The sequence below is a fragment of a genome, unplaced genomic scaffold (genome assembly GCF_019419815.1).
Source record: "Pyrus x bretschneideri cultivar Hongxiangsu unplaced genomic scaffold, Pyrus_bretschneideri_v1 Contig20, whole genome shotgun sequence".
In the NCBI taxonomy this organism is placed as follows: domain Eukaryota; kingdom Viridiplantae; phylum Streptophyta; class Magnoliopsida; order Rosales; family Rosaceae; genus Pyrus; species Pyrus x bretschneideri.
Window position 1 is genome coordinate 6,848,240 of NW_025999502.1, and position 71,563 is coordinate 6,919,802.

The 71,563-nt window shown below is 35.7% G+C and overlaps 7 protein-coding genes across 7 annotated transcripts; 3 read left to right on the forward strand and 4 right to left on the reverse strand.

Moving 5' to 3' along the window:
• The first annotated feature begins 1,956 nt into the window (after nt 1-1,956).
• Nucleotides 1,957-3,622, forward strand: LOC103937463 (putative protein TPRXL). The gene has a single exon (XM_009347408.3). It carries the CDS (start codon nt 2,340-2,342, stop codon nt 3,138-3,140), a length of 801 nt encoding a protein of 266 aa, XP_009345683.2. The 5' UTR covers nt 1,957-2,339; the 3' UTR covers nt 3,141-3,622.
• Nucleotides 3,623-7,043: 3,421 nt separating this feature from the next.
• LOC103937461 lies at nt 7,044-12,899 on the forward strand. Its single transcript, XM_009347406.3, has 5 exons — nt 7,044-7,874; nt 7,984-8,048; nt 8,161-9,942; nt 11,742-11,853; nt 12,032-12,899. Exons 1-5 carry the CDS (start codon nt 7,718-7,720, stop codon nt 12,754-12,756), a joined length of 2,841 nt encoding a protein of 946 aa, XP_009345681.2. The 5' UTR covers nt 7,044-7,717; the 3' UTR covers nt 12,757-12,899.
• Nucleotides 12,900-13,217: 318 nt separating this feature from the next.
• On the reverse strand, nt 13,218-14,289 carry LOC103937465. Its single transcript, XM_048583999.1, has one exon. It carries the CDS (start codon nt 14,080-14,082, stop codon nt 13,402-13,404), a length of 681 nt encoding a protein of 226 aa, XP_048439956.1. The 5' UTR covers nt 14,083-14,289; the 3' UTR covers nt 13,218-13,401.
• A 1,177-nt stretch (nt 14,290-15,466) lies between these two features.
• On the reverse strand, nt 15,467-19,796 carry LOC103937466 (chloroplastic group IIB intron splicing facilitator CRS2-B, chloroplastic). Its single transcript, XM_009347411.2, has 9 exons — nt 19,634-19,796; nt 19,119-19,335; nt 18,946-19,030; nt 18,789-18,856; nt 17,961-18,011; nt 17,773-17,846; nt 16,071-16,129; nt 15,886-15,962; nt 15,467-15,673 (listed from the first exon to the last, which is right to left on the reverse strand). Exons 2-9 carry the CDS (start codon nt 19,329-19,331, stop codon nt 15,557-15,559), a joined length of 744 nt encoding a protein of 247 aa, XP_009345686.2. The 5' UTR covers nt 19,332-19,335; nt 19,634-19,796; the 3' UTR covers nt 15,467-15,556.
• Nucleotides 19,797-22,474: 2,678 nt separating this feature from the next.
• LOC103937468 (tryptophan synthase alpha chain) lies at nt 22,475-23,797 on the reverse strand. Its single transcript, XM_009347413.3, has one exon. The coding sequence runs from the start codon at nt 23,537-23,539 to the stop codon at nt 22,586-22,588; it is 954 nt and encodes a 317-aa protein (XP_009345688.2). The 5' UTR covers nt 23,540-23,797; the 3' UTR covers nt 22,475-22,585.
• A 3,307-nt stretch (nt 23,798-27,104) lies between these two features.
• LOC103937467 (tryptophan synthase alpha chain-like) lies at nt 27,105-28,387 on the reverse strand. The gene has a single exon (XM_009347412.3). It carries the CDS (start codon nt 28,180-28,182, stop codon nt 27,226-27,228), a length of 957 nt encoding a protein of 318 aa, XP_009345687.1. The 5' UTR covers nt 28,183-28,387; the 3' UTR covers nt 27,105-27,225.
• A 23,160-nt stretch (nt 28,388-51,547) lies between these two features.
• LOC103937469 (plastidic glucose transporter 4-like) lies at nt 51,548-57,292 on the forward strand. The gene is given in 14 exon segments (XM_048584001.1): nt 51,548-51,574; nt 51,577-51,823; nt 52,522-52,636; nt 52,865-52,932; nt 53,300-53,432; nt 53,517-53,616; nt 53,709-53,821; nt 54,542-54,635; nt 54,776-54,929; nt 55,007-55,153; nt 55,241-55,314; nt 56,000-56,088; nt 56,188-56,302; nt 56,871-57,292. Coding segments are annotated over 14 exon segments (1,653 nt in total). The 5' UTR covers nt 51,548-51,553; the 3' UTR covers nt 57,054-57,292.
• The last annotated feature ends 14,271 nt before the right edge of the window (nt 57,293-71,563 follow it).

Genomic DNA, 71,563 nt, shown 5'->3' on the forward strand with positions numbered 1-71,563 from the left:
AAACTCACTCTAAATTTAAAAACGGCGTGGTTTCTCTTTAAACATATGGACTTGTCTCATGTTTCTTCTTCGTCGCCGTGAGCTACCATAACCAACTATGCAACTAATATTTTTTGTGTTATATCTGCCTACTGATTTTGATGAAAAGCAAGTGATAGAGTTGGTTGTGGTGGTGAGTTGATTATTATTCGTTGTAGTCCGATTCGACGTCATATCAAGCGACATAAATTTACTATTTAAGCAGAGCCTAAATTCTTATCAAGACCCTTTTTTTTTCCCTGCCACAAACTTGAGGGAGGGCACGTGCCCTCTCTCGCCCTTAATAAGATTCGCCCATGTGCATGTGCAACCAATGTTACATCTGTCAAGCGCAAGATCAAGACTATAGTAAACACAATAATTTGGACAAAAACAAGTTGAGACCCAATTCAAACCTTGTCAAACGACCTGCTTTTAGACAATGTACACGAACATAGTTTTAGTTTCTGTACAGCGGATAATGGTTGGTTATGTGTCTTCAGAAGTTGACCGAAAAAAAAAAGCATTATGAAAGAACTTGAAGGCTCAAATATGTTGTAGTGTTAGTTGCTTGCTCAAAATACGTTAAAAGGGAAAGTAATGAAGAATTAAAGTAGGCCGTAAGCCACATGCATGATTGGAATATAATTGCATGTGACAAATCCAATTATTATCTTTTCTGCTTTAGATTAGGTTCACAAGTCGATTTCCTATCGTGATAGCATAAGAGGAAGTAGAGAAGTTAGATGCCCTGCATGCCCATAAAAATTGCTTTTGGTTATACCTGCTCTTGAACTTTACGTGCATGCGTACATAAGCTTAATATCACGGAAAACCTTTACAAATTACAATGCTTTGGAATGTACATACTCATTCTAGACTTCTAGTTAGTGATAGTAAGTTCAAGTATTATACACATATATACATGTTCTTGTGAAGTATTTTTGCCCCTTTGTTTTTCATATATTTTTTAATTATACAGATAAATAAGAACTTTTTCAGCGTATGCATTGTGCACATCTTTGCGTAAACGATGTTTTTTGCGTCTTATATTTTACTAACGTATTTGATGTAGGAGTACTAGAAGTGTAGCTCAGATTGACAAATTCCGGCATAAATAATGTTTTCGGAGTTTTTGCAGTTCACTTTCTGTCGAGGATATCTTTCCGTAAAGAGAATGAAACTCGTTGCTTTACTATGACCAAAGAAGGATTTCAAGTGTTTGAGATCGTTTTTAGGTCAAAAACATATTTTAAATATTTTGTGTATTTTCATACTCTCCTATTTTAATTCTTTTTGTTGTTATAAGGTTGTGTCACTATTTAAACAACTTTTATGGTTATATTTCATTTATCCTTTCGTTCTATTCTTTACTATTCTGTATAACAGTTTAGTAGTATTCCTCTTTACTTGTAAGTGAGAGGTCATAGGTTGATTCTTGCCAAAAATGGATTTGAACCACATTATTATGACTGACTCATTATGAAGCTAAGCCCGCTCTCTCACTCTTCCTTTAGTGTAGAAATATATCGTTTGTCCAAAAAAAAAAAAAAGTAATCATTTCTGATCCCTCAATTTATAACTTACGCTCACTGTCCCCCTACTGAAAGTGGTTTCTTAAACATGATGGTTAAAACATAGACCTTCAAAATTTTGCCCAAATTACTATAAAAAATAGAATGACTAAAATGATTATCTATTAAATTTCAATTATTGAACTAATCAAAATTTAGTTTTGACGACATATCATTCTAATATCAATCTTAAAAATGATTATTTCATCAATTAAGATTTGGAAAAAGAAAAAAAGAAAGACTTTTTTTTTCGTTAAGAAACAATTGAAAATGAAAAAGAGAAAAATTAGGCAAGCATACAATTTGCTAGAACCCCTTTTCCCACGTCGCTAAAAACATGGCCTACCTGTTTGAGGACAGCAGCAGAATAATTTCACTCCCTCAACTACTTCCACCGAGACCTGCCTGCCTGCCTGCCTTGGTTGCTTGCTTTTATCTCCCTCTAAAACTCTCAACACACTGCAAAACTCTCAACGACTTGGTCATTCAGTTCTCTCCACTGTTGTCCAAATCAACTCCATCTTCTTCATTGGTTCCATCAACAACAAAAAACAATCTTAAGTTCACCACTTATCTTTGTGTGTGGATATGAATTCCCTGTTCTATAAAATCTAGACTTGGACTTGTCCATGTTTATGTTTTAACGCGACATGTTTTCTTGGTTTTATCTAATCCCAACTTCTTCAGTAGTCTGAGTATTTTCTGGCTTCGGCTTTTCTTTAAATTCAATTTTAATCTTAAGGGAAAATGGTAGTTGAGCTGTGTTCCGATAACCCTAGCAGCATGGGCGTCATGAGTCCAAGGATTTCATTCTCCTATGATCTCTGCCAATCTGATGTTGCATCTATGGAACAGCAAACCCACCCTCTCAGATCCAATTCTTCATCCTCAAGAATTAGGAACTCGAGCATGGAGTTTGACTTCTGCGTCCGTGAGAGCTTCGAGCAGGAGTCCTCCTCCGCGGATGAACTTTTCTCCGATGGGAAAATGATCCCGACTGAGATCAAGAAAAAGTCTTCCCATCAGCCAAAGCAGTTGGACCAAATCATGCCTCCATTGCCAACAGCGCCGACTACTAACCAACGTGACACAAAAATAACTACGGCGAAAGAGAGCAAGAACACGATGAGTAGTAGTAGTGAAGGTGATGAGAAGCAGAACTCAAAGTCTTTCTGGAGTTTCAAGAGGAGTAGCAGCTGTGGAAGTGGATATGGCAGAACCTTATGTCCTTTGCCGCTTTTGTCAAGAAGCAATTCAACCGGTTCTTCATCATCATCAAGTGCGAAGCGATCGCTGTTTTCAAAAGAGGGTCAGAATCAGAAGCAGAATTCCAATAAATCTGCATCCAAAAAGCCCTCCTCCTCCTCCGCACAATATTCTGCTGCTTCAATGAGCAATTACCAAAAGCCTCCATTGAAAAAGGGTCAATATGGATCATATGGGGGCAATGCTGCTCCAGTTAGTCCTGTCCTAAATGTTCCTGCAGCTAATATGTTGGGTTTTGGATCAATCTTTTCCAATGGCAAGGATAAGACCAAGAAGAAATGATGATATGCTTATGGGATTGAGTGATTGACATTTTTTTTTATTGTCTAATTTAGTTTCTTGGTATTCTTTTTATGTGATTTGTAAATTTGTTTGGACATCATCTGTACGCCGGGGTTTTGAAGGTTGAAGACAAAGAGATAAAGAGGTGCATGAAGAGAGGGGACATACCAAAGGGCATCTGCATAATTCAAGCCACATGCTTGGAGTGCTAAAAGACAAGGTAACCATAGTTTTTCTTGGTTATTCCACATGCTCTTTTCCTTTTTTCTTGCATTATTTGGTCTTCGTTCTCACATATAGATTTATGTGTATGGTTTGTATTTTTAATTTTTCTCTGAACCTGTATTAGTGAAAAGTTAGAATTCAGAGAGGTCTGATCTATGTATTTGAGGAGTCGTTGAAATTTTCTTTGAACTTGAGTTTGGTGTTTCATTATTTTAGCTTGTTCATTTTTATTTTAATGAATTTTACATTTGTGTGTACTATTGAAAGTATCAATTTCACATAAGAGAAAAAATGGATCTAGTATGTACTTATGAGTAATTCGACTACTCTCTATATTGGGAGTTAGTTTTATAGTAGAACTTCAACTTTTTATAGTATCAGAGTAAGTTGTTTCAAGTGTGAAGCACAACAATCCCACGTGCTCCACGTTATCCAATTTGTGTTATTCTCAGTGCAAGGCTTGAAAATTCGCCACATGTGAAGGGGCGTGTTGAGTGTATCAATTTCACATCAGGAAAAGAATGGATCTTGCATATGCCTACAAGTAATTAGACTACTTGCCATATAGTCAGTTGGTTTTATGGAGGAACCTCAACTTTTTTCATGTATGTACAAGATGCATTATATGAATTGGGTTCTCATTATTTTGTGCAATAATTATTCCAAGTGATCGGGAACATAAATCATGATAAGTCTGAGATAATCGGATAACTTTGTTGATCAATTTGTTACAATATACGAAGGAAGATTCGATCACAAAATCAATTGGCAATAGAAGAGTATAACTTTTAATAAACTCATGCAAGGTTTCTTATTGGTTTTTTAGTAAAACACTTACACATGCTATGCATTTGAATAAAGAAAAACTAACGAAAAATAAAAAAAACTTCAGTTTTAATGAAAAATGACAAATAAAGGTGTAGTGAATAGTATCAGAAAAAGGTAAAAATGTAGTTTTTCGTTAAAAATAAACAGTACCTGAGTGTTTCGTTAAAACTTGATTTGAATAAAGCACCTATTGCAGATGAAGAGAGAGTGATGAAAAGATTGCGAAGAGCTTTTTTATTTTCAAACTAAAGCAAATTTTTGTTTGGGGCTTATTTGTGCGAATGCATGACTAAGCTCGTTTATTGTTGGATTGCTGTAAAACGAGGGAATAAAGTCTTCGTATTCTTCGAATATGATGAGTGAGTGAGAAGTAGGCCCAAAATATCTTGAAGGAGAAATGAGCCTTATGAATACACTGTTATTCTTCCAGCTGCTCGTATTTGGCTTCCCGGAGTGCTTTCAATAGCTCTGGAAATGGTTGAAGATGAATGGTGAAAAATTCTTCGCATGAGAGTTTGAGGTGTGGTAGCTAAAGATCCACAAGTTTAGACATGAGATAAATGACGTTCGGTTAGGCTTGATTATGAGATAAGGCTTTGTAAGATATTTTGGTTGCGGTTTAGTTGTTGATCATGGTGATGGAAGGGCTTTAAATGTAGAAGATTTGTGGTGAGCATTATCAACGCAAAAAAATTGGGAGGTCAACAAAAATCAATGTGTTCAATTTTTGGTGGGTTTGAGATGTAAAGCTAGATTATGGACAAAGCAACTTGAGCGGTTCACTCTAAAATTGGGACTACGCAACTGTAGCAATATGCTATACATTTGATGTGGATTACAAGAGCACTTTACAACAACGCTAGTGTAATTTTTTTCTCTTGAATTCAACTACTTATAAGGGGTACTCAACCTTTTATATAGGTCATGAGTGAGTTCCAAAAGTCTTGAACCCTTCATTCTATCATTGCCTTATCGTTTAATGGGCCGAATAAGCAAGCACAATCTATAAGCTACTTCTTCACTGTCCATTTGATAAGAGGAGAGGAAGTTTTCCTAAATCTACACGTACTAAGTGCAATTCTCATCCACGACTGGTTGGATAGCATTTTAGCGAGCGCTAAGTTTGAGAAAAATTTACGTCTCTTCATAGACTTTTTTCCTATCAATAGCCAATGCAGGGCCTAGAGTTGACGTATGGGCATACCTGTCCTTCAAACTCCATGCCAGAAAGTAATCCGGCTCGCCAACTGTCTTGAGTGGTTGGAACATACTTTAGTTTATACTCTCGTCTCTACTTATCAATAGACAATCTAAGGTCAAGAGCTGTCGTTCAATATTAGTAGTCTTCTTCGTTGCTGCAGTAGTGGTCTGTCTATTGAGTTCCTTGGGCTGATTTGTAGGTCTAAACTCTAAAGGTCTTGATCTTCTCATTCTTTAGTGGGCTCACTTCAGGCTCATCTATTGGGTCACACAACATCCATATATTATATTAATGGCATGGGTCTAGAAGGTCATCGCAAAGTCACCCAACTCATTGCTAAAGTATTTCTTCTTAAGCATGAAGTTGTCACGGTCGGTCGGTCCTTAAGAAAATATAGGGTTGGGTTGTTTTTATTGTTGTTTTTTGCAAGTGTACAACGCTCTTTTTTCTTTTCTTTTCTTTGTTGAAGCGCTTGTCCTTTTAGAATGCCAATAGTCCTTCAATAGTTCAATTCCTTGCACAAGAGGGAAGTCTAAGCTAGGGGTGGGTGTGAGCCAATTCCGCCCTCAAACCGGAATTAGAATCGAAAAATATCAATGGTTTTATTTGATTCGATTTTGCTTAAATTTATTATTAAAATTGTACGATTTGATTAATGTTGATTTTGATTTGGTTCATGTTGTTTTATGGTTCTAACAAAAATTAAGAAAATTTGAACCTTCTACTTTCAACACCAAACACATATTTCAACTACATATTCAAGAAAATTTGAGTTCTCACACCTAGAAAGTTTGTGACCGCAAGAAATAAGATTGGGATGTAGAGAGTAAAAATTGAGAACTTAAGAAGGGTTGAGGAGTTTTGACTATTAATCTCTTTCCTGATGATCACGATGATGCTTCTGTTGAATGGTGGGCGAGAGAAAGAGGAATGGGAAGAGATTAGCGGCACGAATAAGAGATAGATAAACACGCAGAGAAGAAGAAAATAAGAGAGAAGAAAGGGCAAAGGGAGGAGGAGAGAACATACACGAGAAATGTGTTAGGTAGGTCTTTAACTTGTTTAACTTGTTTGATACTTAATAAGTTATAGTTTACTCGCAATAAGTCCAATATCAACTACTATGTATTTTGACACGAGAAATAAGTGAAAATTTTCAAAGATTTTCTGTTATCTTATGTTTTTAGTATTGTTAAGAAGACATTTTTAAAAGCGAAATTCTCCATAAATCCTTTGATCCTCATATTTTTGACAGAATTTCAATATCAACGTTATAAAATAATATACCAAAAACATAAAACGGTGAAGGAGGCATGAATAGTTTTATTTTGAAAAAATCTATTTAATATTTCTCATATTTTATAATATTAATACGATAAGATAAAAAGTTGAGCTGCCGGATAATCTAGAGCGGACAGAGTGGGAGAATCTCTCCCGGCAGCGAGTAAACATTTGCAGAGAGTATCGATTTTTTAAAAAGTTGAAAACACGGGTGCAAGATAGCAGACAGATGTAGACCCAACGAAATCTCCAATACTTTATTTCCAATTTTGTCCCTATTCTATTCCACCAAACCCCCAAACAATACCATTATTTTATTACAACCCCAAAAACTTAACAATATTTTACATTTCGCGCTCTCTGTTATGTTGACCACCGCCCCCGGTGCACTCTGCAGTGCGCTTGGGGTGTACACTGTACAGTGTTGTCGTCTTCTCTTCTCTTATCCTACGCACACGCTACTGTACAAAAGCCAAAGCCTCTTTTTGCAGTGACGAGACTGCGAAAATGGCAGAGAGGAGTCTTCTCCATCTTGGTTTCGATCTCTAGGGCTTCGCGACGACATACGACGTGTCGTTTGCGCATTCCCTTTTTTCTCGATCGGCGCTTTTCATGGTCGTTATTCCATCGTCGTCATCCTCACCGTCAGTCTGAATCGCTTCAGACTCTCTCTCAGCTGCTACTTTTCTCGGTCCATTGCATGCGAAAAGGGGACATATTTCATCAGACCTCGTCGTTTTACGGTGATAGGTTGCTTTCGTTGCTCTGCACTTGCAGGACAGTTGTTGCTGTGCGTCTGTTTTGTTCTTTAGTCGCTTGAAGGAGTGTAATTATTGTACGGACGGCGGGTTTTCTTTATTTTTCTTGTATGTTTTTGGGTATTTTCAGAAACAAAAATTGGGTTTGGAGGAAATGTGAGTCCTTTTTGGTGAAATGGGATTTTGGTTTTTGTGTGGTAGATTTATTTGAGAGTGGAAAGTGAGGTTTTTGGGTTTTGAAAGAAAAGAGCTTTGAGGTTTTTCATCGGTGGCGGGGAAGAAAAATGAATGATTCTACAGGGACAACGGCGTCGTCTTTGGCGATAGCAGAGAAGAAGACGCATAGGCCGGGTGGTTGCGTCGGTATTTTCTTCCAGCTCTTCGACTGGAACCGCAGGTTCGCCAAGAAGAAGCTCTTCTCCAAGAAATTGCTTCCTCCATGTTAGTCTTTTCCATCTCGTAAAGCTACATTTCTCCTCTTTATTTCATATTTAATTAAAAAAACGAAATATAAAAAGTTCGACAACATTTTTGTGTGTTAATCTGACAGCTCGAGCAAACAAAGTTTCCAAGAAGTTTAGAGATGAGAAAATGCCGGTTTCGAAGCTTCATTTGGTATGCAGCTTATTGCTTCTAAATTTAGATTATTTCTTTGTTTTGATGGGTTTAGTTGTTTTAATTCTCTTTCTTTTGTTGGGCATGCTGGGTATGTGTGTTTGAATGATAGATTGCTGATGAAAACCGTGGGGGTTTCCCAAATGCGAAGAAAAATGTGAATCGTAGCTTTGATTTTGAGCACAAGCATGAATTGCGAGCTCCAAGTTTGGTTGCTAGGCTTATGGGACTTGAATCCATGCCCGCCACACACGAGAAGCCCAAGAAAGCTTCCTTTGCTAATGGTAGGGGCAGCGGAGAGAAGACATTTGTGAATAACCATAGTGGTAATGATAGAGATGAATTGAATTTGGAGACGGAAAATGCAAAGCCTGAATCGAGGCCTCAGAAGCTTCAGAAAATGGGACCATATGAGAAGAGGGCAGTGACTAGGTTTGGAGCCGAGGCACTTCAAATTAAGAGTGTTTTGTCGCGCTCCAGAAAGCATCACCCAAAGCTTGCTTCTCCATTGAAGAGTTCGAGTATTTCCTCTGGGAAGAATTCTTCGCGAACTTCTCGGTTGATTGATGCTGCTACTAGAATTTTGGAACCTGGACTTCAGTCTACGAATAGAGCAAAAGGTGCTCTCACTTACTCGCGTTCTTTTCATTATCCTTCAGTGGATGAGGTTGTGGAAGATGGAACAGCAGTTCAATCACCGGGGATTTCTAATCAAGCATGTTATAATGGTGGTGCAGTCAACTCTATGATGGGCCAAACTTCTTGCAAAAGTTGTGGTAATATAGTAGATGTGGACGTAACATCAAATGTGGAGGAGCAACAACCTGCGTTCCCATCCTTTGCTTCAAACTTAGTCAATAGCTCTTCGCTAGTAGCAGAACAAAGGCCAAAGTCATCCATATCCTCCTTTGGGCAAGAAAATGATGCAATTTTCCAGGGATCTAGGAACCAACCTGTATCAGTTCATGGTCAAAAGAAAATACTATCCATTGGTGAACCTGTAACAGAAGGGAAGTGTCTGCCACCAGAAGGTCTAGCTTCATGGCGGTTGTCGTCAAGTCAACCATGCAAGCCTCAAAATGGAGAAGCATCTTCTATTACCTCAAAGAATAGGTCTCAGATGCAGCATCGAATGTCACTAGGAAGAGAAAGGATTCCACCCAGATCCAAACTAAATAGTCTTGATGGCAGAAGAGCCTCATCTGCTGCAAATGCTGTTAGAGGGACCAAAGACTTTGTTGCTTTGAACCGGAATCTGAGTGGTCGTGCCCAACCGAGGGTGCCTACCAAAGTGAACGATTCTAAGTTAGACACAGAGAGGAAAACTTTTCCTGGAAAAGATGACTACCCATCACAGCTAAGAACAACAATACGGAAAAGGAGGATGATCAATGATAGTGGCCAAGTTGAAAGTAGTGGTTTTGTTAGTTCAACTTCCACAAGACAGGAGAATTATCAGTTTGATAAGTCAACTGGCAAAGGGTTAGGAAATGGTGCTCATTTGATGGACCACACTTCTGCTAGGAATAAATTAGCCGGTCGGAGAGAAGGTAACAAAGCAAATGGCAATAAGGACACTGATGTTATTTCATTCACATTTAATTCCCCTATCAGGAAGAAGACTGGAAACCCTACAGGAATGCAAGGTACAAGCACAGACAATTGCATAAAATCACCTCCCCAAGAACCATTACCATTGAGTGGAGATGATATTGGTGCCCTTCTGGAACAAAAACTGAGGGAGCTTGCTTGTCAAGAAGATGATGACATGGCAACAGGTGCTTCATCCAAGAGGTCCACTGCTATGATTCTCCAAGAGCTAATATCTGCATTGTCTGCAGATCGTTCTCTTTCTCATGACGGACACATGGCCAATACAGATATAGCATCACCTGTAAGTCTCTTTGTTTATTCAACTGTGTTTATTGACTTGGCATTACCTATACCGTTTAAGAAAAAAAATATGCCGGAAGTGTAACTGTTTGAGTTTGGGAACCAGTTACAATATATTTGACTACTTTGAGAGAACAATGTTTCTAAATTTCAAGGCATTTGTATTTGGTAACTGGTTTGGCGGCTTGTTTATAATGTTACGATTCTAGTAGTTGTCTAATATGATGCATTTTTAGAATTGCGTTTTAGATGTATGATTACAATTCTTAATATTACTGATGTATGACTATTATAACTGTTTATCAGAGTTGGCCATTACATGCAAGATCTCCCATGGATAATAGTTGGGTGCTTTTCATGGTGGAAAGCGTTTGTATATTTTAGTAATCTTAGATTGCAGCACTGTTTAATCCCTTATACATGTCCCATGCATCATGAAATACTTTTGAGTTTGATTTCCTGGATGCTATATTATAGATATGGAAAGTATTGCTTAATAAGTAGTGGTGACCTATATCAGATAAGCTTAGATATTCATATTCTCGTATAAATTGAAGTTTCTACACAGTTATCACACCTGCTATTGAGATTGGATGTTCGTGTAATCATAAATGTATGGTACATGGGTTCCAAAACTAAAGTCCCAATTTTTTTGTTTTTCTTTTAATTTAAGAACTTATTCATGTTTTATATAGTTGGTTGATTTTTTGTATATCTTATGGACACAAACAGAAAAATTCCTGAACTGGGAATACTACAATGGATACATCATTGTTTCCTGATGGATTTCATTAAACTTTCTGGAGCCTTAGTGCTTCCACCAGGCTAGTTTGGGTTATAAGAGTGTGTCAGGAATTTGAAGTAGAATGGCAACTCTTTCGTAGTTATGAGGAGTTTTCCTGTGGATTCTGCTTATCAAATCACAGTCCATTGGGCATGCATACTCTAGTCTGGCAACAGTAGTTACTATGGCATCTACATGGTATGGAGCTTGTCCATGTATTTTACTTGTAATTTAGATGATGAGTGGAATGAAGAAGAATTCAGGTCTTGGGAATATGTGCTATTGCATTGAGATTAGGTCCTAGATTTGGAAAACTATTTTAACGGAGCGTGCTGCTTGAACCATTGATTTACTTTCCTCACCCTTTGCTTGTAAATACTATCCACAAGAATTTCATATTGCATTGATGAACCAGGGGCAACTCCTTGGTTATATTCACAAAAGTTACTCTCTTGGTACCTATAAGTTCTAACCAAGTGAAAAAAGTTATCAACTTCAAAGGAATTGCAGTCATGAGTTGGTTGCTGGTAGGATGTTTGCTGCCATCTCTTGTGTATGTATTAGGGAAAATTATATGAAGGAGATGCCAAACCAATAAGGGAGAAAAAGTGGATAAAAGGAAGAAAGAGAGGTCAGGAAGAAGAAGGGGTTAGCTAGGATTTAATATTAGTATATTAGATGATGCAAATTCTCAGTAGTACTCTAGTTAACATCTCTAATCAATTATTTGCTGTATGCTTCTTAATTTGTTATTTGCTTCTCCTCCAACTTTTACTGCTTAAGTTTCTGTGGAACTATCGTAGTTAACGCTCGATAGCCTTTGTCATGCAAAATTAGTTGTTTGTATTGTCCTTTAATTTAATCCTCACTGTTAACTTCTTGGAAAAGTACGAATTATTGTCAATCTCTGTTAATGTGCCTGCATTGTGCGCAACTTCAGATTTTTCTTCTGCTTGATTGAAAGGTGATTCGGTACACATTTCTTGACTCATTTAGCTTCTATTGGTCCTCCTCAGGTTCGTGGAAAGACAGATAGATCGGTTGGAATCTTTCATGATGGTCATCATTTGAGCCCTGGGTCTGTCCTTGAAGCTTCATTTTCTTCTAGTAGTCTGGATGATAGCTCAGGTAGAGTACTTGAGTAATAGTAGAAACTGCTATGCAAAACAGATACATAATTTCCTTTTCTAAACTGAGGTGGTAGAGTACTCGGCTAACCCCCTAAAGCTAATTGTGATTTTGTTTTCTTTCGTATCAGTAAGATCCTCTGAATGTGATTCTTATCTTTGTATTGCTTCTGATACAGGGAATAGGTCCGTCTACCCTCACTCAACGGATTACTCTGATGATCAGTTGCAAATGGGTCATGATACTGATAGTGTAGACTCTGCCACTTCAGTGGACAAAAATAAGACTGGCGGTGAGATAATTACTGCTCTTTTCAATAATGTATTGAGGATATTGCATAGCATCGATGCTGGTGGGGAAAGATTGAGTGGAGGCAAGCTCACCCATGCAAATGAAGTTATATTGAATGCTGAACTATTGTTTGGAGATGTGACTCTGCACAATAAGGGGAACATAATGGAAGGTCTTTTCATCAGTCCCTTGCTTCTTGATCTGGAAACTATTGCCGACACCATGATGACAAAATTCTGTGTGTTCAGTAGTTTTGGGGACATCAAAGAACTTGGTGAATTCCTTTTTGACTTTGTCATAGAGTACTTAGACTCAAAATATGGCCGGTGCTGCAATTCCGGATTCAGAGTTTGGAAAAAACTCCCCGTAGGCATGAACCAGAAGTTGATGATTCAAGAGGTTCGGGAGGAGATTCAGAAGTGGACGGATTTGGCTGGAATGATTCCTGATGAGTTGATAGAATGGGACATGAGTCATTCCCTGGGTAAGTGGACAGATTTTAATACCGAAGCTTTTGAGATCGGTTCTAAAATTGACGGAGACATTCTTCAAAGTTTGGTTGATGAAGTTGTGATCGACTTCTTTGAGTGCCAGCTGCTGGGTTCCTTTTGAAATTCATGTAAACTCTAGCTACCATTTTTTGAGTTCGTATGGTCTTTGATCAGCCATGTCACATGTTAAATTCTGTCTGTTAAACCAAGCAAATGTATTCTTTTGTACAAATCAATGGAAGGCTTAGTTCAACTTTAAGATCAGTTACGAGGATATGCAAGAAGATTTCACGGTAATTTTATTTTTTTTCCCGTTTGAGAGTGTCAAGTAAAATTGAGTTGTATAAAAGTTAAAGCAACCTTTTGCACTCCAACTGATGATATGCGCAACTGGTGGGTTGTCCCGGAAGTTGCTGCCTCTCTCTTCAACCTATTGCATTTCGGGTTCGAACTCTCTCCCCTCACCTTAGTATAGATTAATGCAATATATCGTTTGTAATTGGCTAAATACGAGTAGAGAAGATGTTTTCACTCTTTTCTTTTGATTTTCTTAACCTTCGGATGATAAATATTGAAAGAGAATTAAGGGAAGAAAAATCCATCAAACTTTATCATTTACTAGTTACATTCCGAAACAAATTAAAAAAAAAAAAAAAAAGAAGAATTTTAAGTGGTAATCAAATTCCCAGGTCATAAAACCTCAAGCAAAATATTCAGCAATGAAAGAATGAATCGAGACAAAAAAAACCCAAAAAGCACCGAACTTTCAGAACTGTCTGTATCCCAAAACAGTCTTTGGCATTGCTCTGCCATTGCCATTGGCCTTCCTTCCGCCCCTGTTTTCGCCGCTAATAGCATTAGCGGCGGCGGTCGACAACCCCTTCAACTCCTCCATACTCGCGTAGCTCTTCCTCGCCATGACCCCTCCGCCATTGTTGTACCTCTTCTCCCCCGCGCTTGCCGACTTGCTCCCTCTCGAATTCGACAAAACCCCGTTCGCCGCTTTGGCCGAACTCTTCGCCGGCGGGGTCATCTCCTGCAACGACGGAAGCCTCGACGGTGGCTTACGGTTCTCCTTTCGCAACACGGCTGAGAAGTCGGGCACCGATTGAGCGAGAACGGAAGACCCTTTTCGCGAATTGGTCAGATGGGTCTGAAACTTGACTTGTTTCTTCGATGGGGTCGATTTCGATTCGGGTTCTTCGAGCTCCTCTGGGCTCATGTACTTCCTCTTTAGCCGCGACTCTCTGAGTTCCGCGTAGGCTGTGTATCTGGGTCCTCTCTCCATGGGGTAGCTCTCGGTGGCGAACCTCAGGGGGACTGGATGTTGATCTAGGGTAGGGTTCTGGGAAAGAATGAGAGAGATGGGGTCGATGGCTTGGAAGAGAGATTGAAAAGCTGGGTTTTGTTGGTTGGTTTGCTGCAGAGAGCCGTTAGTCTCTGCCATTGTTGAAGAATTGGAGGTCCCAGCTAAGTTTTGTTTTCTTCTTTCGTCTTCTTTCCCTCTCTAGAATCTCAATCAGTGTGCGGAGAGAGAGATTTGAGTTTTTGTTGGTGATTCAATAATGGCATTTGTAGTTTGTGATCTGGGTTTTACTTACTTTGCAATTGAAAATTTTGGATTTGCAACGGTCGATAAATGGAAAGACAGAAAAGACGGTGACTGTGTTCCCTTTTGGTTACTCTTTTTCTTGCTTCCCAACGTTCGGATTTTAAAATCGCTTTGGATACCCTATCGACGGTCCGATTTGACTGATTTTCCGTGATGGTTTTTCCAGAGCCGTTGATCTTTTTATTGTTGGTCATAGATTGCCGTAGGATGATATGACTTTCCAAAAAAGTTCTCTCTCTTTCTGTAGTGGGGAAGGACTTTTTAGGATCTTTAGACAAGCCGGAGATTTGTAAGGTTTCCACTTGGAGGCCCGTTATGCCTCCATTGGTCAAATATTGTAAACAATGAGCCGGAGATTTGCTTGGTGCGAATGTGTGATATTCATAGGGCTAATTGTAGCAAATGATCATTTATCATAGTGGTAGAACGAAGTTGAGTCTTTGCATGACGGCGTGAGTTCGAACTCCGTTAGTGATTAATTTAACAAAACCTATCGTTTGAAAAAAAAAGAAAAAAAAGGCTAATTGTATTTTAGTTTATTTGAGGTGATTTGTAAGATGGATTATGAGGTTTTAATTTTTTTTTTATACTGCACCATGATGTTTTAAAATTTTATTAATTTATACTTTTTGTCTCTTTGAACGTTTACTTTCCCATTGAATTGAATTGATGAGTTTCTTTTTTGTTAATGTGTTGCAAATATGACTTACATGTTAAATCAATTTTGAATGTCACGCTTACAATATCATCTATTTAATGAATATTCAAATAATTTATTAGAAAAAAAAATAATTAATACAATTTTAAAACCTATATAAAAAATATAAAACTTTGTGGGCCGCTTTGAAAACCACCATAAACCTAGGGGCTGTCAAATTAACAAAATTGAAACCTTTCGGCTTCAACAGAGGAACTCCTCACTACTGACTGCTAATGCCTGAAATTAACTATATCTCAAGCAACCCATATCTGTGTTGTCTGTGCCGTCGCAAGAACTCCAGTTTTTTACAGTATCCTTCCGAGAACGGCGGCGGGCCGGCGGCAGAGAAACTGGAAATTAATTAACGGAAAGATGCGAATAATTCAAGTGTTGATTCCAATTATACCATGCCAGCGTACTTAACGGAGCTGATGGTAAACTTGACAGAGGGGGCAAAAGGGACTCAAAACATCGGTCAAGAAGGCAAGATGAGTCGCTTTTAACTATCAATACACGACGTGAAAATCTAAGGTGCCATGGCATCAATATTATGCAGATTACAAACCTGTTTCAGAAGAAAAATGTGACACACAAAAGGATTTGTGCAAATTACACTTTGTGATATTTGTATTTCTGCCTCAAATTAAAACTAGTGATGCTCTGGTCAAATCCATTCAGCACCAGGGTCCTTACAGCTTCAACCCCTTGATCCAGTGCTGCATCAATCTGTTCACATATATAGCAGATATCGGTCAAAATTGATATTACAGGTTGAAATTCACACTGATTGAAGTGAACAGACAACGTAAATTGCAGATGCGTGAACATTTGAATGTGCATGGCGAGCGTGCGTGCAAGCAAATATTTTCTGACCATTTAAGTGATCAATGAATTTCCTTAATACCATGAGTAAGAACTATTTAGAAACAACGATATACCTGATGTCTCTCGACTGTACTGAATCTCTGTAGAAGATAGGCTTTCATGTCCATAGTTCCAGGTGGATTTCCAATACCTGAAACATAATTAATACTCCTCTTTTAGTTTCCAATTAAGGCAAGTATAGACCCTTTTGGACTAAGACACCTAACCATCGGTTGAAAATAGTACTGAAGAAACAAACCTACACACAGCCGAGGAAATTCACGGCAACCGTCCAGATGGCCCATTACACTTTTTACACTGCAACAAGGAGAAAGCAGTTATAAAAAAGTTTGGAACATGAGAGGAGCGGGATTCAGCAGACACGTTATTAATCAATTTTGTATTGCCTGATATGGAGTTACGTGGATCAGCATTTCTAAAAGAATGTGTCACAAGACAATTAAGTTCAAGTTGTTCATAATTATATTCTTTCCTTCCTGCCTTCCGTATGCTTTCAACTAGAGAGCAGAGAAAATAAGAGAGAAAAAGAGGAAGAAACAAAAGAAACAGAAGTACTAATATTTTTTGCGTTTGCTTACCAAGAGAAAGCTAATAAGAACAAAATGTAATTTTGGTTAGGGGCAGTACAAGTTGGGTTAAATCTTTTCCTTTCTTCATGGCCAAGCATTGGGTAAACAAGAATCAGGGAACGTAAATGGCAGATAAAAAAGTAGTGGTTTAATAAGGACAGGAAAATATGCAACGCTAACAAGCTAGAGAAGAGTTTGACTTTCAAATGATCCACGCTAAGCACAATTTTTCTGAGACACAGATAAAATGTTACTGTTGTCACTTCCAATGTTATCAAACAACCTCCAGTCTATAACTTCACCTAACCACAAATTCACATAAAACCGAGTAGCACACATATCAACAACTTTGAGTGCGCCCCGACTCTTCCATTTTTCTACAAGATTCTGAGAAGAGCAATTGAAATTCATTTGGACTTTTAAAGCTCTAACTGTATGGAAAAGGGAAAGATTTGTTTTGAGAAGATTTCAAACAAACAACCCCGGAAAGACTATGTATAGTCTTTGCTTCCTTCTATACTAAATCATCCGAGCCAGATTGGCTTTTTCTTTTTTTCTAAGCATATCAAGGAAAAGTGATGCATAGTTGAAACCAAAAAAACCAAAGTGATGCATAGTTACCCCTTGCTTTTGCAAGGAAATAAAGGCTTAAAGGTAAACAACTAAACAATCTACAGGAAAATCTCGGTTTTCTGTAGCCAAACTGTCAAACCCGTCAAATTAAGTATGGGTAGCTAAAATATGAGACTGAAGTATCCCTTTCTAGAATCAGTATAATGTTTATTTAATTTCTAGTTCGGAATCTGGACACGAACAGGGTGTTTCTTCATCCACTTGCTATTCAGCCAACACTAAGAACCTCAAACCCCTTACTTTACTTCTTCTTATGACATCACCACTAATACACCTCTAATTGAATCTAGTAAGATTCCTGCTCCATATCCTTTTTAATAAGCATGGAACTTAATCACAATGGTACATGAAAACTTACTAACAATGGACTATACAGAAAGCATTCGTGCAAACGTACCTTCACAGGATACAGATTGCAAAAATTGAGAAAATGTCTTTAAAACTTGTTCATTAGGAATGTCAACACAGTTAATTTAGCAGCTCTCGTGAAAGACATCAATTAGAACATACCACAGAAGATATAATTTACTATAGAATCCACCTCATTTAGTAGGTCAGTTGTAGAATCTTCAATTCTAAGTCAGAAACTAGTTGGACAAACTAACATTATGCATCGTTAAGAGATAAAAGAATCAAACTACTTTTTCTTGATTTTGAAAACATATTTATTCAAGAACATACGAAAGTGATAGATAAATTTTCATATGAATTCTGTTCAAAATTAATATTCACACATACCCATTGTGATAGCCATGTCCACCTTTTGGCTGAATCCTCAGAACACCATTTGGTAAGCTCATCTCATCATAAACCTACAAGTCCATGGCTCCCATTTATGTAATGCGACATTGAACTTGATGAACTAAATTAAAGAAAGGAATTTATTAATCTTGTAAAGCCGACATTAAGATACAAAAAAGGCATACCAGTAAAATATGGCGTAGGGGTACTTGATAATATGCCGCAAGTGGTCCAACCTTAAGAATAATGAAAGGAGAATAAATGATGGAAAAATGCAATCGTAAGGTAGCTCTAATCACACTGGCATTTACTCATTCAACTAAAGAAAAGGAGATACATACTATGATGCTCATGGATATTTTGGCAAAAGTGCACCCATAAACATGAACATGAAGAAAAATATTAATGAAAATGGCACATTGCTTCATCACGTTATCCCATTTTGCCAACAAAATTGATCACAGTATTATAATCTTTCATGAGCTCAAAAATGTCAATCATCTGATTACACACCACAATGAAAGATATGGTTTGAAATTTTCAAACATGTAATGATATAGAAATCACCATTGCTTAGTTCATAGCCAGGTTAAATTCTACGTGAGTGATTGGTAAATGATTGTAATCAATTGCAGAAAGCACACTCTGGAGCTAATTAATCATTATTACTTTTACATATTCCTGGAAGACAGTATTTCATGAAACACAGCTCTTCTTCCATCAAAAACTGATTGCAGCATTGAGGAAAATAGGAATAATGATACTAAATGAAAGATCCTTTTGAAGTTTACTTGAACCCTTCCATTAGGTGCAACAGAAATTTACATTATGGATTCTCAGTCTAATGGTCTGTCCAGTATAGAGTATCCTGTCACTTTCGTTGGGACGTCACAGAGTTTAGGATATAAGTAATACAAAGTTATCATAGAACACTTATGGGTAGTGGAGTGTATAACAGTTATGTGAGCCAAAATTGACACCAAAAAAAGCAGACAGAAACGATGAGAACACACCGATTCTCCGCTATAATTCATGTAGGCTTGAGGCTTCACCAACAAAATTGGTACTTCTCCAATGGAGCCTGTACTGATCACAGAGAAGAATCTAAATGAACACCAAAACACATGAAAATGTGGAATCGAAACACTTAAAATACCACTGAAGACCCACCTATTCCAATCAAGGCCTTCGACTGTATTGTATTCATCGCAATGCCTTCTGCTTTAGCAATACCATCAATCATCTCGAAACCAATCTGGTGTACAAAACCCACAGGAAAAAAAGGGTAATGAAAAAGAATTCAACCGAAACACTTAAACTAGTTTATAAGGGTGGAATATTACATTGTGCCTAGTCCCATGGTACTTGTTGCCAGGGTTACCCAATCCAACAATCAGCCAAGGAGTGTACTCCACTTTAGCGCCATTGGTATTATCCGGTAAGGAAGCTTTCACGCGAAAACTTGTGGAAACCGAATACTTCCTTAGAGAAGGAGGGCTGCAAGGTCTTCTCGGATACGATATGCAATAGTTTGGGGCAGAGACAGCATACCACATTGACCTAAACATCCAAAACACAAATTAGAAGTATGGTTAGCAATGGGTTTGAATCAAAAACCACTTAGCACTTCATTAACTGGCCAAGTTTCAACATTTTTAATACCCCAGTTGGCTAAATTCTGAGATTATTTGTTCTTGTTTCCTCTAATTAATATATTCTTCACTAACTATAAGCTTAAGCAGAAAAGAAATACACACAAAATAAAAATAAAAATAAAAGACAAGCTTGGTAAGAGCAGAATATGGAGAAAGAAGGAAAAAAATCACGAAATAATTAAAAAACGAAGAGCAAAACGAACCTGGCTGCAAATTTTGGAGCTTGAATTTGAACTGGGGGATATATGAATGTGAGGAAGTTGGAGAGAGAGAGAGGAGGTGCTTCTCGACGAGAGCTTGGAAGTTGTTTATGGTTTGCAGTTGCAGACGGAGGGAGGTGTTTCAGAGGATAGAGTTAATAAGAAAGATCTAAGATTTATCCGATTTAAGGATACCAGCAAAAACCCCAGAATTTCACTTTCAGTTGGCCCAATGCACCTTCTCATTGATGGGTTGGCCCAATTCACTCTGGTAGTTTTGACAGATCTTATACGGTGTAAATACAATAAATTCATCTAAACAAAAGCCGTCATATTCTATTAGATTAAATTATCTACAGACTCTTATTTATATGTGTAACTTAATGTGCACTAGAGAAAGCCTCATAGATACAAATTGAGCAAGTTTTGTACAATGTTTCTATTTTCACATCTAAATATAAACCGTTGGATTGAACTCGACGGACTGGATGCAAATTATAGTTAAGTTACAATTGTGTAAAAAAAAAAAAACCTAATTTCAAACAATTTCAATTTCAATTTTTAGTTTAAAAAATATAATAACCTATACATTATTACATTATTGTCAAGGACTTTGATTAAAAACTGAAAACTAAAAAGGTCAGTCAAAGAACATTGATAGCTAAGGACTGCATCCAAAGTCTTCTAATACTTAGTTGCCAAAATATTACATAAACTCGAAGAAACTAAATCTTGCAAGACTTATTCTAGCCGAGTTACTAACATCTTATAATAAAGAACTAATCCTAACCCTAATAAGCAAGGAATCCAAATCTTTACCCTATGAGAAAACCCTAAGTCAAAAATACCCTAACACAATAATAAACCAAAGTGCTAACGAGTTGATTGTTTCAGCACCCCCTGTTAAACTCATGATTATAAACAACATGAGTTTGCCAAGAAGAAAACTTATGATAACTTTCAATGCTAATACAAAATTCCACTGGTGCCAGTGCAAGATTACAATACCAAGGTGAATACTAGTGCCAATACAAACTTCAAATTCCAGATGAAAATAAATGCATATGTTGATGTTGTGGTCTTTGAAAAGAAACATATGAATCCCCCGCGTCCCTAAATGAACAAGTTTGTCATATTCCAACTACAACACAAACAACTAAAAGTATTACCATATACGCAACGTTAGAAACTTCTTGAGTGGTTTGGCTACCAGTCCAAGTACTCTAGTGACTTTGTGGTGGGCAACAACATGACATACTATATATAGAAAACTAAATTTTAATCCCTAAATAAGATGAAATTTAGAAAAATGTCTAATACAAGATTAAAAATTGATTTTAGTTCCTAAACTTATTTAATGCCAACATATGTATTCAATGTCTCTTTTTATTTATAATTTTATGAAAATATTATAAATTTTAATTCTCATTATGGTAAGCATCTTATATAAGAGAATATTTTCATACAGATTTTTCGGTACACTTATGTTTTTGCATATTTTCTTATCTGCCACTAATTCATTATAATATATTTAGGTACGAACATTTCGGTACATTGGGTTAGTATAATATGTTTAGTTATGGACATATCGGTACACTAGTTTAGTATAATATATTTAGGTACCGACATTTCGGTACACTAGTTTAGTATCATATAGTTAGGTATGAAATTTTTAGTACACTTATGTTTTTACATATTTTCTTATGTATCACTAATTCATTACAATATATTTAGGTAATGACATTTTGATACACTAATTTAGTAAAATATATTATGATACAGACGTTTAGGTACACCAATTAGAAAAAGTTAAATAAAATTAATAATAACATTAAATAAGTTATCTATTAAATAATAAAAAAAATATAATATGAATTTGAATTAAGTACACATTAAGAGACTAAAATCAATATTCAATCTAATACTAATTTTTATTAAATTTTAACCTACTTGAAGGATTAAAGTTCAAAAGCCTCTAACATATATGCCCAAAAGTAGCAATCCTTATCATGTCGCCAATATGAGCCCCAAAACCAACCAGTGCCTCTTCCCCTTGATTTCCGAGTTGCACGTAATCAGCAGCCCATGTCATACCTGGTCTTCAGGTTAAGACTTCACGGGACTGCAGGCTTTAGGACTGCGGACTACGGCTTCAGATTTTCAACGTTTTCTGTAACCTAGTTTTCAACGACAACTAAGGCGTCTCAACCCAAATAACAATTCCCATGGACAAAGAGACGTAGAACCGATGGACAAATTGATACCAAGCAAGAGCAGATTAAATTCGAAGGATTTAATTTGCTCTGGTACCATCTTAAAAATTAAAATACGTAAAACAGATTAATTAATGGATTACAAAATTATAAATAATACGTAATTCGAAAAGATTATACACCTTGCTATAAATTTTTTTTGTTTTTTTCTAAGATAAAAGGACATGCAAATTCATTGTATGAGAAAGACCTAATACCAAAAAAAAAACAAAAAAAAAACAAAAAAAAAAAACTAGCCCAATAAAGTGAAGATAGCCAAAGCCCATTAAGCAAAAAGGCAGACATAAAGGCTGACCGCTGCCAGTGCCATCAGCTCGCTAGCAACCACACAGGTAATCGTCCAAAGAAAATCAACTTTGTGTTGAATTCGACGAAGGGATCGCACCACAAATTAACAAGCAACAAGGAAAAACCCCCAACCAAAAATCACCACCAAAATCGTCATACCAGAGAAGAACCAACAAATCTGAACTGCCAAAACAAACCCCTACATGTAGAACCAAAAACCCAAACAAAAGGGAGAGGGATGAGGCTAAGGGTCGTCTAAAATTGTTAATCCTAAAAAATAACCTAAGACATAAAATACCCCATATATTCCAACACAATAAAATTAATCCCACACGGTACATTACAATAGTACAACAATTAATAAGGTCACTGCCCCCTAGTACTGTTTCTTTCTTTACAATAATGCAGATTTCAAAGATTTGATGAAAGTTTCAAGTTCTCTTAACCCTTCCTTGGGACATTTAGCTTCACCCAACACCTTCACAATGGCACTACCAACAATAACACCATCAGCTCCCCACTCGGCTACTTTCTTCAAGTGTTCAGGCTTTGATAGCCCAAAGCCAACTGCCACAGGCTTGCTTGTCGCCTCTCTAATTTCCCTTAAAAGGGTTGGAACTTGTTCATTCACCGATTCACGTACACCGGTAACTCCCACGGAGCTCACAAGGTATACAAACCCTTCTGAAGCTTCAACAATGTCTTTCATTCGATCCGTTGGAGTAGTTGGTGTAGTTAGTAGAGCCAACTCTATCTTATTTTTCACAGCTTCTTGTCTCAAACTTTCTGTCACTTCAAATGGAGCGTCTGGAACCACAAGCCCATGTACCCCAACGTCCATAATGTTGTGCATGAACTTTTCAACACCATGGTTAAGAATCGGGTTGAGGTACGAAAATAGAACAATTGGACAAGACAATTGTGGCACCACCTCCTTCAACATTGACATAATTGCGTTGAAATTCGTCCCCCTTGCCAAGGAACGTGTGGCTGAAGCCTGAATAACTGGACCGTCTTGTATTGGATCCGAGAATGGTACGCCTAATTCGATCACGTCTGATCCGCAAGAATCGAGCATCTTCAAAGCTTGAGCCGTGGTTGAAAGATCAGGATCGCCGGCGGTGATGTAGGGGATAAATGCCACTTTGCCTTGGTCCTTGAGTTTTCTAAATGTGTGTGAGATGTTGGTGGTAGGGGTAATGCTGAGAGCAGCCATTGGGGTTACAAGTCTTTTTTGGATTGAGAGGGTACGTGTTTGAGAATGAGAATGGAGATAGAATGGGTTTTGAGGATTCTTAAGTTGAAAGCCAGTAACAGAAGTATTAGTATATCTGAGAAAAGTAGCCATTCTTATTAGGGTTCGTTTGAATGTACTTTTTAAAGAGTTGAAAATGCTTTCTTATGAAATAAAAGCACTTCGGTTGTGAAAAATGGTTGTTTGACAAAATTTTCAAAAATGCTTTGAATTGAAAGTAGAAGCACTTGAAGTAGTACGATGATGATTGAGCTGCCTTAAACTGGTGGAATATTTTGGTGGGAGGAACTGTGAGTTGGCAAAATATATATAAGTTCGTTCCACGAACTAGAAGTTGGGAGGAACCTTCACCAAAACACAGAAAACAAGTTGAGAAAGTAGAATAGTCGTCGATATTCAATTAAACGTGGAAAACTGTTTTCTAATAAACATAGCGTGAGAGATGTCTTTTCTTCTAGAAAAGATAGGATGCCACATACACTGCGTGTTTGAGAGTGAGAAGTTAATATATCATGAATAGTATGAACAGTATTAGATAGTATGAATAACGTGGAAAATTTGAAGAGGCCATGATGAGTGTAAGAGCATGAATAGCATGTATAACGTGGAAATAATAAACACGGCATGATGAGTTTGATGGGTGTACGTAAGAGCACTTCCATCCATTGCAATGGCAAGAGGGAAGGGTAGTACTTGGGCCATTACTATTTACTAGTTTTTTGTCACACGCTTACACATATTGCAATCGACTCTTTTCTAATGTTTTACTTTTTTTTTTTAGTTTTACTTATTTTAGATATTATTGTTTTTCATTCAAAATGTTGTTAATTACTATTTTATCTCTAGAAATAAATTGTTTTATTTTGGAAACCCAAAAAAAAGAGGGGCATTTCTTGGGATTTTAAAATGCGTGATCGTGGTTAGTGGTGGCCGCAACAGTGGTGATAATGATGGTGAGTCGTGGTGGTTGGGACTGCGCTACTAGTTTAGACTGTAGCGGGTGGTGGTGGCAACGCCAATGGTAGTGGAAAAGGTAGTGTGGCCACTCATGGTTGAGCTTCTTTTCTTTTATTTTTTATTTTTTTTATTTTTTTAACTCTCACTCATGGAATCCTAGAAGATGAATTTAGACTTGGAAGCTGGAGGTCAAAATTTCCAATTTTTTCACACAAAAGTTCAATATTTCTATGTTTCATGAATTCAAACAAGGCAATTAGATGTTAACTTTTAAATTTTATTTTTGTCCATATTTCAAATTATTTCTTTCATCCAAAGAGAAGGTAAGCAAGTAGAAAAATGATGATATGAGTTTGTAGTTTCTGAGGCAGACACACACCATTTGAAGAGAGAGTAAAAGCACAAGAGAATATTTTTCTTTTTTGATAATGTGATATTTTTTTTATTGATTTTTGTGAATTTCTAGGAGAGATTGATGGTAGGGGTAATGGTATGAGCAGCTATTAGGTTATAAGAGCAACTTCACCCGTGTCAAAATTACTATAGCAAAATTCATGAGCCAAATTCCTTATGGGCCTAAGTTTCGAACGAGCGTTACTTTTAGAGATGACAATTCTAACCGTTAAAATCGATAATCGTGATAACCATCCGATTGTATTGAATTTGGGTATATTTTGGATATGGAGAAAAACCGTTAATAATATTCGGCTAGTCCCCAATCTGTATCCGTCCCGAATCCGAACCAAATTATATATAATATAATAGTATTTATATATATTTATTATTCACCGAATTCATTTCCTTGAGAATACAAAAGTTGCACTGTGTGAGTTGCATTTTGTGGGCAAGTTAAAAAGTTTTGATATGAATCAAAATCTATGAGAATCCAGACCAATCGTACTTGTGGGAGATATTAAAGATTAGCCAATATTATCAATGTTTAGCTTTAAGTTTTATGCTCCATAATATCCATTCATTAAATCATTTTATACATCCAATATTTAATGAAGAAATTAATATTTACTAAATTATCATGCGCCAATTGAACGAATATATTTTTTGTATTAACGAAGATGGGTATAACCGTTAACCGATGGAAAATCCGTTACCCGGTGGGTATAGTTATGGATAATACCTGATGGTTAATTGGCAGTTATGGATATAGTTAATTTTTGTGGTTATGGAGATGAATATAGCATTTCCGTCCCCAAACCGAACCATTGCCATTCCTAGTTACTTCCCTCTTGTACCTTTCCTAGAAGCCAAGAAAGAGGGGATAGCCTCTTGGGTTTGGTCTAGTTTATTGGAGGGAAAAAACCTGATTCTAAAAGGTGCACATTGGCAAATTCTTAGTCGGCATTAGTTAAAAGTATGGAGGGACAAGTGGATCTCGTGCATTACAAATGGACACCCTAACCCTATTATTGATGAGGTAGTAGACAAGGATCATGAGGTGGACTCTATTATCCATACGGAATTCATAGGCTAGCAGCTAGACTTAATCTCCAACTCGATCTCGAAAGAAGAAAGGAAAAGCAATTTCATTGATCCAGATTGGAGATTCCATAAGTCCTGACAGGTTAATTTGGACAACGAATAAAAAAGGCAGATACTTGATCATATTGGGATATGGTTTGTCCCTGGGTTGAGGCGGACCTCTCAATTACAAAATTGACAGAGCTTCGATTTTTACATTTGATGCATGGTAGAGAAGGTTGGATATGGTGAACTTTGGTAACAAATAGGAAATCGAGGATTCTCACGATGGTGGCATTCACTTGTTGGCACATCTAGAAATCCATATGCAAGGCCATCTTCAACCAAAGCCATCCGTCTCCTGCTCATACTATTTAGGCAATCTCATATGCGAGTGAGCTCTTTGTGAAAGCTAAGAGGAGAAATCCCATGGTCCAGGCCACTGGAACAACCTTTTTCCCGTAGGCATCTTCCTTGGTCCCCTCCCCTCCACGAATGGGTCAAGGTGAATGTTGATGCAAACCGGAAAAAAAAAAAAATGAGATTCTAGGGATCAAGTGGGAATTTTTGTTACGGATGCTTGTCATAGGTGCCTAGAAGTGAGAAGAGTGAAGGTCATTGTCTCAAGTGCGATATGGCTGAGGCTCTGGTGATCTGGGAGGGTAGGGTTGTCTCATTGCTCAGCAAAGGAATTTTTTACATATTGTCATTGAATCTAATTCCAAGCAGGTAATTACATATTTGAATGACTGTTTGGAGTGTAGTGATTGAGAGATTTTCCCCGTTTTGAGCCATGTGCCGGGGATAGAGAAGACCTTCCAAGCTTGCACCTAGTATTGAGCTCCAAGATCGGCAAATGCAACGGTAAATTTTGTTGTGTCGCATCACATGTCAAGGATGCGCAATTTAGTATGGGTCGATAGGCTCCCATCTTCATTTGTGAGAATCCTAAACAAGGATGGGCTCCCTTGCCCCTCACAAGTTGTAGGTATTCTGCAAGTGAAGGAATGACGATTAGGCCACTGGTGGCAGCGTTTTGTGTTTTTTCCTTTACCCGCTTGATAATCTATTTGTAAGTTTGATTGTCGTTTCTTGGTTCTCTGTTCGGCTTGTGGCTCTGATAATAAATTTCCAGTTTAACAAAAAAAAAAAAAAAAAAAGTCAAGCGTTGCCTATAAAAATAAAAATAAATAAAAAAAGAAGAGAAGGGGATAAGGCTAAGGGGTCATCTAAAATTCTTATCCTTAAAATACCAAATATATTCCAACACAATAATACTAACCCCACACAGTACACTACAATAGCACAGTTAATAAGATCAATGCACCCTAGTACTGTTTCCTTTTTTACAATAATGCAGATTTAAACGATTTGATGAAAGTTTCAAGTTCTTTCAACCCTTCCTTGGGAGATTTTGCTTCACCCAACACCTTCACAATGGCACTACCAACAATAACACCATCAGCTCCCCACTCGGCTACTTTCTTCAAGTGTTCAGGCTTTGAGAGCCCAAAGCCAACTGCCACAGGCTTGCTTGTCGCCTCTCTAATTTCCCTTAAAAGGGTTGGTACTTGTTCATTCACCGATTCACGTACACCGGTAACTCCCACGGAGCTCACAAGGTATACAAATCCTTCTGAAGCTTCAACAATGTTTTTCATTCGATCTGTTGGAGTAGTTGGTGTAGTTAGTAGAGCCAACTCTATCTTATTTTTCACAGCTTCGATTCTCAAACTTTTTGTCACTTCAAATGGAGCGTCTGGAACCACAAGCCCATGTACCCCAACGTCCATAATGTTGTGCATGAACTTTTCAACACCATGGTTAAGAATCGGGTTGAGGTACGAAAATAGAACAATTGGACAAGACAACTGTGGCACCACCTCCTTCAACATTGACATAATTGCGTTGAAATTCGTCCCCCTTGCCAAGGAACGTGTGGCTGAAGCCTGAATAACTGGACCGTCTAGTATTGGATCCGAGTATGGCATGCCTAATTCGATCAAGTCTGATCCGCAAGAATCGAGCATCTTCAAAGCTTGAGCTGTGGTTGAAAGATCAGGATCGCCGGCGGTGATGTAGGGGATAAATGCCACTTTACCTTGGTCCTTGAGTTTTCTAAATGTGTCTGAGATGTTGGTGGTAGGGGAGGTAATGCTGAGAGCAGCCATTGGGGTTACCAGTCTTTTTTGGGTTGAGAGGGTACGTGTTTGAGAATGAGAATGGAGATGGAATGGGTTTTGAGGATTCTTAAGTTGAAAGCCAGTAACAGTAGTACTAGTATATCTGAGAAAAGTAGTCATTGGCTTTATTAGGGTTCTTGAATGTACTTTTTAAAGAGCTGAAAATGTTTTTTTATGATGTAAAAGCACTTGAGTTGTGAAAAATGGTTGTTTGACAAAATTTTCAAAAATGCTTTGAATTGAAAGTAGAAGCACTTGAAGTAGTACGATGATGATTGAGCTGCCTTAAACTGGTGGAATATTTTGGTGGGAGGAACTGTGAGTTGTGAAAATATATATAAGTTCGTCCCAGGAACTAGAAGTTGGGAGGAGCTTTCACCGAAACAGAGAAAACAAGTTGAGAAAGTAGAATAGTCATCGATATTCAATTAAACGTGGAAAATGTTGTAATATAATATGTGGATGGCCCACTTGAATAGTTTGTTATTATTCATCCAATGATAAAACTGATGAATGCAGAGGAAGGAAGAAGAAGAGAAAAAAGAAAAAAGAGATGAAAGAAAAATATATAGAGAAAAGAAAGAGGAGTTATGGAGGAAGGGAAGAGAAGAGGAAATAAGAGAGATACAGAAGAAATTACCAGTGAGTCAGGCTAGAGAGAAAAGAGAAAATAGTGAGAGTTATTTTGTACTCCTATTATTTCAGATAATTAAATAACGTACTATTGTGCCCCGAGGACGTAGACACATTTGCCGAACCTCGTAAATATTAGGTCTCGTTTACTTTTATGTTTCACTGCACGCATACCATCGACTTTACAACAAGTTATCAGCACCAGAAGTTCTCGTGTTAGTGAAAAGCACACGCCATAAATCTAGTGAAGCACTACCTACCTCTCACATCTGTATGCTGGAATCTCACAGATAAGAAAATCTTTTCATTTCATTTTCATATCTCTGTATGACTAATTTTCTTAAAGTAAATATACATTTGGTTATATAACTATTATCATTATTATTGGCAGGAAATCTCGCAGCCATGTAAACAGCCTCTGAACTCCAACTTTCTGACCTTGGATTGAGATACTTCCTTCTTAAAAGTTGTTCTTCCGTCCAGTACCTATAACATATCAAATTTTCAGAAAATTCCAACGATGCGATTGTCGCAGATGCCTGAAACACCAACTTAATTTCCAATTCCGCATAAAACTGGACAGTCATCTTATGAGTACCGAAACTCCTTTTTCAATAGCTCAGATCGAAATTGTTTCTTCATGAAAGTTGTTTGGTATCCTTCTATCCATATCATACTAAAATTTGAGCCAAATCTAACGGTTTGATCTTCTCATAAGTTGCAGACACTACTCTTGACTCCAAATTTTATGGGAACCATTTCAATTTTTTCAAAACTCACTAGAGGAGAAACACCAATTGGGACTTATTGTTACTATTACTCCTTGGGTAACTAAAAAAAAGACTTAAAACTATGAAATAAAAATAAAATAAAGAGGATGAAACAAAAGAAAGTGGTTGACAAAGAATAAAAATAAATGAAAAATGAAATGGGGCCAAAGGCTTTGGAATGGTGTGTTGGCACCATGTGAGGTATGTTGGCACCATGTGAAAAGGAGAAAAAAAACATGATGATATTCAAAATGGACCTGCCAATGCCCTTCTCTATTAAAAGGGTTTGATATTTTTGTTTTATGAAAGGTGCTAGTTTAAAGCCCTATCACCTGTTCTGTTTATTTACAATGGGTGGAATTATTACCTTTTGTTTTAAAGCTTTGATATTTATGCAAATGGTGCTCAATCAAAGCCCTTGTCATAAACTTTATTTACTTAAAAGCAATTTATTTACCATGGCTGGAATTAACGCCTATTGCTTTCATTTATTTAGTGTACTACATTTTATGATGATTATATAAAAGGACCCGAAGTTCCTTGATTAGATTAGAACCTGAAGTTTCTTGATCCTCATCATATAAAATGATTGGACCTAAAGTTCCACCATTAAAAAAAGATCAGACCTGAAATTCTTTGATCATCATAATATAAAAAGATCGGACCCGAAGTTCCTTAATCAAAATCAAAACCTGAAATTTTGAATCAACTAAGAGAGCAGCAGTTCCTTAACTAAATTAAAATCTTGGCCACAAGTGCCTCAATCCACAAACTATTAAATGAAGGCCAGAAGTTCCTTGATTCGTGTAAATGAAGACCATAAGTTCCTTAGTCCATGTACAGATTAAGTATGGGTATGAATTCCAAAAATATGAACCTAAAGGTTTTAATGATGTCAATTTTAAGAATAAATTTCAAGTATATATGAATAATGTTTTGACCTGAAGTTCAAAATATGAATAATGTTAAGAACTTGAAGTTCTAACATTTTGTGTAAACGTATGTTATATGTGGTATGAATTAATTATCACAATTTCTGTTATACCTGAATTTCTTCCTTTTAGGAATAAGAAAATGATGAACTTCTGATTTTGTGATCATCGACATCTTACACAAGAGATACTTTCATGAATTCATAATGCCCGAGGATTCATGTGGAAGCATATGGTATTAGAAAATATCTATACTTAAAGGCTCATTGAATTATATTCATGGAACTAGGTGTTTCCATCGTTTCCCATTAATTCATTAATTATGAAACCAGAAGTTTCCATGGGTTCCCATATATAACAAGCTAAAGTAGAAGCTTTCACACATGTATAAAATCAAATGGGAGATTTTTTTTTTTTTTTTTGTTACATACACATGAGTTACAACTACAAAAACAAACAAATGGGGGGCTTTCACAAAGGTTGCTCATGTGAAGCCTCACTACTTGACAGTACTCCAGAAAATGGAGGCACTGAAGATTGATTATGTGATGCCCCAGAACTTGGCAAAACACCAGAATGGGAAGGCACTAGTTGCCTTTAGAATCTAGCCACAAATATCTGGTGATCACTTTGGATCCAACTTTCGAATTTCAGTAGCTGGTCGAACTTTCTTTTCATGCTCGTCAAGTAAATATTTGTAAGTTTGTGCAACTCTTTATTCTCGTGCTTGAGCCCTCTATTTTTTTGTGTAAGACTTGCCACGTTAGCCTTTAATGATTCGACTTGGTGAGTTCAAGCAAGTAGACATTTGCTCGTGTTGGATACAGAACCCGCACATTGAACACTGAAAGCCAATGACCCTTGAACAACTGATTCGTCAGACTTCTCTGAAAGTGTTCTTTTATCTCTAGGAGTGAGAAGATTCCTAGCTACCATTGCAGTCGTTATGTCATTCTTCATCATAGAGTCCCCAACCGTAAAAAGACCATTAAAAGATAAGACGGACGAGCGCCGCGTATTATCCTAACGCGGCCCACCTGTATTCGTCCTGAGATTCAATTTTAAACAATGGTTAGATGGGCAAGCCATTCTAGAAATGATCAAAGAAAAAGGTTTGATAAAAGGAAATCTTTGAAATACAACAGAGACAATTTTCATAGGCAGGAACCCTTCAAAGCGTGCATTTTGAATACAATTGATACCTCTATAAAAGGAGAGGCAATACAGCCACCTATTCAAAAATCGAAGAGATACCGCTCTCCGAATTTCAAAAGCTGGATTTTTTTGATAAAGTTTGTCAACATTTCTCAGACGCAATCTCATATTTCTGGATACCAAGGACAACTTTGTCAAAATATCTCTGGCAAAGTTTAAATGCGTCAAGTTCACTATTTCAACTACACCACTGTTGCCGACAAGCGTAGGTGACAATGCCACATCTGCACCACTACCTGCTATTGAAAAATCCCTATATATGTCGACTTTCGTCCTCCGTGGCAAAGCACACCTCCAAAACGCTTAACTCTCCTTCTTTGCCGAGAATGCATTTGCAACCAAACCTCTCAACATATTCAGTATTCCTACTCTTTGAGAATACCTCTTCAAGTCCCTTAAAATGCCAAACTCATTTCCTCAACAAGAAACCCCTTTCGACCGAAAAGGTTTCACCAGCATCAAAATCTTATATTTTTCTTTCAAAAGCAAAAGTATCCCATATCATCAGGGTCGAGAACAAAAGTATCTCATATTATGTTATTTCCCCACCTTTTCCTTTGCTCTTGCTCTTACCTGCAAGACAAGGAGAAAGAAAGCATTCAGTCAGAACCTGAAATCAAACTTCCAATCAGGAACCGACTGCTTGGGAACTTTCCCTAATTGCTTACCTTGCATTGCTCTCAAGTAATCATCTTCAAGTATTGTTGAAGTTGGGTCTTAAGTCACCAACACCGCAAAATAATTGGTACGCTGTTGGCTCTTTACACTGAAGCTACCAAATATGAATGAGTCACCAAGAAGTCATGGACCATCCAAAGGTAAAGGTTGCGCACCACTTATACTGTGCAAAAGACTAAAGCAGAAAAATCAACGATGAGCCCATAGAAGTCCAAAAGGAGAAATTTAGTGGCTGATTGAGTGAATAGAGGATCAAAGTTCAATGACGGGAATTCTACTTATAGCCCCAACAAACTCTACCAGTTTATATCATTCACACGATATACAAAATGGTAATGAAAATTACTAATTGATTACAAGTTACAGAGATGCCGAATGGATTGAAGTCTCAATCAGACTATCCATAGACTTGGCACTACTGAACTATTGCATGCCCGAAGCATGTCAGTCGTCGAATGGATTCAAGTTTCAAAAGGGATAATCTATGGACATGGCAATTCTAATATATCTCATGTCTGAAGCATGATCGATGTGTAGGTTTCAATGACTCAACTCTCCAGAAATGGAGATTAAAAATCCAAGCTCTATAATGCTCTAGAAGAAGTTATGATCTATATTCTCAAACAATTCATCTAATAATAGATGATTGTCCTAAAAGAGACAATGTATAGCTCCTGAAGATGTAAGGATATCCAAAATAATGAAATGATCATAAATATGCTTGTGCATGCACATGAGAATTATGGGATCATGAATTGATGATTACCAATGTTAATTTTGGTTTTCAGTAGCTACTAAATTTATCAATGAGCTGTGTTAATATTGAGCCACATTCTTTTGTTCGTCGACAAAAAGCAAAATTATTGGCCAAAATGGAGAAAGGCAATTCCATTACAATTTATTAAGAACGTGAAAAAATAGACCTATAGTACAAATCGCCAAATAATGTTGAACCCAAAAGGTTACATATGAGCCTTTGTAATACAGTGAACTACACTCAAATGATATGACAAGGTTTCCAATTGAAACATGAAATTGCAATACACTCCTGGAAACATGATTTCTCATTGTGAAGCTTGTTCATTTAAATGGAGAATTATATATTACACGAAACCTTATGAAAGGCCCGAAGCGTATCTCCACAAATAAATTCCTCAAGTATACATGGAAAAAAGTTGTTCTATATAAATTTCAAAGGAAAATGTGTCATGAAGTGTAGAAAATCCATGAAGGATAGTAAAGCATAAATTATGTACTCAATACCAATGAATGGTATAAATTGCCTTAATGAGTACTATCATTATGATGTTGTTGCAACATACTAAATCTCTTGCAAGAGTTAATAATATTAAATTGGAACTCCTGAAGAGTCTAGAAAGATTATAGAGTGTCGAAATAAATGTTGTTTCAAGCTGCAGATCGAACAATATGCCTACACAAGTCATATCCATGATGTTTATGGTATTACAGAACCATATGGATTGAAGATCATGAGTTGAATACTCAAGTGGTCAATTAATAATTAGACACTAAGAAAATCATTCATTCTCATGAGGGAAATGATGAATTGATATTTGGTATAGGAGTACCATATCTTAGTGAAGTATGTGCCTTACTATATTTAGCACAATACATTGAATCAAGTGCTACATTTCTTGTGGAGCATAATACCAACAAATGGGTATTGCAATGAAATAAAGTTTATTTATTGATATCTCCAGGAAATTATAGACATGTGCTTGTTCTATTCCAAAGAACTTACTAATAGACATGGTCTTATTGGGCAAGCAAAAATCTAAATATCTCTTTAGCCTGCATACAAATCGCTCTCAGAAATAATTTGTATTTACATATGGAAATAATTTGATCCTACAACGATCAAGGAAGCAACATTCATTGCCACATCCTCATATCTCTCAAAAGTACAGGAGTTTGGTTAAAACCTATGGCCATCAAAATTTGAAGCGCATGTGAACCACCTTCAAAAGCAAACACCTCAATTATCTTGCATGATATCAAATTACATCAACTTAGTAATCAGTCAGATTGAAGAATTCTAAATTAGGGGGAGCATCCAAAACAGATCAAGGTTTTAACGAGGCAACCGGAATTGACATATGGCTATCCAAGGAGGAATGTTGTAATATAATATGTGGATGGCCCACATGAATAGTTTGTTTCTATTCATCCAAAGAAAAAACGGATGGATTCATATTCATGCACAGTATTTCACTCTTCATTTGAAGAAAATTTGTAAAGTAAATAGTGTTGCTATAGTAACCTTTTGCTTATAAAATGAGAGCATACTTAGGAAGGAAAAATAAGAGAAAAAAAAAGAAAGGGATGAGAGAAAAACATACAGAGGAAAGAAAGAGAAGTTATGGAGGAAAAGACGAGAAAAGGAAAGAAGAGAGAAACGGAAGAAATTACCGGTGAGTCAGGCTAGAAAGAAAAGAGAAAATAGTGAGAGTTATTTTATACTCCTATTATTTTAGATAATGAAATAAAGTACTACTGTTGCCCTGAGGACGGAAGCACATTTGCCGAACCTCGTAAATATTGTGTCTCATTTGCTTTTATGTTCCACTGCATACATATCATCGACTTTACAACAAAAAACTTATTTCTAATAAACATAGCGTGAGAAATATATTTTCTTCTAGGAAATATAGGATGAGGGGCACATTGCCACACACAATATGTGTTTGAGAGTGAGAAGTTAATAGATCATGAATAGTATTAGATAGTATGAATAACGTGGAAAATTTGAAGAGGCCATGATGAGTGTACGAGCGTGAATAGTATGTATAACATGGACATCTTAACAAGGCATGATGAGTGTGATGGGTGTACGTAAGAGCACTTCCATCCATTGCAATGGCAAGAGGGAAGGATGGTACTTGGGTCATTAATGTTCACTAACTTCTTGTCACACGCTTACAAATGTTGTAATTGACTCATTTATATTGTTTTACTTATTTTAGATATTATTGTTTTTTATTAAAATATATTTGAAAAAAATAATGAACGTAACCACATACAACATCATTATGTGGGTTCTTTTTTTGTTAATTTTTTTTTATTTTTGAAATCTTAACGGAACATGAGTAATTTGGGTATACGAAAGCTTCACCATTTTTTATAAAAGACCCACCATATGGCATTTTCATTTAAAAAAAAAATCAAATACTAAGTTCATTCAAAATGTCATGAATTACTATTTTATTTCTAGAAATAAATTATTTTATTTTGGAAACCCTAAAAAAAGAGGGGCATTTCTTGGCATTTTAAAATGGGTGATGGTGGGTGGTGGTGGCCGCAACAGTGGTGATGATGATGGTGAGTCGTGGTGGCTGGGAATGTGCTGTCAGTTTAGACTATGGTGGGTGGTGGTGGTGGTGGTGGTGGTGGCGCCAACGGTAGTGAAAAAGGTAGTTATGGGCGCTCATGGTAGAGTTTTAGTTTTTTTTTTCCTTTAGTTTTTTTTTTTTCTTTGTTTTTTTAAAAAAAACTCTCACTCATAGAATCCTAGAAGATGAATTTAGACTTGGAAATTGGAGGTCCTAAATTCCAATTTTTTCACACAAAAATTCAATATTTCTATGTTTCATGAATTCAAACAAGGCAATCAATGCATGTTAACTTTTAAATTTTGTTTTCGTCCAAATTTCAAGTTATTTCTTTCATCCAAACAGAAGGTAAGTGAGTACGTAGAAAAAGGATGATATGACTTTGTAGTTTCTGAGGCAAACACACACCATTTGAAGAGAGAGTAAAAGCACAAGAGAATATTTTTCTTTTTTGATAATGTGATATTTTTTTATATTGATTTTTGTGAATGTCTAGAAGAGATTGATGGTAGGAGTCATGGTATGAGTAGCTATTAGGTTATAAGAGCAATTTCACCCATGTCAAAATTACTATGGCAAAATTCATGAGCCAAATTCCTTATGGGCCTAATTTTTGAAGAAGCGTTACTTCCCTCATGTACCTTTCCTGGAAGCCGAGAAAGGGGGGATGACCTCTTCGGTTTGGTCTAGTTTATTGGAGGGAAAAACCCTAATTCTAAAAGGTGCACACTTGCAAATTCTTAGCGGGCATCATTTAAAAGTATGAAGGGACAAGTGAATCTCGTGCATTACAAATGGACACTCTAACCCTATTATTGGAGAAATTTTTAGTTGTGACGGGAATATAAATGGTACACCATGTGCTTTAATATGAATGGTAGGAAATTTTATTTTTTAAGTTATTAACTTTTTAGTACACATATCCCACCATTTATTTAGTGACACGTGGTGTATCACCCCGTGTACCGGTCATACTGAAAAATCTCTCATATTATTGATGAGGTAGTGGACAAGGATCAGGTGGTGGACTCTATTGTCCATAAAGAATCCATAGGCTAGCATCTACACTTTATCTCCAACTCGATCTCAAAGGACGAAGGAAAAGCAATTTCATTGATCTAGATTGGAGATTGCAGGAGTCCTGACAAGCTAATTTGGACCATGAATAAAAAAAGGCAGATACTTGATCATATCAGGATATAGATGGTTACATGGTTTGTCCCTAGGTTAAGGAGCTTTGGTTTGGAGGGACCCCTCAATTACAGGATTGACAGAGCTTGGATCTTTACATTTGATGCATGGTTGAGAAGGTTGGATATGGTGATCTTTGGTAACAAGCAGGAAATCGAGGATTCTCACGATAGTGGCTTTCGCTTGTTAGCACATCCGGAAATCCAAATGTAAGGCCATCTTCAACCAAAGCCATCCGTTTCCTGCTCATACCATTTAGGCCATAGCATGTGCAAGTGAGCTCTTTGTGAAAGCTAAGAGCAGAAATCCCATGGTCTAGGCCATTGGTATGACCTTTTTCCCGTAGGCATCTCCCTTGGTCCCCTTCCCTCCACTAATGGGTCAAGGTGAATGTTGATGCAAGCTAGAAACAAAAAATGTGAATCTAGGAACCAAATGGGAATTTTTGTTAAGGATGCTTGTAGGTGCCTAGAAGTGAAAAGAGTAAAGGTCATTGTCTCAAGCTCGACTATGGCTGAGGCTCTGGTGATCTGGAAGGGTTGTCTCATTGCTTAGCAAAGAATTTTTTTTTTTTTTTTTTTTACATATGATCGTTGAATCTGATTCCAAGCAAGTAATTACATATTTGAATGACTATTTGGAGTGCAATGATTGAGGGATTTTCCCTGTTTTGAGCCATGTGCTGGAGATAGAGAAGACCTTCCAAGCTTGCACCTGGTATTGGGCTCTGAGATCGGCCAATGCAACGGCAAATTTTGTTGTGTCGCATCACATGTCAAGGACGCACAATTTAGTATAGACGCTCATATCCTAAATAAGGATGGGCTCCCTTGCGCCCCACAAGTTGTAGGTGTTGTGCAAGTGAAGGAATGACGTTTGCGCCACTGATGGCAGCGTCTTGTGTTTTTTCCTTACCGTTCTTGATTATCTATTTTGTAAGTTTGATTGTCGTTTCTTGATTCTTTTTGTTCTCTATTCAGCTTGTGGCCCTGATAATGAATTTCCAGTTTAGCAAAAAAACAAAAAGGGCAAGCGTTGCCTGTATTAAAAAAAAAATTCTCTAGCAATACCAAATTGCCATGATAGTTAATGGACCCGTTCCCACCTAACTTGGAGTTCTTGTAGTTCTAGCTTGAGATGTTGCATGTTGGAAATGTGAAGCAAGGCTGAAGTAAAGACGACGTCAACCAAATTCCCTCTTTTTTTTTTTTTTTTTGTGGGTAAATTACATTTTATTATCTCAGGTTTATGGTCAATTTCAATTCCTTACAACATCTTTAAAAGATTTCACTTTCATACCTCAAGTACTATTTTATTTCAATATAATACATCTGTTACACACTTCTATTCATTGATCTGTTAAGAGCTGACATGGCTGCCATATTTGTGCCATGTGGTTGCCAAATTTATGCCACTTGGCAATTTTTTTTTTATTACCCTATTGGAAAAAATAAAAAAAATTTGAAAACCCAGAAACCCATAATCTTCATCCCCTGCCTCTGTCCCTCTTCACGCCCCTTCCTCCCTCCCTGCACCTTTCATCCCTTCCTTGCCATGGACCAAACATTGCAAATCCCTACAATTCCATGTGCCATGGCTTGAAACAAAACTCAGAAAATCCAAATCCAAAATCCCATTTAAAAAAAAAAAAAAAAAAAAATTGAAACCCATTCCCCCGACCCTCCTCCACCCTCCTCACTCTCTCTCTCTCGAACCCCAAACCCCCTAAATCCAAAAACCATTTCACCCACCATAGTCTCACAGCTCCCACCACCACCAACAATGGCAGTGACGGACTTCTTCATCGACGAGTTCACGACAGAGCACCTGAAAAGTTTATTTGCCATCTTTCACAAGTCATGCCACATCAGAGGAATCGCCAAGGAACTCAAAACCTCAGTCGAGGAGCTTCTCCCCGTAATCCAAGAAATCAAGTACTATGGCGTCGAGCTACTGGCAGAACAGTAGCTCCAGCTCGATCGCATGTCGGATGTTCTCCAGAACGGCCTCGACCACATGATTTTTGGGAGGGAGGACTTGAGAGTCGGTGGGATTTGTGGGATTGGGGGAGGGGGGGGGGAGGCTTGGGAGGGAGAAGAGGGGTGGGCTTCTGGGTTTTCAAGTGTTTTTTTTTTTTTCCCCTTTTTTCCATTAGGGTAATAAAAAAATTATTTTTTTGCCACATGGCACAAATGTGACAGCCATGTTAGCTTTTAACAGATTAATGCATGGAAAATGTAACAGATGTATTATATTGAATTAAAATAGTACTTGAGGTATGAAAGTGAAATGTTTTAAGTCAATCCTTGTTTTTAAGTCAATCCTCGTACATTTTTCGTTAAAATGTTTTTAACGAAAAATCATATTTTTATATTAAAAAGTCAATCTTAGTACTATTCATTTTACCCTTTATTTTGTTCTTATCGTTGAAACTCAAATTTTTAAGTCTTTTTCGTTAGTTTTCCTTAAAAAAAAAAAAAAAGACTTTGCTAGCTAGCCGATTATGGACGGTTGGATTTTCAATAGTCAAAAAACGTGGACCGTTAGACTTCCAATCATCAAAATTTTCAAATGGTCGTTTACCCATAAACGACTAGTACACAAGGTGTGCGCTGGGACGCTGGATTTCCAATGCTTCTTATATCCAACAACCCTCGTTAATCCTGCTTCATATATCCATCCAACCTCCGCATGTAGATATGGATGACCTTTTAAAAAAAAAAAAAAAAATATGAAAATTGATGAGCAGAGAGGACATAGATGATTGGTATGAGGAGCTGATGTAGTCTGAAGGCTTTCTACAGATAATTTAAAGGAAATTAAAAATCTGATAAGGACATGTGGTGCAGCGTGAGGTTGAAAGTCTTATCAAAAGTATGAGCAATGAAATTTTTTTTTTATAGATATGATAAGTGGCGTCACGAAAGTGGTTGAAATCTTATTGAAAAACTAAGTCGATAGTGAAGTGTGGGGGATCATATTAACGAAGCATGTATATAGGTTGAATTGAAAAATACTTTCACATGAATAATATATTTTGAGTTTTCGGTGTCAAAATTGGGCCAGAAATATCTTTTTAGATAGGAAAGGACAAGAGGATTCTAAAAGTCATTGCCACGATTGAAGATACATTGTTCCATTGTGTTGACGTTTAAGGGTACTTTTGGAATTTTGTAGTCTCACGTTTTATTTGCCATTGGCATGTACAGTGTTTACGAAGAATGTTTAAACAACCTTTAGGGTTGTATTTCATTTAATTATGCATTGGGGCATTTAAATCCGAGTCCAAAAAATTGAGCTACTTTCCAATTGAGTCTAATTCCATGTGCCTTATCAGTTTAGGTTCAACTGATCTTTTTTATGTCTATTTTGCCCTTTTATAATCTAAATGAAAATATATTTAAATTTCTTCATTTATCCAAATTTTGAATCATTAAAGCCTTTAATCTATTCAATATCCAAGGAAAAAAATTAAAATTAAAATTCATGGCATGTTTATCAACAACAAAATCTATTGTGATATACATTCTTGATAAAAGTAGATTACAAAAAGAAAAAACCTATGATATAGGTACATAAATACAAAATATGTCATGAAGATATATTTAAATAATATCTAATTAAACTATGGTGTAGGTAGATAATGCAACTAATTTGTGATGCAGGTAGGCAATGCAATCAATTTGCGATGCAGGTAGTTAATTTACAAACAAAAAAACATATGATACATATGCAATTAATCTCTAATATGGGTAGAGTATTATAAAAAAATCCTATCGTATAGGTAGATAAACACAATTAATCTTAAATTATCAACAAAATATATAATATATATAGGTAGATAAATACAATTATTCATGATACATGTACATTATAATATAAAAAAATAAAAAAAAGGACAAGTGATATAGGTAGATAAAACTAAAAAAAAATGGGGAAGAAAAATGATATTGAGGGAGGAAACACTAAAGAAACTGCTAATTCAATAGAACTTCAAAATTAAAAAATATATATATATATATATATATATATATATAAAGGAAAGAGAAGCAAGAAAAAAAAAGACGAAGAATCCAAAACACTAATGCAATTTTTTTTTTTAACCAATCAAATGTATATTGATCATTCTTATGGAAGGGGAGGAGAAGAGGAATATTATGGAAGAAGATTACTCGGCAAAATAACATAGGAAGAGAAAGATATTGTGAGGGAGAAACAAGAAAAGAGAATTAAAACAAGAAAAGAGAAATTAATGGTTGGGGAAATGAGAAGAAAAAAAGGAGATTTCAATCCCTAATCCTATAATTAAGGATAAGATTAACATTAATCACAAATTAAAAAAAACAGTAATTACTTAATAAGTCAATTTGAGAGTAAATTTGGCAAGAAAATACAAATAAGCTTAAGTGGATAATAAATCACTGGACCTAACCCAAAATAAAATTGGACTCATATTAAGACGAAATGAGTTATCTGAGATAGAGGATGAAGACGAAATGAGTTTTGAGGATTAAGTTGAAAACAACAGTTGTGGTATATGATTTCTGAAACATATCCATCGGTTCGAGTATATTAATGTATGATGAAGACTTGGGCCTTAATTTGGTGGGATACATTGTATTGCCTCTACAAGTCGTATTCGATGTGAGCCGCATACATATGTGAATCAAAAGTTGGGTAGAAAAGTCGGTGACTAAACATCGAAATCATCTCTGTATTAATAAAAACGTGAAACAGTTGGACATGGAAGGACATGAGAGTTCTGAGACGACTCGCACCGCGTGAGAAGACAAGGGATACGCGTTTGTGGTTTCAGTCTTTCTCCTAATGCCATTGCTTTCACTGCTTTCCAGCTGTTACGTGATGTCTAGACAATTCAAGTACTAAGGACCCCAGTCCTCTAAAGCCGACCATGGTCCGGGGTCTGTCCCTTTTGAAGGCTCTAAAGCCACCATGATATTCTGTTCATTGATTTTGAAGGCTCTAAAGTTACCATAGTCGACGGTCTGTCCATTGATTTTGAAGGTTCTTTTATTTTATTAAATAAAAATTATCCCTTTTTTATTTTATATATGATACATATTTACATTAAGGGGTGGAGAATAAAATGGTTATGAACTTTGTCATTTTGAAAATTTGAACTTAAAATCTCTCACTTACAGGTGAAATTTTATTATTTCAATGCCTTAGAAAAAAAAAAAAATTAAGGATAGTACATGCCGTAAAAATTAGTACTGAGAGGGAATAGTTACCAACCTCCACCTTCCCATGCTACTCGACATAGTAGAACGGGTGGAGTTGCTTGTAAGTCCATCTCGAAAGGGTGGAGTTGCTTTTAAATTTTTTTCGTTTGAGAGGGCACATATCTGAATAGAGGATGAAAACGAAATGAGTTTTGAGGAATTAAGTTGAAGACGTCAGTAGTGGTATAAGATTTCTGAAAAATAGCCATCTATTCGAGGATGTTGATGTATGAAGAAAACTTAGGCTTTAATTTGGTGTGATTCGTCAAACGTCTGTATTGCTTTCTACAACAACTATGCGATGCGAGCCACATACATATATGAACCAGAAGTTGTGCAGAAGAGTAGTGGGACTAAACATGGAAAGCTTGTTTTTATTTAATAAAAACGTGAAACACTTGGACATGCAAACTTGAATTGGTTTGTGGTCTCTGAGGACCGGCAAAAAAATACGATACGACAGAGGGACCACTTCTCTCCTTCCGTGAGAGACCTTCTCTCTTTCTGTGAGAGTTTCTTTCCCCCTTTTGGTGAGGGTCTTCATCTTGTCCAACTTCTCAGGCGCTGACTCTGGCTTTGGCTAGAGTCGGTTGCCACTTTTTTCTTTCTTCTTTTGTTTTCTTCTCTTCCTCTTCTCTGCCGTATCCTCTTTCTTCTGTTCTTCTTCTTCTTGTTCTTCTTCTTTTCGCTTATCCAAATGCTTCTCCCTTTTTTTCTTCCCGGTCTGTCATGTTCTTCATCTCTCGTCGGTATACCTCTGCTCATCTCTTCCTCAGTCCAATCTTCAGCCACAGTTCCTTTCGAGTTCGTGTGTAGAGCTGGGGTGTTTTTCCTAGCTCGGGTGTTTCCCACACCACCATGTTCTCCTTGTTGCCTGTCGTTTTTGGCAGTGTTGCTTATGGGTTTCCATGAGCTTGTTACTGGTGGTTGGCTAATCCCTCTTTGGTGCCGTGGCAATACTCGATGGGGCTGACATTTCCAAAGGCTAGCTTGGATCTTTGTTGGTGGAGGAGGTTTATGTAAAAGCTTCTCGGTTGGCTGATGTGTGTTTTTTTAGGCTTCACTGTTGTGAGGCCTCTTTTGTTTTTCTGTTGGTTTCAACCCTTTTTTTGTTGTGTATATTTGTAAGTTGGGCCTTTGGTTTGCTTGTAATTTTGGGCTTGTTGTTTAATAAAAGTTGAGGGAGTTTTGGCTGTAGTTTTGCTACAGGTAAACTTTTTCCAAAAAAGACGATATGACAGAGATTTTTGTGTCTAAAATACAGTTCAGTACATTAAGTGTAATAATATAATGGGTATATGTTTTAAAAAATATTTTCAACTACTTGTATTGTTACACTTGATGTACCGAGCTGTGTTCCTGGCACATTAACAAGTTATCTCCAATACGAGTTTGTGGTTTCAATCTTCCCCCGTAATGTTATTGTTAGGATTCTCTCATCTCCTAATCTTATCCCCTTCCCTCTCTATATGGAAGTCAACGTAAAATGTTAACTTGACTTAATCGTAATTGTTCAAAGAGGAGGGGGAGGAAAATGAGAGAAATTAAGAGGGAAGTGAATTATAAAACATCTCACTTATAAGTGAAAAAAATATCATTACACTGTAATACTAATAGGCAAATATCACGATGTTCATATATATATATATATATATTTTTTGATTAAACACGCCCTTCATATTTTTGAACACACCCCACGTTACCTTTTCTATTAAAATTATCCTAATAGACAAATTTGGATAATGCCTAACCAGAAATCCTCATTTTTTCAATTAAAATTATCCTAATAGGCAAATCTGGATAATGCCTAACTAGGAATCCTCATTAGTATGGTTTGGAACCAACTTAAATGATGTAGTCAAGACGAAGCATAGGTATCACTTAGTAGTTAGTGCTACAATCTAATAGTATTCTTCTTCACTTGTAAGTGAGAGGTCTTAGGTTCGATTTTTGCCAAAAGCGAATTTGAACTTCATTATTGCTAGCTCATTGTAAGGTTTAGTTTACCCCCCCCCCCTCCTCCTCTTTCCCATAATATAAATACTATCATTTGTTCAAAAAAAAAAAAAAAAGACGAAGCATGGGTAATAAAAAAGAATGAAAAACATTCAAGTCTTAAGCCTCTCTAAATTGTTGATTTCATGTTCTATTTGTTAAAAATAACTTTTATTGGTTAGGATTTTGCTCTACAATAAAAGTGAGTGGCTTTGAGAGCTTGAAGAAAAATAATTCTTAGAATGCACATTGAAAGTGGTTTGGAGTGTATTTACAATTTTTATTTGTTTTCTTGAAAACCTAATGAGGCCTAATATTCATTTCATATTAGAATATATAAGTTATTTAATATTAATTTTTAGCGTGAGGTGTTTCCAACAATACCTGGTCTGCAAACAAAACAACTATAAGTAAAAACTATTTGCAGATCAAGTAGCCACCCATTGAAGTTATTTTGTAGTAAAAATTTCCACGTTCCCCTTAAAGTTAGGATATTTAATAAAATAGAAAAAAGAAACTTCTAGACCGGGTTAATACATGAGAAAACTACGGAGTTAATTTCACAAACACCGCTTGAAATTTATCGCATTTTTACAAAACTTTTTTACATTTGAGAAAAGACACCAATACTCTCTGAAATTTTACTTCACTTTCACATCAAGCCTTAAAAAAAGAATTTACACTCGTATTTAATTACTTAAAATATAAAAATCATTACAAATAAATAAAGCACAAAAGAAACCCTTTTCATCATCTTATCCTTGTTCTCTTCCAATTTTTTCTCTTCTTCTCATTGTCGTCAACATAACCACAAGCTAATCTCCCCACCCATCTGCGTTAACTCTTGCATAACGGTGTAGGTTCAAACTCTATTGGTGGCTAATCTAACATTTAATTTAACAAAATCTATCGTTTGATTAAAAAAATTAGACTCCACTAACGCTTCCACAAACTATCATCCCTTATTTACAGAAAAAATAAATAAAAACATGGTGATAAGAATGGCAATATAGCATCTTCAAGTTATCATGCATTCATGCTTGGACAATTGAAACAAAAAAAAGCCCAGCTTTTTCAAAAGATACAAGTAAAACAGAAACACGGAGTCTTTAGACATTGGGCCTCTTCGCACAGCCCATGGGCGTATTGCGCGCGACGTAGATAACACACAGAGAGAGAGAGAGAGAGAGAGAGCGCAATTGAACTATGACAACTAAAAGCATCTCCAAATGAAATGTTAAAATTGTCATGTAGGCATACAACAGTAAAAAATGGTAGCAAACTCTTTCCAACCGAGTCTTCGATTTCTTATGTGGCATTGAGTCATTTGAAAGCAAAGCGTTTTGCTGTCAAATTTGACAGCAGATGTCAAATTTATTAAATCATTTTTTAATAGATTAATACAATATATAACTAGCATAGCACACACTTTGTGTGTGTGAACAATTTCTCTTAATAAGTGCATTTTTTTTAATATTACATAATTACTATTTTGTCCTCCTTATGTAAATATTGTGTATCAAAAGTGAGGGTAAAATAGGAAAAATAGGGATATGATTGTTATTTTGTCGAAAGGTACAAAATTACTATTTTGCCCTCCTTTTGTTAATAGTGTGTATCAAAAGTGAGGGCAAAATAGGAAAAAAGGGGAAAAAGTTGACAATGAGTGTTTTCTTAATAATAGTACTAGCATATGGGCACACACAAAGTATATGAGAAATTTTTTTATTTTTGTTTTTGAAATAGAAGGAGAGAGGAAGAGAGTGATTGAGAATGTGGGAGTGGGAAGTTTTTTAATTTTTTATTTTTTTTTTTTTTAAATTAGAGATATGTTATGATTACATGTAGTGCTTTGAAAAAAAAAAAGCAAAATTTGGTTGTGTGAAATTACATTTCTACCCCATATTTCTTATTCATGTTCTGTTTTAATTAGAGGGTTAAACTGGTAATTTCATAGGGTTTTGGTTGACAATGAGTGTTTTATTAATTAGTAGAGATATATAGATAAATGTTGTTATGTTTTTGAAATATTTGATTAGTTGCCTTAATTATTGGACTCCACAAAAAGATAAAAAATTTAGAGTGCTGATATTACCATCCTAGTGTCTTATTTCCCCACCCACCATTTAATAAAAATGATAGTAACATATTTATCCTTTAGAAGAAGACTTTTAAACCCCTATTTATTAATTACTAAAATTTTGAAAAACAAAAAATAATTTAAAATAATAACAATAATGGTGCGTGGGGTGTGATATCTGTGTCAGAAAGAGGATGGGAAAGATTTGGGCTATAATCGATAGAAAGATTGGAGGAAGGAATGGGTGTGTGCTAGATGGAGGCAAGAAACTTCAACATAGGAGAAGGAGACTTGGTGGTGAGATCTGCAACTTTGACAAAAAAGAAGGAAGCAGAGTGATTTGCGATTCGGAGTTTCTGCGGGGCTATAATTGGTGTGAGTACTGGGGTTTCCGGCGTGAAGCGGGCTTGGGTGGGTAGGGAATATTGGGCCATAGAATATGGAATTCAATGAAAATGGAGGGTGGGGATCTGGAAAAATCAGGGTGGCAAATTTGGGGTTAGTGGGAAGAGATGCTATGAAAGGGATGCCATGTTTTAATGACATGCGTGGTTTGAAGGAGATGGTGAATGTCCAAATCTTGTATTTTCTTTCATTTTTATGTTTTAAATTATTTAAAGATATATTAGAGTTATTTAAAACAAATATATTAGAGGTAATTTGGGAATAATGGTGGGTGGAGAAATAACATTTTACTATTTTAACTTTTTATCTTGGGTGTATTATCATGTGAGTGTGAAAATAAGACACTGGGGTGGGTCTAGTAGCACTCAAAATTTATTAAATGACATTATTATTTAACATATCGGGTAGAGCAAAATATTGTATAAAATTTCAAATTGCCACATAAGCTATCAACTATCATTTTGATGTTTAAAATTTGGCATCTCTTTTGGAGATGCTCTAAGGGTGGACATAAATTCTTGAGGAACAAAACCAAACCCGAACCAGATCGAAAAAAAACTTGGCTGGTTCGGTTTTGTTTTACTCATTTTGGTACAAGAAAAATAAAGTGAACCAATTTTTTAATAACAAGGTCGTTATTGGTTACAAATTTGGTACCAAATCGAACTGGTAATTTTTTTTATATAAATAATTTGCCACATGGCGGGTTTGGGGCTTATTCGAGCGCACTCTCAGACTCCACCTCACCTTGACCTCATGACTGACGACTCTCACTCTAGAACCCTCTCTTCCAAACTCAAGTCTCAACCACCTGCCGATGCCGTTCCAATCTCTCTCACTAGTAGTCACCACCTGTCACCATCCCTTGGAGATGATTGGATTGATTTTGTGGAAGAGAATGATGAGCAAGTGGTGAAGATGACGTGGATTTATATTTGTCGAATCCTTTGGAGAAGGTCGACAAGGTGCTTTTAAAAGTCTCTTGTGATGGAAGGCTAATGGTAGCAAGTATCTTATATTGGTGGCCAATGCAAAACATATACTTGGTATTCAAGCCTCTACCGTGGCATCGGAAAGTGCTTTTTGTCACCTTTAACTCCTAAATCGGTGGATGCATTAATTTGCATACAAAATTGGTTAAGGGGTGTTGATGTAATCACCTTAGAAAATGATGCACCTTCGTTTGAGCACCTAGGGTTCCATGAATGTATTGAAGTGGGTAAGTTTCTTATTCGTTATAATTTTTTAAAGGGTTTTATCACAATGGTCCCTAAAATTGACTCATCCCATCAAGATGATCCCTGAAATTGAAAATCAATCAATGGAGTCCTTGAAAATGGGTGTCCCAAATCAATGTGGTCATTCCGTCAAAAATTATGTTATGTGCTGATTTGGCACATAACTGGGTCCCACAAATCTAATTAAATATTATTATGTGAATTAAAAATATTTAAATAATGTTTATTATTATTATTATTATTATTATTTTATATAAATCAAAACTAATAATAAATAAAAAAAATAAAAACAAAGAAGCTTCATTTTTCTTCTAATCCCCATCCCACCTCGTTTTATCAAGCCTGCACCACCATACCCGCTTCCAAAGCAAGCAACAATAGAGAAAAATGATCAATGTCAGAGATCTGAACCCAGCACCTCAGCCCACCTCGCCTTTCATGTGACTCATTTCTCTCTCTCATCTATTCTCGGGTAGAATCGAAACCCAAATATCACTACCGTCGGACAAAATTAACAAGTAATCAAAGTTGGTGTATGGGGCTTGCATCAAAAGGGAAAAGCATGAGATCCATGAGAGTGGGTTTGGAGCGACGAGTTGGGGAAGGACCCATTAAGGAGGGGTGGCCATCTGATTAGGGTTTCACAAAAAAAAAAACTAGAGCTTTGCTCTTCCTTCTTAGTAATTTCACAATAAATAAAAAATAGAGCTATATTCTTCCTTTGAAATTAAAAAAAAATTTCATCAAAGATTGTGTTAGGATTTTAAAAATGATGTCCCTAACTGGTTCGTTGTGACTTGTGAAAATTGGAAATAGGTGACGAGTTGTATAGAAAAAAAATCCCTTAACTCAATTTGGTGGGTTCTGGGCAGCGCAGATGCTTCTTGCTTTGTTCTTCACAACAACCAACTTTTGGCTTTTTTCCTTTTCCACATTATAATATTTAATTAGACTTGCGCGACTCACTTATGTGTTATATCAGCACATAACATAATTTTTGACAAAATTGTGACGGAATGACCACATTGATTTGCAACGTCCATTTTCAGGGACTACATTGATCAATTTTGAATTTCAGGGACCATCTTGATGGGATGGGTCAATTTCAGGGACCATTTGTGATAAAAACCTTTTTTTTTTAAATTTTATTCTTTTGTAAATTTACAAGTTGTATGTACTTTTGTATTATGTAGAGTTGTTGAGTTCAAGCATCTCTTTTCTCTTTGTTAATGCGGAACAACAAACATCATATTCACAAGCTCTTACCCGGCCTCCTCGAGCTTCAAAAAAACCAAAGTCTCCTTCAAAGCCTCCCAAACCTTCAACCACCAAGGGTGTCAAGCATAAGGGGTAATTGCTTTTATATGAATTTAACTTACTTTTTCATTTGATTGTAACAGTATTAATGACATAAGGCATTTAGTTGAACTTTGATGTTAGATTGAATTTGTTGATGTTTGACATTGTTGGATTGAAAACAAATTTGATTTTGGCACTATTATGAGTCATGAAATTAGATGTTTGAACTTTAATGTTTGTTGTAAAGAAAATGACCTATTTACATCAAAATAAAACACGCAACAAATTAAAGTCCAAAGCTAATTAGGCCTAGTTTCTTTAAAAGAGGCTTTGTTCCTAAAAGGCCAAATACCGAATTGGACCTGTATTTTGGACCAGGCTGAACTTATTTGGTTTGGTACTAGGTTGGTGCACTCATGTATATCGAACCGAACCAAATTTTTGCTACGGGTTTGATTTTGGTACCACCTTTGTACCAAATTGTACTGAACTGTGCATAGGCCTAATGACAAACTAGTGACTTAGGCCAAATGAACTGTGCAGGTTCGTGTGAACGTGTGACAATTTGCTCTTTTATATGTTATTTCTTATTTGTAATTTTATTCTTTTTGTTTTTATTTTTATCTTATTTAAAAAAAAATTTAAAGAAAAAAATTGTCCAGTAGATAGGTAATTTTAATTTTTTAAATTAAATTATTTTATTTTAGAATCTTAATTAAGGAAGAGTATTTGGAATTATGCATGATTGGTCTTTTTTGCATTCTAGCTACAAGGACACTGGTAGTTGGTAGTACTATCAGCAAACAAGGCTAGGCTAGGCTAGGCCACTTCTGCAATGTTTGTAGATTTTGATAAGGCTTGGCTACCATCAGGATCCTCTCCCTTTTTGAGGATTATGAAAATTCATGAATCTTGTTAATTTATCATATATTGTACGATCAGTTTTTATCGATATAGTTTATGTTCAATTTCAAATAAAAAAATTTAAAATAATTTCTGACCGCATGATTTAAAGTGACCAAACACGATTCATAAATCTCTAGATCTGCGTCCTCTTGGCTAGGCTATACTCTGCAATGTTTGTAGATTTTGATTTGGTGTTGGATAAAGAAAAACATAAAGAGGGAGAGAAAGTGAGAGATTTTAACAACGGAGGGAGAGAGATCGCCACCGCGGGCTATTGATGGAGTTTGGCGTGGTTGGGGCACGCTTCAGTTACTAGAGACTGGATATGATTGCTTTTTTATTTTAAATTGTGATTGGTTTAAAAAAGTATTTGTTTTCCTAAATTCTGAAGTTAACAGAGTTATTGAGGGGATAAGAGGTGGGACTGCGTTTCGAAAGTTGGAAGCTTTGTCACAGGCTGGGGATATGTTTTTAGGCACAGCAGATTTGGACTCAAACGAATGACGCAAGCCATGCTCTTCTGTCCCCACGTGGAACCCGCGACGACATCCCCAACGTAACCAAATCTGATCCGAAATCGCACGTATCTATCATCCAAAACAAATAAAAAATATAATAAAATCAAACTCATTTCTTCAACAAACTATTACTCAAATGAAAAACTTCATAAATTAAATTGCTAATACATACAAAATAAAATATAAGAAGGTGTCGCAAAAATGCTCTCTTTATTACCATGTGATCAAAAAATACGTGATCATTCATATTTGAATTTGATGCAATAAAAAGGATAAACAATTCTTAAATTAAATCACACATTTATGTTAAGTAATTTAATACTAAATTTATCGATAAAATTTAATTTTAAATTATTAAATATATAAAATTAATATTATTAGATTGTATTACTAAATATATAAAATTTAATTTTAAACCAAAAAGAATAACGAATATTAGAGTGACGGTGTTGAAATTTTAAATTATTAAATATGTAAAATTAACATTATTAGATTTTATTACTAAATATATAAAATTTAATTTTAAACAAAAAAGAATAACGAATATTAGAGTGACGGTGTTGAATTCTTCACCCGCTTGTTGCTTTTGGTGACAAACTACGCAAATAGTGCCACCTCATTATTTCAACTCACTTTCTGCGGACTTCTCAATACTCTCTCTCTCACTAAGAGCCCAATTCCAAAGCAGAACATCACAGATTGGTCGATCGCTTTCTGGGTTTTGCATCTCATACTCTCGATTTTAATTTGGTAATTGATTCATATCATTCAATAATGGCATTGGTACAATACAATTGTCATGAAAATTGGTTAATTTCTGATCGATTTCTTGATTTTGTTCATGCTCTGTTTCTACTATTTCTTCAATGCCATTGCCCTAATTTTGTTAATTTCTGCACTTTAATAGGTTATAAATCGCAATTGATTTGGTTTTTGAGTGTTATGCTGTCAAAAGTTTGATGGGTTTTTAACTTTTTATTAACTTTGACTTTTTTTGGCAAATGGGGTAATTAATCACCCACGATTTACCAGGTAAAAATGCAAGCGTCAACTTATGGTTCAGTAAAGGGAAGTTGGGGTTTGAAGATCAAAACCAAAGAAGGGTATTGGGTATTGGAGAATTGAAAAATAGAGCAAGTACAGGGTCCAGGAATCTGTGGGTTGCTGAGAGGAGAACTTGCTCTGGTGGATTGAGCCTCCGTGCCACAACGCCGGCGATGGGAGCCAAGCTTGCCGGTCTTAGAATGGGGTCTGATGGGATTTCCATGTCCACTTTGAAACCCAGATCAGTCCAGGCTCATGCTTCTGGTTTGACAATCATGCTTAATCGTTTTCGCTTTTATGTGCATTCTTTTGTCTTATCGTCACCATTTTAGCTTATGTGCTAGCTTTTGATTAATAATTTGGTGAAATTTGTGTTGGAAGATAGTATCTACCTAAGTTTATTTAATTTTCAATCTTGATCTCCAAATTGGTATTCTTTTCTCTTTGTCATTAATAGCTGCTTACTACTTACTAGTGTATATAACTTTCTTGGTTTACTCAAACTGTAGCCTCATTGTATTGTTTTTTGCTTAACCAATGTGGGAGGTGGGAGCTTGTAAGCCTCATTAAATTGTTTGACTGGGGGGAGGAGGGTTTCTTTCATTAGAACTGTCACGCCCTGTACAATAGATGCGTAGCTGTAACAGCTGTTTTATGGCAATTTTGGCCACTTGGGTTAATATATTTACGTGAGATTGGTCTCCCAAAGTTTCATCAGAGAAATCTACCAGAGTTTCATCGGAAAACTGAGTTCTAAATCTGTAGTTCTATTGCTTATGTTCATTCCATGAAAAATTCATTTTCAACATCAATAAACTGTCTCTATGTAACTGTATATTCTGTAGTCAATCTGGATGCTTCTTCACCGATGTTTAATGGCTACACATGTCTGTTTAGGAGGCTCCGTAGCATTATTTCTGAAATTTGATTTACATTGTTCTTAATAGAATTATAAAATGCAGATGGGGATGTTGAGAGTCTTATTCCCTCCAAGCCTCAGGGGAAGTCCTCTGGAACAGTATTGCCGTATGTTGGTGTTGCTTGTCTTGGAGCCATTTTGTTTGGCTATCACCTGGGGTATGGTTTAACTTGATTACTAATACACATGTTCCTCAATTTTTTTTCTGGACTTCTCTATTCTTACTGAGTCATTTAGGTTGTATCAAGGAAAGATATTATGTTTCAGTCGATCACAGGATATCTGTGCAAGCCATGAGATCTTGTTATTTCTCTTTCGACGGTAGTTGAGCATATAACTTAATTGTGTCTGCGACTTACCGTGGCATCTGTCTGTATTTTCTGCAGGGTGGTAAATGGTGCTCTTGAGTACCTATCGAAGGACCTTGGTATTGCGGAAAATGCGGTATTGCAAGGCAAGTCCACAATTTGGTCGTTTAAATCTGTGAATAACGGCTTGAATCAAGTAACTGTTCGTTTTTGTTTTCTTGTTTCTCATCTTATCTTAGTGTGTCATGAAACAAATTTGCACCATTTTCCTATTGCTTGAGGACTACATTTCCAACTTAACAAAGGAATATATTGTCTAGTACTCCCATCATTTTGTAAAAATAAATAAATAAAAATGAATTGTGTTAGGTTATGGTAAAGACTCAGTGCGATAACTTAAGTCAGTGCATATAATGTCGCCTCAACTATAGATATTGGGTTTGTTTTGCTTATGCTACTTTCTCTTAAGATTGTATAGTTAATTGTTACAACACTATAACATCTCTTTTGCAGGGTGGGTGGTTAGCACACTTCTAGCAGGTGCCACAGTTGGATCATTTACCGGTGGATCGTTGGCTGACAAGTTTGGCAGAACTAAGACTTTTCAAATAAATGCAATTCCGCTAGCAGTTGGAGCATTTTTGTGGTCTGTCTATTTCCAACAAGTATAAGGTTATGGTCAGTGATATGAATATAAGAAACTAATGAATAGTCTTCTTAAATGTTTCAGTGCCACAGCCCAGAGTGTGCAAACGATGATAGTTGGCCGCTTACTTGCTGGCATTGGAATTGGCGTCACTTCCGCTATTGTCCCACTTTATATATCTGAGGTACTATGTATGTTTATATATTTCCATCCTCAATTTGTTGGCATTTGGCATTTTGAATGTACCACTTACCAACCCTATTTTCTAATCATCAGATCTCTCCAACTGAAATTCGCGGTGCCCTTGGATCTGTAAACCAGCTTTTCATATGTATTGGGATTCTTGCAGCACTGGTGGCTGGATTACCATTAGCAGCAAATCCCTTATGGTATTTCATCATTGCACCTTTTCTTTTCTATACAAATGATTTTGTTTATGAGCGGGCAAAGACATGTGTGAATGTGCTGTGTACGTGCGCACATGCATGTTCACGCTAAATCACATGTATTCTTAAACGTCACTTCATTTCTGACATTTGACATATCAAGAAAGAGAGGAAGTACAAATCATAGGTAATAACTTGGCTAATTAGGATCTGGTTTTGATGCTTATCCTCTGTTATAAATGAAGTTTACATAGATTTTTCTGGTAAAGAGCCTCTTTCTTGAAGCCAGAAACCAGTAGAGAAATAGAAAATTCTTCTTGTTCAAATGGGCAAAAATAAAAATAGAATGTGTTGGATTTTTATTTATTATTTATTTATTTTTACCTTGGTTGATAACTTTGATCTTATGTTTCTGGGGCTAATTTAACCTCCTAGCTAGATTGATCCATCAATTTTCTAAGGTCACAATCTTAGTTACTTTACTCACGTCCCAGAATATTGTAACCTCAGAAGGATACTCTCCTGGCCGAGGACGAGTATTTTCACAAAATACTAATTCATTGTGCTTTCAACTGGTGAAAAGTGAATATATAAAACCCTGTTTATGAACTTTGGTGGTACTGTTCTTAGATGGTAGCAGTAGTATGTCTTTTTGATCTTTATATGTCAGCTCTCTCTCTCTCTCTCTTACACAAAATTTTACTCTATTATTTATTTTATCAGGTGGAGGACGATGTTTGGTATTGCAGTAGTACCATCTGTTCTATTGGCATTAGGAATGGCTTTTTCACCAGAAAGTCCAAGATGGCTGTTTCAGGTTTTCAACATAGCCTGATCAAACATCAGTACAGATGTTATATCTGCTTTTTCATTGTGTTCTCTTTTACTGTTAGTTTTATTTGAATTTATTTCATGATTATTTTCAATGAAAATGCTAAACCAATCCTTTTTTCACAGCAAGGAAAAATTTCTGAAGCTGAAAAGGCTATAAAAACACTATTTGGAAAAGAAAGAGTCACTGAGGTTATGCATGACTTGAGATCAGCAACTTCAGGTTCTGCTGAACCTGAAGCGGGCTGGTTTGATTTGTTTAGTAGCCGCTACTGGAAAGGTTTGCCTAAATTTTACATGAGTCATGCTTCAGATGTGCTGTGTTCGTTTTCTTAGCTAACATATGTCTTTATGCAGTCGTTAGTGTGGGTGCAGCACTTTTCTTGTTACAACAGATGGCTGGGATAAATGCGGTGGTCTATTATTCTACTTCTGTCTTCCGCACTGCTGGCATTACATCTGATGTTGCAGCGAGTGCTCTGGTTGGATTAGCAAATGTCTTGGGTTTGGCTCTTATTATCTTTATTCTTGAAGTTTGGAATTATTTTTTATTTTTTATGTGTTCTATAACCAAGAATGGTCTCATTCCAGGCACAGCTGTTGCATCCTCATTGATGGACAAACAGGGAAGGAAAAGTCTTCTACTCACAAGCTTCGGTGGAATGGTAGGGTTATTTTCACTATCAGTCTATATCTTTATTTGACGTGAATGAATAATTCATTGTGGGTTGGCCACCCAGACCATTTTAGCAATTTGAGACTAGTGACTGCTGGTGAAGCCATGAATTTAACAGGGGCTTGAAGGGTCCTTTATTCAGATAAGTAGAGGGATTGCAATTAATGACCATTTTAGTAGTTTGAAACTAGTGGCTGCAGTAGAAGCCATGGATTTATCAGGTTCTTGGAGGGTCCTTTGTTTGGATGGGTAGAAGGATCGCAATTAGATCACATTAACTGCAACATTTTTCAGGAGTGATTCGTGCCTAATGATTATAGATATTTTGTCTGCTATCTGCACTAACCCAAATGCACTACATGTGTGCGCTTCAGTTTCAGGTTCATTGTCTGCATAAATAGCAATTAGATCACACTGTTATAGGTCATGAGGCCTGGAAATTTTATTTACTTGGAAAACTCATGGAAAAATGGGACACAATTTTTCCTCTATGTAATTGAACTTAAGTGGCTTCGTCAGTAGGTGATGTTTGTTATAAATAATTTTCATGGTCCAATATATTCAGAAAAGCTTTTACTGTGCTGCTTTAATTGAATTGTGATGAATGGTTTATGTTTTTTGCTCCTCTCTCTTTCTTATAATACCGATAACTCTCTCTTTCTTTATTCATTAAGGCTGCTTCGATGTTGCTGCTTTCACTGTCCTTTACATGGAAAGCCCTTGCTCCATATTCTGCCCCCCTTTCTGTCGCTGGAACTGTTCTGTAAGTTAGAGGCTTACATTAAAAGATATATCCCCGTACTCTTTTCTCATTTAAAGTTTAATTTCCTATCTAATAATGGTTTTCATTTTATATTACCAGCTATGTATTGTCCTTTTCACTTGGCGCTGGCCCTGTGCCTGCTCTTCTTCTACCAGAGATTTTTGCTTCAAGAATCAGAGCAAAAGCAGTTTCTTTGTCAATGGGCATGCACTGGGTAAGTGGTTGTAGACACTGAAATTTTACTTGATACTATTTTGTATACGTTTTCTTGTTTCATTGTCTGCAGGGATTTTCGTGTTTACACTGGTATTAGGAAACTCTTATTTGTTTGTTTATTTCAACAGCTTATTGGTAATAGTTAATGTCTTGTCCAACCAATCAGTTTGTGTTGACTAAGATTTTCGATTAATTACCTCAGCATGTCTTTTATTTATATTTTAGATGGAGGAAGCAAGACAAGTTTGTTGGACGATTAAATTGTCCAAACCAAACGAACTTGATTGCAAAAGGATATTGATTTCACTTTTAAATGACCGTGTTATTGTCTCAACCTGCATTTGGATATGTATATACTGCCTATCTGTGTATACATACATATCTGTATGTCTGTTTAACTACGTAAACCTTTACGTGTTTCTGCGGAATGAAAATGAATGAAGAAACTGATATTATGCTCGCATTAATTATTTTGTTTGCACAAGAATATGTTGGATGTGTTTTTTATTCTTCATTGATTCACCTCTCGTCTCACATGTTAACTGAATGTTTATATGTTTCATCAGATTTCAAACTTCGTCATAGGCCTCTACTTCTTGAGCCTTGTAACTAAGTTCGGGATCGGCACAGTGTATTTTGGATTCGCTGGCGTCTGCCTTCTGGCTGTCTTGTACATAGCTGGTAATGTTGTTGAAACAAAAGGTCGTTCGTTGGAGGAAATAGAGCGTGCTCTTAGTGTTGTCACTTGATTACGATATGATTCAAACTACGAGCAAAAATCTCCAGCAGCTTCGGATTTTGGCCTTAAGCACTGACAGCATCACCTCCTTTTCCTGCTATGCGGACTAGTTCATTCCCACCTCTTCAGGACTTGTATTTAGAGATCGAACCTTGATTGTAACCACATAAAATGGTGTCTATGGATTTCCATTACTGTAACACACTACCACCTTGGCGATGCAAATAATATTTTAGTTTCTACCATGAATTTTGGAACTCTTTGTAATTTCTCAGATCGAATGACTCAGAGTACAGTGCCGTTAAACGGTGGGAGGTACCGATACAAGATGAATGAAAAGGTTTACGCTGTTTAGCAGATGACAGATTGAAACGCGGTTTCTAGTTGAACATCTAATAGAAATACATGTCCTAGTACTGGATGAGATGTCTTACTATTGGACGATGAGGGATAAGGCTTTTTTCTTTCTTTTTTCCTTTTTTTTTACAGAATAATTCTACCTCCCACCTGTAAACTGGACAAGTATGCAAGTTTGCATCAATTTTTTCATTCAACATTTTTTTGAAACAATTTTAATTCAACATTTTAAATTGGATTATTTTTAGCTACGCTATCTGAAATGACATTTAGATCTCACTTTGCTTCATATTAGTCAAAAGAAAAATTTGGAAAAATAACCAAAATTTGGACCTCATATAGAATTATGACCATCTTTTTAAATTTATGATAATTATAACCAAAACTTGATAGAAACTTACTAATACACCCTTAAACCTAGCCTTTTCACAGAGTGTGGCATCCTAGAAAGCTTCATTTCTGCTGAAAAGTAAAACCTTGTTTCTTCATATCTTGTTCACTGAGGACAAATTGCCTCATTAGCATAAATTTGTTAGCAATCTCTAGGAATTCAAATGAAACCCAAAAGTCAAGTCTACAATTCTCTCCTAAATGTAGCTTTTGCTCAGGGCATATTTACTTGGTAAGGGATTATCTGAAGGTGGAAGAAGTTTGGATATTTACGGCAGTGTAGAGAAAAACCAGAAGGAAAATGGAACCAGACGCAAAGAAAACCATTCCCAAATCAATTTATGTTGCTGCATTTCCTTCCACGTGTATGATCCAGACTTGTGGCTCCAAAAGCAAATAACAAAATGTCAACTTTTTTGGGTTTGATTGTATAAGCAGAACAAAAGTACCAAATTAGAGAAGGAAGAGTCGAAGAGATCTATGGTGGACTATGGAGGAGAAAGAAGTGGAGTTCATTGGAGAACTTTATGGGTATATTAGTACTTTCATATTAAATTTTGGTTATTTTTCCAAATTTCCCAATTCAAAAGTCACAATTTTCGTTTCACTTTAACCTGTTGACTCTCTCTTTTCCCTAAAACTTATAAGTCACCTCCTAAAACATATGGGACCCAACACCTAATAAGACTATGTCACATGTGCAATAAATTTGATTAATTCATTATGTGTTAACATTCAACAATCAAAGAGTATTAAGTTTAAAAGAAATTGAAGAGATGGAAAAAATAATTTGATTTAGCCTGGGGCACCCAAATCAAACCAACACGAGAAATTAAAAGATCTAATTAAGGGAATGTGGAGCAAATTTAGAGTTTTATAGAGACGACTTTCAAGTTTTAGAGGAAAAATGGAATCGAAATCAAGTTTCAGGAGCAAAGTGGAGCAAACTATGAGTTTTAGGGAGTAAAGAGGTAACTTTTGAGTTACAAGGAGCAAAGTAAGACTAAATCGAGTTCTAGTAGAAGTAGCTAAAACTATCAATCCACGTCAACTTTAGACTTCATTCCCACCTTAACATGATGGTGATACTCGCCACCCAATTGATTACCATAAAATGAGTTTCATTTAATTACTATACAAATGGTAATTAATTGGATGGTGAGAATTACCACCACTTTAGAGTAATTAATAGGGTGGTGAGAATCATCACCACTTTAGGGTAATATATGAAGGGTTAAATTTTTATGTGTAGTTGGAACATGAGTTAGTACATCATATGTTGTAATACAAGTAGACAACAAGATTGATATGTCCCATTTTTATGGTATGTTTTTCAATATCTCTCCACTTCTATTATGGCACGTGGTTGCCGTCTTGTGTTACGAGTACACCAAAATATCTCTCATGTGCAGGGTGGAGTATCTTTATGTAGGGTTTAAAAAAAATCTAAAAAATAAAAACAATCAACCAAAAATAAATAAATAAATGAAGAAATAAAGTCACTTAATACTACATTCTTGTTAATATTATTCTTCACTTGTAGCATTTTTAGGTTGTAATCTAGTTAATTATGAGTTCGGTACAAATTTTTTCTCACTTTTTATGTAAATTAGCATCTTGTCACGCGCTAACACGTGTGAGCATGTTGTACTTTACTTTTTTTAGTTTAATCATTGTTATTTTAAGATATTTTTAATTTTATTTGTTACAAAGGATTTACAGTTTCTGATTTTAAATTTTATTTGAAAAATAGTTAGCAACTCCTATGTGAGGTTGTTTTCTTTTGATTCTTTTAATAATTTACTCTTATTTTATTCATTTTAAAAGGAGCAAGAAGAGAGGAATATTTTTTATATTATGAATGTTTCAAATTTACATCTTTTATACATAAAACAGATATATTATATCGTATTAAGACAATAAAAAAAAAGTATTTAATTTGACATCGTTTTGTCAAAAAAAGAAAAAAAAAAGGTGCTTTAATGAAAAGGGCTTGGACCAACAAATATTTAACCAAAAATCATCACAAAATGTTATTTAACCAAAAGGGTTCAAAGTTTAATAAAAAATCATCCAAAACTATTGTCCACAGGTCAAACTTACAAGCCTAACCCACTACAAATCTACATTTCTGTAAATACCCCTAAATGATTTGATATTGTCTTGACTTTTCACCAACCTCAACCCAACACAAAACCCTCATAATAACTCCATGTCTTCCTATCAAATCGAATTCTCCCATTTCAAAAACAACCAAATCAAAGTTGAAAAAGGAAGCATTCATCGGAACAAAGCTGCCGAAACAAGTTCAAAGAAGTTTAATGGTAGAAACCAACAAAAAAGTGTCTGAAAAAAAAAACAGAACCAAAACATAAAACTGTTTCTGGATAACCCAAAACATAACACTGTTTATGCGGCAAAAAAAAAAAAATCAGATACAGTGTTTGTTTTGTCTGTGCACAAACAAATACTATATCTGGAAAGAAAAGAACCAAAATTCAGAAACAGTGACTTAAATTTTAAAAACAATGACTTAGATTCCAGAAATAGTGACTTAGTTCCAGAAACAGCCTATGTTTTAACTTTTGATTGTTTCTTTGAATCACATGGTGCTTATTTTGCTTTGAATCCAAATACAGTGAATTTCACTATTTCTTTTCTAGCTTACATTTAAGAAACAGTGTGTCTATTTCATTTAGATCCAGAAACAGTGACTTAGATTCCAGAAATAGTGTTACTTAAAATCAAGAAACAGTTTTTTTTTACAATTCAGAAACATTGACTTGTCGTTATTATTGAATAACATGCAGATCTCAAATTTATTTTATGAAAAAACAAACGATGAACTCCATTGACGATATAACGACGATCACATTTCAACAAAATAATACAAAATATAAATTAAATAGCATGAGGGTCTATATTTTTGTTTCAAAGAAAAAGAAGAAGGTTTACAAAACAACGATGAACTCCATTAATGATGAAAATCTACAACTCAACTTAAAAAAGTTAGGGGTAAAATCAACAAATCATAATTTATTATAGTTGGGCTATTTTTAATTGGACTATTTTTAGTTGAACTACTTTAATATGGATCTTGTATTAATCATTAAACAAAACTTATAACATGATTTTTTATTAAAACTAAAATTTTTCAAACCATTTTTATTAGTTTTCCTAAAAAAAAAAAAAAAAGGATCAAGACTTGCTAGTTCAAATTTGCGACCTTGACCCTAGGAATAGGCCCTGAGGCCTCCATGACTAGGACTTGGGAGCCATAGTCAAAAGAATGACTTATATAAAATTGTGACAATAAATTTATTTCATACAAGTTACTTTTCACAGTGGGCGTTAAATTTTACGTTTATTAGAATATAGGTATCCAACACTCCAATTTAAAATTTATATTGCCAACAAAGTCACTTTATAAATCCATTTAGTTGAGAGCCTGTTTTCCATTGAATGTGAAACAGACATTTCTGTCTGCTTTTGAATTCATCCTCCAGATATTTAAGTAAAGAAGAAAAAGCCAAAAATCAAATGGATTGGAGGAAGAAGATAAGAACGTTACTTTTCTTTAACTCCTATGCAATTAAATACACAATGAAACTGCCATTGAAACTTAATTACAGTGTGGCTGCATGCAAAACGCGCACAGATGCGAAAAAAAGACAAGAAAAAGTGGGGGAAAAACGTGAACATTAAAGGCACTCACCACAATCCAAAGAAACCGAAATGTACATAAAAGAAACTGTAATTTTCTGCATGGAGAAAGTCCGCGTGGCTTGGCTGCATGTCCACCATTTTTATCACGTTATATCTCGAGATAATACTATTGATTCGTAGGAAATTGAATTTAAGAACTTAAGCAATTAAACTGCTACATACAAAATATAAAGTATCACGATAAGTTTGGGTAACGATATCATTTTCTTGAGTAAAGAGTGACTCTCAGGGCCGGTCCAGGTCCAATGCGAGTTGAGTGATCATCCAGGATCCAAAAAAATCAGAGGCACCAAATTATTTCAGGTGTTATATTCATATATAATTTTATAAGAGTATAAATTTATAAAATTTGGTTAAATAATCAAGAAGTTTAACTAGACCTAGTGGTTTATTTTGTTTAAAATTAACAAGAAGGTCTAGGGTTCAAATCGCTATATGTTTATTCACTTTCTAATTTTTATGAATTTTTTATAAGGGTATAAATTTATAAAATTTGGTCAAATGATTAAGCAGTTTAACTAGAAATGGTGGTTCATGATGTTTAAAATGAACAAGGAGGTTCTGGGTTCAAAATGTTATGTGTGTTTTTTCATTTTTCATTTTTCACTTTTTTTTTTTATGAATTTCTTTTCATAAGAGTATAAATTTTTAAAATTTTGGAATTTCTTTTCATAAGAGTATAAATTTTTAAAATTTTGGTTAAATGATCAAAAAGTTTAATCAGAAGCAATGATTTCTATTGTTTAAAAGTAGCAAAAGGTTTTAAGTTTGAAATGCTATGTGCTTTTTTTTTAATTCTTTCCAATTTTTACCAATTTCTGTTTGGTTGTTAATTTCTTTTTAATTGCTAGCTAGTAGCTATGTGGATTGCAATTTTTAGACATTCATTCCAATTTAAGTCTAACCTTTAACAAAAAAAAGTAAGGGAACTTTAACGAAAGGTTTCCGGTACTGTTCTCTTTAATGAAAAATCACATTTTTTATACTAAAAAGTCAATTCTGGTACTATTCACTTTACCCTTTATTTTGTCATTATCGCTAAAACTCAAAGTTTTTAAGCTCTTTTAATTAGTATTCCTAAAAAGTAATACGTAGTAGACCAAATTTTTAGACAAAATTTGCAACACATGACGTGTCACTAATAAGAAATAAGTACGTTAATCAACATTTAAGTAATAATCCATCAACAATCACATCCTACAATTTACAAATTTTGGTTTAAAAATTTTGGTATCCCTAGCATTAGCCGTCAAGAAATTAATGGATGCATGTCTCATCCATTGTCTATATATATCAACTAAAGATTCGAAAATATGATTATTTTTTTAGTCCCATATTGACAAGGTTAGTAAATAAGAAAAAACACCGCACGAGTTATATAAAAACACTTTAAAAGTTTAGATAGAAGGGAAACAAAACTAATTGTGACAATCCGTCCTTAATTTTATAGGTTTAATAATTTTAAAAGAGTGAATTGATGAAATGCCCCTAGAGGAGAGATTGTTGACTTTCATTGACCATCTTTTCGTGGTGTGTACGAGTTACTATTTTACTGTGTCCTCGAAGTACTCGACGGTACGAATGTGTAGGCATAAATGGAATTGAATTCAAAATTATGATGAAAATTTTACCGAACTTCGAATCTGGAAAATTATCTTTGTAAAATATTTTCTAATGAGATATTTGTGGCTGTGGGGCCCACACGCCATACTCACCCACTCACTCACTTCCACGTGACACTCTTTTCCCTACACATCCGAACCTTCCCTCTCAACTTTCTCTCTTGCTCTCTCTTTCCGGTCTCTCTTTCGCTCTTCACTGTCTTTCTTAATCTTTCTCCTTCGCTGATAGCAGACCACATCACCACCACCACTCGCGGTTCTGGCGAACACCACTCACGGAACCTCTTCACCACGAACCTAACCCAGGCCGAAACCTTCTTATAAATTTGTAGATCATGCTTAGGACTATGATTATGATGTTTTTGAGACGGTTTGGTAGTGTTTGGATGTAGGAACCACGTTAGGGAAGAACTTCCCAATTTTCGGCAAGCCATCCGTGAGTTGTAGGTGCTTTTCTTAGTTGAGTTTTACTAATGGGTCCCAATGTTATACTTAGGTGCGATTACTATCGGATACTCCGTCTTTCCCAGCTCGAATGGATGTTACATCACAAGTACCTGTGAGTGGGTCTTTTCTTTTATATAACATATATATATTTGTTAGTTTCCATTTATACATTTGATAAAGAATTTTCTACGTTACACCTAGATTAGGGTAACGTGTATAAAATTATCGTATTGACGAAATTCATGCAATTATACTACGTCCTACGGGATGTATAGGTATGTGTATTAGTATGATTGCATTAATAGTATTTAAGGTTATGAATAGCATTGCATTGATTAGAATCATCGAATTATCGATTTACTATGGCATGATCATATTTACGTTATCTGCTCATCGTGTGCTGCACTGGTGTTAGTACTCGCCCGGACCATGACCAGTCTTTCACGTGTATGTTCACATCGCATCAGACGCTCAATTTGGATCCATTTTAGGCGCCAGTTTTGTCCTAGATTGCTATAGGCAATTAGGACTTGTATGTGATGCGCATAGTGCTAGTCTTCATGTGATTGTAGTACTAGAGAGTAAATCATTATTACACCCAGTCCTGTTCATGTCAGAATTCATCTACATGAACTTATGTGTCAACATATGTCAATGAGCACTTGATGTGATATGTTTATTTTTGTGAGATATTGCTGGAAGCTATATGCTTATTTACGAATTTTGTGAAGTTTTATATTTTTGAGGTATTGCAGGTTACGGTAAGTATTTTCATATTATACGTAGTATATCTATTTTGGAAACTATACTTGTTTTACGACGAGGGGTTATTATGTTTTAAAGGTTTTTACAAAGCTTTATTTTTTTTAGGCCCACTCACCCTTATTTTTTGTCCCTCCGGGTATTAGTGGCAGAGTTTTCGTGTTGACGAGGATTTCTAGCAAAATGTTGCTATGTCAATACTATTGACGATATAATTCCTCTTTATCTTTACTGTACTTTACTTATGCTCTGACATCATGTGTGAAATGGATTCATTTCCGCTCACATCCACTCACATCCGCACTCTTATATTTAGGCACTTTTAGGTTTAAATTTATTCACATTTTCCACATCACTACACTTTATGGCTTTGTTACTCTCCTGGTGTCGGCCAACACAGCTCGATTCGAAATGCAGGTGGACATTCCGGGTTGGGGTGTGTCACTCATCATCTATCTACTTGTAAGCCTGGGGTTTTTTGGTGCTCTTCTCTCAATACAAAATAATTTAGTTTTTTCCATGTCTAAATTATTGAGTTTGTAGTGTTTTTCTAAGTATAATTTTATCGAAGTCTTATGTGTGAAAACAAATAAATTTTTTTTTATATGAAGTTAGGGTACATTTTTTGGGTCGCCCCAGACCTCAAAAGTCTCAGGACCGGCCCTGGTGACTCTAGAAACCAAGAAGAAATATCTCTCTTATTTCATCAAAACCCTAATAGCTAAGTGAGTTGTGTATATAAGAGAGCAACTTCAATCCCTTCTGTGCTCAAAGTAAGCTATCTTCTTCTCTATCGCTACTACTACATACCAGCAAGCTCATCCAAACTCTCTCTCTCAAGAAAAGAAAATGACGAAGCAGACAATGAGCTCATCGAGCAAGGGAGGAAACAAAGGAAAAAAAAAAAAACAAAGAAAGAAAGATGATGAATGCCGACATATTCCATGTTGGGTACGGAGTTTTGAGCAGGCAAATGGCAAGAGAGCTTCAAATGAAGGAGGAGGAGGTGAAGAAAAAGGACGAGGAAGAGGAAGAAAAAAAGGAGAAGGCCCAGGAAGGGGTGGAGGCCAAGGAGCCGAGTGTCACTGAGTAACCTGATCAAAATGTTGATGGGGTGAATGCTGCCACTGGCCAAGACGTGCATGTGGGACCACAGCCACCGCCGCCTGCCGATTCTAATGAAGATATGGCATCGGTACTTAATGTTGGAATTTTAAATAGAAAATTAGCTTTTAATCTCTAAATAAGATGAAGTTTAGAAAAATATCTTATACGAAATTAAAAATTAATTTTAGTCCCTATACTCTATTTAATATCAACATATGTATTCAATGTTTCTTTTTTTATTTATAATTTTATGAATTTAAATTTTATGACAATATTATAAATTTTAATTCTCATTATGGTAGGCATCTTATATAAGAAAATATTTTTGTAGAGATTTTTCGGTACACTTATGTTTTTGCATATTTTCTTATCTGCCACTAATTCATAAACATATTTTTAGGTACGAACATTTCGATACAATGGGTTAGTATAATATGTTTAGGCATGGACATTTCGGTACACTAGTTTAGTATAATATATTTAGGTACCGACATTTCGGTACACTAGTTTAGTATCATATAGTTAAGTATGGAATTTTGGTACACTTATGTTTTTACATATTTTCTTATCTGCCACTAATTCACTATAATATATTTAGGTACGGGTATTTCGGTACACTAATTTAGTAAAATATATTATGATATGAATGTTTAGGTACACTAATTGGAGAAAGTTAAATAAAATTGTATAATAATAAATTTAAAATTTAATGTAATAACATTAAATAAGTTATCTATTAAATATAAAAACTTTCACAAAAAAAATTCTATTAAATATAAAAACAAAAATATAATATGTATTTGAATTAAGTACATATTAAGGGTCTAAAATCAATAATCAATCTAACACCAGGTTTTTTTTTTTTTTTTTTTTAATTTTAATCTTTTTGAAGGATTAAAATTCAAAAACCCATTTTAAATCGATGGGCCCAGAGGCCCTCTCATGTGGAACCTCATTTAAAGGTCAGCTCATACAGAGTCCAAATTCTTTTGGGAGTTGAAAGTCAGAGGTCGACTCTAATGGAATCGAGACTTGTTTTCAGTCCTTCCAGGAGGTGATGGAGTTGAAAGTCAAAGGTCGGCTCTAATGGAGTCTAGATCCTTCTCGGAGTTGAAAGTCAGAGGTCGTGTTGAAAGTTAGTGGTCGACTCTAATGGAGTCGAGACTTGTTTTTAGTCCTTTCAAGAGGTGATGGAGTAATCGTGCGCTCTGATATGATGTTGGAATTTTAGACGACACTGATACATTCCTCAACTTGGTAATTACTATTTGTCTAATCCGGCATGTGTGAGATTTTACCACAAAAAACTTCGTTATTAGTTAAAGTAGAGTAATTATATTGAAAGTCATTGTTGACTTCCCCCACCGATGTGGGATAGCTAACACTTAATTTGAGTCAGTGGGGGTGGACTCCCTGGAGAAGCAAGAAGGAGCAGGATTTGGGTTTTAACGGGGACTTTTCTAGTGGGCTTGGGAATCCCTACGGTGATTGTTTTGACGATCTATCTTTTACTTCTGTATATAATAGTGATGTTGCAGGGGATGATCTAGGGCAAAATAATGCATGGGACGGAAGCCTTTGGAATTTGGAGATAATTCGTCTACTAAACAGTCTATTATATGTTGTGCTGATGGTTAATTATTAATGTTTTAGAGTTATTAGCTTGCTGCAAATGTCTCTTTATTAGTCAATTACTTGTTTTAGTCATTTTCTTATTGTGATTTTTGCATTCTCCTCCTGTATATGCTGCTATTTATCGATAACAAAATGATAATACTCGGCCAATAGGTGTAGATTTACTGATACTAAATCATCGAATAATAAAAAAAAAAGCTTTGAAACATAATTAATCAACAAGATGAGGCTTCTTAAATCCTCTTTCTGTACAATTTTCCTTAAGTATTCCCGAATACATCTGGTATTCGCCAACACTCAAACTTGAAAAAACCTTACCACGAAACCAAAACTTACGTGCGTTGCAAGTTACATTTCTATACAACGATTTGCAAGTGAGCTACGTTAATTAACGCTAAGTTAGCTATGCTCATTGCATCTACTTAATTACACATGGTCACAACATTTAATAAAGACTTTGGATATCATAGATTCACCATAGTAGACCAAACCAAAATACACCATTTTAATATATAATGTGTGATGGAATGGTTTTTATTTTTATTTTTAATTTTAATGTACACTATTACTTAATAATTATTCAATTTTTAAGAATTTCTCATAATTTTGTTAGCTCCAGACTTTATACAGAACTAGTTACATTTTAGACATCAAGTTTAAGTACAGAAATTTATTATTTCTGAATGAGGTTTCCATGAACTTGGCAATTGAAAATATTTCTCGTCTCCTACCGGTGGTTCCTTTAGATGATTACGGGCCAAAAAGCTCATGTAAACCCATAACAATGCTGCATGATGAGTAGATTTTATATTATATATTTAACTCTATTCTTAGTATATTTTGGTTAATATTTTGGAAGAATTTGGTTGATATAGGACTTTCGACTTCTTCTGGAGCAAAACAAGACCAAATGGACGAATTTTGGAGTAATTCTAGTTAGAGGATGTCCGTGAGTCACTTGGCTTGATCATATCAAGCTATCAGATTTTTCCACTTAGCGGCGATTTTCTGGCAATGAAATAAAGGAGTAGTGCGCGGTTTTGGAATAGTGACGTTTTGGACTTGAATTGCGTTTTTGGAGCCCAAGGTGACCTCGGTTCATAGCCTTCTGGAGATGTGTTCAATCTTCAAAACAAGCTATTATGGGCCGGATTTGGAGGATATCTGAGGCTCAAACGTGGCTGGACAAGTATTTGGCAGATTCTCCTAGTTTAATTAGGACTTTATTTTCTATTTTATTTTATTATTATTTAGTTTCTTAGTGGGAATGAAACACTTTGTTGTTAGGGTTTGTGCGCTAGCTTTAGGGGGAGATCAAAAGGGTTTGGCCAGTTCTAGTTAAAAGAGGGGTTGATTATTATTCAACTTCACACTTTGTTAGGGTTCTTGGAGATTTTCTAATTTAAGGTGTTTTCATTCCTTTTCTTCTTAATAATATTTTCTTTGATTTTTATTATGAATATGCGTAACTAATTTCTTTGTTAGGGTTAGGCCATAAGCCTTAACATGAATATGTGATTTTATTAATTTGCTTATGAATGGATGCACACTTGCTTCGAATTATTAATCATTGCGATTAAAAGTATCTATATATTTTAATGATTGATCACTATTAGGGTATTTAGACAAGTAATTTGATGCAATTTTTGTTGGAACATCACTCTGAAATTGAGGAGGGCTTCTTGTGATTAGTAGTTGTAAGTTCACTTAAGGTGAACATCACGCTCTTAAGGGTTGCATGGTTTTTCAGAGGGTTTTCACGAAACTTAATGAGTTTTGCATGTTTATATTTGATTTGAACATCACAGACGGATTGCATGTTAGATATACGTTTTCGCTTGAACATCACAAGGTAAATATGCATTAGGAAAACCTAACCATCAAAGCATATATGTGGAAATTCTTACGTAATTGATAGCTTTGCATAGGATTATGACGGTGACGGCTGAACCCTAGATTTCTTTAAATTGTTAATTTTAAAGACGTTTTTCTTACTTGCTGCCATTATTTTCAAATTGTTATATTTCTTTTATTGTTAATTTAATCTTTTCAAATTCATAAATCTCAAATCTTTGATAAAAATCTGTTCTAATAGTTAATTAAGAGTTGATTTAATTACAAATTAGTCAAACAATCCTTGGGGGCAACGACCTTGCTTGAGCATTTATATTACAATTACCTTGTATTCTTGCAAGTATTTCCAGTGATTTTAACCCTATTTGCACAAGTACTAAAAATCCTATCACTGCAAAACAGGTAATTTTGGCAACCTAGTCAGCACACAAATCACTTCATCCATGCCTCCAGATACTGTACTTTCTAATTTCTAGCCATATTTTGATTACTGATACCATCAAGAAGGCCAACAAGCTCAAGTAAACCCATAACAATGCTTCAAAACAGGTAATTTTGGCAACACGATCAGCACACAGATCACTTAATCCATGCCTCCAAATACTGTACTATCTCATTTCTAGCCTTATCTTGCTTTTAGTTACCTTTTTTTGCATTACTGAATTAAAGAAGCCTTGACCACTTTAACAATAATTTGCTAGAAATGGAAGTTGTCATATAGGTCGCATTGAGTGTGATAAATAATATTCACAATCTCGTAGCTAGTAGCTACATACATATATTGACATCACTGCGTGAAATTTAGGGTATGGTCACCACGCGAAGATTTGAGCACGGTATGATAAATAAAACTAAATATCTTATCGTGAATTGTTTCGTCACTAATACTTCACGTGAAAAAGAGCGTCTTTACAAAACCAAAGAGTGCATAATATGCATATATAAAGGCCTCATTCCTCTTAGTCTAGCTCCATCCTCTTCATTTCCGCCACTGAATATTTCTAGCAAAGCTCGCCACTTCCTAATAATACCAATCTTTTTCATTCCTTTTCTCACTCATCACCTCAGATCTTTCACTGTTGACTTGTGGTTATTTTGCCTCACAACAGCTTTACCTCGCATCTAAAATTATCTCTTGCAACAATACAAACTGTGTCTTAGTCTGACGGCCGGTCTCACCTCAAGCCCTTCACATCTTGGAAAGCTTACTCTTTGAAAGTCACTTATCTCTCAAATCACCCTTGACCTGTGGTCGGATTTAGTTTGTTGCTCGTGATATTTGTAGGTAAGATGAATGTTTTATGAAACTTTTTTTCTTATTACAATTAAGTAGAGTTTCTTAATAGTACTGACATCCTCAAATTATTATTGTTTTTGGCAAAAAAGGTCAAGAATCCAAAAGTGAAACAAAGAACCAAGCTCAACGCGAGACCAACATAATAAATTTCGTACCCAGCTAATTTTATCAAATTTATGAATATGATGTGGAACATATATCTCATAGAGGATATTCATTATGTGTCCATAACGGAAAGGATGGTCATGTTTCACCCTCTAAATACATTAATTGGGCTACTGTATCTACTTATAGTTTATTTATCTATTTATTTTTGTTTTTGTTGCAGAAAATTCCAGTAAGACCTTTTGATTATCGGGATGAAGCTTTATTTCAAATGATATGCATATTAAGAATGATGGCATTCATCTTCTATCGAATCGATGATTTACCAGATTACTTAATTGTATGGTATAACCAAGATATCTCTTTAAGTTATACGTATTTTTTATTGGTCTGCGAATAAATACTTTGATTATGCATGATCAGGCAGCTCATGAAGACGAATGGCAAGAGAGCTTCAAGCAAGGCCGGAAACAAAAATAGTTCAGAAAGAAGGATGATGATGAATGCTGATGGTTTCCATAGTGGCCATGGAGTTTTGACAAGGCGAGTCATGTATATAAGAGAGCAATCACTTTCACTCCCTTTTGTGCTCAAAGAAGCTCAAATTAAGCTATCTTCTTCTCTCTATAGCTGCTACTACATACCCAGCAAGCTCATCCAGACTCACTCTCTCAAACAAAGAAAATGAAGAAGCAGATAGTCAGCTCATCAAGCAAAGGAGGAAACAAAAAAAAGCTCAAAAAGAGGGATGATGATGAATACTGACGGACTCCATTGTGGCCATTGAAATTTTACAAGGCGAGTGGCAAGAGAGCTTCAAATGAAGGAGGAGGAGGTAAAGGAAGATAAGGTGGAGGAGGAAAAGACAAGGGAAGAGGAAAAGAAGACAAGGAGGAGGCCCAAGAGGGGGTGGAGGCCAAGGAGCCGAGTTTCACTGAGTCACCTGATCAAATTAATTGTTGTTGGGGTGAATGTTGGTGCTGCTCAAGATGTGCCTGTTGGACCCCTGCCACCGGCCGCTGCCGATACTAATGAAGTAGATATGGAAACAGTACTTGGATTGAGTCAGTGGGGTTGATTCCCTGGAGAAGCAAGGAGGAGCAGGATTTGTGGTTTGGCGGGAAATTTCTAGTGGGCTTAGAAAGTTCTGCCTAGGTGGTTTAAATAATCTTCTCTCTTCCTCCTAATTGTCATTTGTTTTTAGATTAAATGCTTAAA

What these genes read in the sequence shown, in the direction of transcription:
- LOC103937463 (XM_009347408.3), top strand. Translation starts at nt 2,340, where the DNA reads ATGGTAGTTGAGCTGTGTTCCGATAACCCTAGCAGCATGGGCGTCATG.
- LOC103937468 (XM_009347413.3), bottom strand. Translation starts at nt 23,539, where the DNA reads ATGGCTACTTTTCTCAGATATACTAATACTTCTGTTACTGGCTTTCAA.
- LOC103937461 (XM_009347406.3), top strand. Translation starts at nt 7,718, where the DNA reads ATGAATGATTCTACAGGGACAACGGCGTCGTCTTTGGCGATAGCAGAG. An exon ending in CAAGAAATTGCTTCCTCCAT is followed by an intron (nt 7,875 to 7,983) that starts GTTAGTCTTTTC and finishes TTAATCTGACAG; the next exon opens with CTCGAGCAAACAAAGTTTCC. An exon ending in TAGTCTGGATGATAGCTCAG is followed by an intron (nt 11,854 to 12,031) that starts GTAGAGTACTTG and finishes CTTCTGATACAG; the next exon opens with GGAATAGGTCCGTCTACCCT.
- LOC103937467 (XM_009347412.3), bottom strand. Translation starts at nt 28,182, where the DNA reads ATGACTACTTTTCTCAGATATACTAGTACTACTGTTACTGGCTTTCAA.
- LOC103937466 (XM_009347411.2), bottom strand. Translation starts at nt 19,331, where the DNA reads ATGTGGTATGCTGTCTCTGCCCCAAACTATTGCATATCGTATCCGAGA. An exon ending in GAAGGCCTTGATTGGAATAG is followed by an intron (nt 18,857 to 18,945) that starts GTGGGTCTTCAG and finishes TGATCAGTACAG; the next exon opens with GCTCCATTGGAGAAGTACCA. An exon ending in CCCTACGCCATATTTTACTG is followed by an intron (nt 17,847 to 17,960) that starts GTATGCCTTTTT and finishes ATGGACTTGTAG; the next exon opens with GTTTATGATGAGATGAGCTT.
- LOC103937465 (XM_048583999.1), bottom strand. Translation starts at nt 14,082, where the DNA reads ATGGCAGAGACTAACGGCTCTCTGCAGCAAACCAACCAACAAAACCCA.